General features: G+C 36.1%; 3 protein-coding genes across 3 annotated transcripts; 2 read left to right on the top strand and 1 right to left on the bottom strand.

The window, feature by feature from the left end:
• Positions 1 to 22,973: 22,973 nt before the first annotated feature.
• LOC145665310 (histone-lysine N-methyltransferase SETMAR-like) lies at positions 22,974 to 23,423 on the bottom strand. The gene has a single exon (XM_081732605.1). It carries the CDS (start codon positions 23,421 to 23,423, stop codon positions 22,974 to 22,976), a length of 450 nt encoding a protein of 149 aa, XP_081588731.1.
• Positions 23,424 to 42,736: 19,313 nt separating this feature from the next.
• On the top strand, positions 42,737 to 43,213 carry LOC145665311 (uncharacterized). The gene has a single exon (XM_081732607.1). It carries the CDS (start codon positions 42,737 to 42,739, stop codon positions 43,211 to 43,213), a length of 477 nt encoding a protein of 158 aa, XP_081588733.1.
• A 538-nt stretch (positions 43,214 to 43,751) lies between these two features.
• LOC145665312 (uncharacterized) lies at positions 43,752 to 45,416 on the top strand. Its single transcript, XM_081732608.1, has one exon. The coding sequence runs from the start codon at positions 43,752 to 43,754 to the stop codon at positions 45,414 to 45,416; it is 1,665 nt and encodes a 554-aa protein (XP_081588734.1).
• The last annotated feature ends 26,673 nt before the right edge of the window (positions 45,417 to 72,089 follow it).

Genomic DNA, 72,089 nt, shown 5'->3' on the forward strand with positions numbered 1-72,089 from the left:
TTGATATATTGTTTAATAAATCTATATTTATATTAGTATATGTACAATTACATACTGGCCAGTTTATTGCCTAAAGTCTTTTATCACTTGCTTTTGTTAATTTATACACATTGTTTTTATTATTTTGTAATTGATTAACAGAAGAGTTTTTATTTTCCATTATTACTATTTCTTATGCATATTATAATGTAAATCTTTTTGTAAGAATAACTCTGTAATTAACTGAATGTTACCTTTGTTTAATAAAATGTTATATAATGTCCAAGTAAATTCCCAATCATCAACTTCAGTATCACAATGCACTGTTGCAAATTCTTCATATAAGTCATCAAAAGTTTGTGCGCTTACCATTGTACGCCATGTGTTATAGCATAACATATTATAGTCCGAAGTAATACAATCGTGTTCTTCTATTTTGCTCCTGTTTTGAAAACACCCGTAACACAAAAGTTCTCGCGGTGGTTTCCAACGGTCAATACACATTAATACACATTGTTCTTTTATAGAAAAAGAACATTGATATTCGCAATTGTCGTATGTATTTAGGAAACGACATTGGTATTCACAGTCTGGATTGTTGATACACATCTTTATCGTGCTCGAGATATGAATCTCTTAAGTCAGAAATATGATAATCATTAAACGTGATTTCTAGATATGAATAATTAAATTTGTTTATAAGATGCGGAATAATGTTTACGTCTATATATTTCACATGAATCTTTAGATATTGTTTTAATATTTGATCACGTTTTGATTTCTTGATTAGGAAATTCCACACAATAGTATTTAATTCTTCATCACTTTCACTCACACATTTACGCTTATTTCTTTCTCACTACGATTCGCACAGCCTTCACAAAGTAGTGGTTCAGAAAGTTTATATTTTTCTAGTAACTGTTTTACACAAACTTCATTTACTTCATTAGGAGTACAACCACACTTCACAGCATTGAATATTAGAATATCATTAGAAATTGTATTTTGATTTACTATTACTACAACTTCCTCTTCAAAGGGTATTTCATTTGGGTATCTGAAATTTCGTCTATACACAGCATCGCCTATGGTAATTTCCTGTGTTGGATAAATAAGCCTATATCTTTCAGCGTCTTGTTCAGGAATGTCAGGATCATTTGGATGTACAAGAATAATTTTCTCTTGTTTTTCAAGTTGAAAACGTTTTTCACGTGGTGAAATGTATTTAGATTTTACACATTCACTTTGCAATAAAGAAAGATTGGTTTAAATTTCACCTTTTCGTTTCTTATTATGAGATGAAGAACCAGAATTTGTTTTTTGCTTTTTAACTGCGGAAACAGATTGCTTTTGACTGTACATTGTAACAGCGTATCACTCCTTTTATATGATTTACTACAGCTATACGCATGCGTGCTTTTATATTATATTGTGACATGCGCGAAAAAAAGTACAAATATACATACGCATCTGACATGCGCGGAAAAAAAATAGTACAAGTATGCGCACGCATAAAATTTATATTGGCATGTTTAAATACATCGTGAAAAGAAACAGGTGTGATTATGTAAAGTTTTTCATAGCATTATTATATCATTAGAACATTTATATGTAATAATAATAATAGACATGTACGTGATTTGTTAGGGATGAAATTAATATTAACAATTTCATACTTTGTAACTCATTTACTAACACTTAGTGTTTACTAAAGCAATGTTGGAACAAACGATATATATTGAAAAATAAAAAAATAAATTATGATATCAGAGAAAACAAGATTGGATTTTAATTCATGTGCTTACAAACTTAGTAATTCAAATAGTCTGTTTAAAGACTATGTGAATTCTTTCCTTCAAATGAAGCACGAATCTTCAGGATTTTTTCTTGGTTGGTGCAAAACTAAAGAAGACAAAAAATAAATACATTAAAGAGTATCATGCCCACGAAGGCATACAGTTAGACGAAAAAAATATTAAATCAAACCCGAGTCTGAGGTATATTGCTAAAATATTCCTCAATTCAGTTTATGGGAAATGGGGAACAAAGAACGGACTTGTTGCAATCCGTGATTGTTGACACTCCGGAAAAACTTTTGACGTACTTGCTGTCAGCGCAGTACAAGGTACAAATTGTAACACCCACTGTTGATAAACACCTAATTGTCACATACATGGACATCAAGAAAAAAAATAAAGTGATAAGTTGGAAAGGAGATGGTAAAGACAACAACAATAATAATAAAGCTTTATATCCTATTGGCAATACTAGGACTTTTGCAATATTAGAAGATGAACAATATATGCATATTTGTGCAAAGATCATACTAATAATCGTGTTTTAGATAGTGGAAATACTAAAGTTCTAATATATTATTATTATTATTTCATTAGAAGAATATATTATTTCGATTACAGATGGCATATATGGAATTAGTTAAGGAAGCAGAAAATCTGTTGGCTCTTCAAGAGCAATTTGGATTTGAGGCGGCTGAAGTTACATTTTATACTTGGACAAGGCTAATAGAAAATTATCATTCCAAGGGGCTGCGTGTGTATAATGAGCAATATGAGAGTTTATTGCAGGCGTTATTGCATCATTCTAAGGGGGTGCGTATACCCAATGAAAAATATTATCAAATGTTAACAGAGTTATTAAAACAATTTAAAGGATGACAGGATGTTATTTTGACAACCTGTGAAACCGCAACCGATATCAGTGATCTTTATCGGATAGGGTTCTTTCGAGTAGGTGAAATAAAAAATCAGGATTGTGAAAAGTTCAAGCAGCTGATATTAGCAGGTAAAACAGCTGACTTATTTGTTAAGGACAATGCTAAACTACTACTAGGTAAGCTTATCACGACCAAGTTCTGCTAGTTCTGGGGAACCTAAGAACTTAACTGAGTTTTCAAGAAGTACCTAAAACAATGTTTGGTATGGGTGTGCCAAATTTTTAAGATTGTAAGGAGTACATCACGAACATATGCTTACTTTTGGTTTAAAGGGGACAGAGCTAACCATTAAGTGTATGGAATCAATGATCCGGAAAAATATATTTATTCATTCATTGTTTCAATTTGTAATGGACAACACAATCAAAGATGATAACAAGAACACCTTTGTAGGAATAACTGTCGAGAGCACTATCTTAAAGTTAAAACAATGTACATAACATGGCGCAGAAAATCGGAATTAAGCCCATAGGCTGTCTTTTTTCCATAGTGGAAAATACCCTCAATAGTAATGAGAAGTTCTTAATTGAAGCTGCATAGTATGCATCTCCGAAAGGGACGAGGTAACTCTTAAAGATTGGATAACTTCTTAAAAATAAATTACTTCCTATGGAGAAGAACGTGTACTGCCTCCCAAAGAGTGTGATTCTGGGGATGGCAAGTGTATAAATTGAAAAAAAGAACCCAAAAACGCTTGTTAAAACAAGCCAAGGATTTGTGTGATGATGCCAATGTTACTATTGAGCATCAAAATAGATGTACTATTAATGATGTGAAAAAATTTCAACAATACCTGGCACCCAAGTACCAGATCATTGTCTTTGATAAGAAATCAAATGACATGTAATGTATCCGGGAATAAATTGTGGTAAGCAAATATATATTTATTGTATGAAGATAATCACTACCAACTGGTAACTAGTGTCCGTAAACTTTTGGGAGCCGAAGGCTTTTGCGATTATTGTTTGCAAAAGTATAAAGTCTTCATTTATTCAGCAATATGAAACATCTTTCATTAGTTTATATTGGTTTTTACACGATTTTTTTAAAAAAATTGTATTGTGTTAATTAGTTTTTTTGTTTTGCTACATTTTCAACTCATTCACATAAATATTTGAAGAAATATTTAGTATGATAGCACTGCACTGCACTGCACAGTAACAATTTTTTTTTAGATATTTACTTGAGTAAGATTTAGTTGTAATGTTCACAGAAAAAAATCATGGCAAATTGTACCTTTTTACAGTTTGTACATGTAATATACCTACAAAAGAGTAACATTTTCATCCATACGTCTATTATTTCTTCATATTTTCAATCACAAACAGTATCACTATCACTTTGGTTTTTATTCCAAATTAAAAATTTCTTAAAATCTTTCTGCAAGAATATTTCTATCAGTTGATTAACAAATGTATCATTATGAATGGCATTATCATATATATGAAAAAACTGTTCTAATTTATTAAAAGTATTGTCGTGCATTATTTGAAACGTATACCAAATTTCATCCTGTATATCCATATCCGTAATAACACTTAGTACTTTTGTTTTCAATATATTTTTATGTAACAGAATACAGTCATGGTTTATTGCGTCTTTTAATCCACGTGCACATCCACTGCAAAGAAGCATACTTCTTCTTTTAGATTCCCACATTTGAAAAGTATTTCTTAAGCACTGAATGGTTATGTGAATATTATCGCAGAAACAGACCCATACGTTTTCAGCATTCGACATTTTTTCAGTTCGACAAAGTAAACGAATTATTTAATAGTTCACTGCGTAGCTGGTCTGAGCTTGTGTGCCAAGCGAAATAAAAAAAAGATACAAACCAATAAATAATTAACACCGAACTTCTAATGAAGTGATCAAACTAAAATAAAAAAAACACTAGGAGCAAATATCTTCATTGACCATCATACGAAGAAGAAGAAGAAATCTTTTCATCGACTACAACCAGCACAAGAATATTCTTATGTAGCTTTCTTAACTGCAGTATTTATACTTTTACCGTGGGATGTAATGGCATGTTTGAATTAACCAATGGAAACAGGTTTGAACAAGTTTAAGGTAGACCTGAAACTCATAGTTTCCACCCCCTATTAGTTTTAGATACTATTCTTTTATGATTATGAAGTGATTCTTATATCCAAATTAACTTGAATATTTCATCTTTGCATCAGTTTTTTACAACAGACAAAGTCCCCCAGGGCCGTTTACTGCGCTTGCTTGAATTTCTATATACTGACTTTGAAAGCAATAATTAGAAATCACGATACCTGAACCTCAATAGCTCCTTTGTATTTGCTTGTTTTTTAATTAAACTGTTGGATTCCAACGTATCGTGGCAATTTGACATGATCGATAAATAATGCTTTTAAATCCTTTTAAAATATACTTTTGGTTATTTTACATTTAAGACATGATGGATTACTTCCTTTTGTGACAACTTTTAGCAACGAGTGGTACTATCTTATCTACAGAATACTCCACACTTGAAAAATTTATTACAGTTGTTATCATGACAGAATAGCTATTGAACTTTCGCTAAATATGTTTACAGATAAATTATCACGTACAATAGGTAGGAACAAATGCTATCGAAAACTCGCCAAGTGTTAAGGATTCTTGTAGACAATCCATGTAGTAAGTTGTGAATATATGTTAAAACTGAAGCCTACATCATGTATTTGATCAGTGCTAGAAATTCCTGTGAATTTTCATTAGGTAGGCTATATGTTAAAAGCTTAGGAAAGAAAAAAATTAACACCAACTTTGCAATGGCAAAGGAGAATAAACTGTTTCACAAACTTCTTCTTATGTCTGAAGTTTCATGAAACTAAAATTTATTTGTACAAGTAATCACTGATTTATTTCCTATTTATCTGTATTCTTTTTCATGTCCATATAACATATATTCAAAGATCATTTACTTATTCAAACAGGTTTTTTATGTCGATGCGTTAGGTTATACATCTCTATTGTATTGAATTAGCTTCAATCTCCCACATGACCCTTTTCCTCCTCCTCTTTGCTAAGCGGATAGCGTACATGCTATCGGGGTGGCAGACCGTAGTCCTGTAGGAGATCATCATCTTATTTACACTTTTCTTCACGAACAATAACTTTGTGAGATTATATATAAAATACCCCATTGCTGTTCAAAGGGGAGGTCAACTAAACTAAACTTAATCTATCACCTTTTCCTATCATTTCATTTACCCACTTGTTTTTAAAAAGAAGGCTAGTAGAAACATTTTTCAGTTCAAGTTCTTGAAAACAACCATCTTTTAGTATGTATTAATCTTACTTATTTGACACACAGTTGTTCGTTAATTTTACTTATGTACTGTTCAAAACAGAAAAGATTTGTTCAAAGTTTTTTCAAAGATTTGATGATAAATTTATAAGTACGTTAACCATAGTTCACTATTGTTTTCTTATCGAGACCAAACTTTTATTCTTTCATAACAGGTCAGTCCCATGATTCACATTCAATTTTAACACTTTTGAAATACAATTTCCTTGAGCATCCAATAAAATAAAATTATAAGGATTACTATGCTGACAAAGTTTCAATGTTTAGTTTTTCGGTGCTAGTTGGTTCCTACAGTTAGACTTTTCTTCATTAGGTATTCATTTGTTATTATAGGATCATAATGGCTCAATGGTAAAGCGCCCATTTTCACTGCTTAGGGTCCTTGGTTCGATTACCGTTTGCATCAATTATTTCATTTGTCATAGCGGGCCCATAAGGGCTCAGTGGTAAAGCGTTCATTTCCACTGCTTAGGGTCCATGATTCGATTACCGTTTGCATCAATTATTTCATTTGTCATAGCGGGACCATAAGGGCTCAGTGGTAAAGCGCTCATTTCCACTGCTCAGGGTCCCTGGTTCGAATACCGTTTGCATCAATTATTTCAACATTTTTATGACAAACATTAAGTTTGGATTTATTTCTTATAAATTGTGCTGGACAAACAACGTGTTCGTGAGTTTTCTCCCGATTCCTCTTATATTCTCATTCCACCAATTTCATAACCTTTCTAAAGTGATCCGTTAGCGTAACCGACCTAATCGTGGGACTCACAGATTTCATTTATTATTCAAAATAATTTCATATTTCTAAAAGACAATTTGCTATTTAATCTTTACATTTATTCAGAGTTCGATTCCATGCTGCACAAAGTAAATATTCTGATGGCAGCATTAAGTATCTAAACTGAACTGAACTGAACTGAACTGAAGTTCTTCTTTGTGGATTACTGTGGCTTAGTGGTAAAGTGCTCACCTTTAGTGCTTGGGGTCGATCCTGGCTTACTCCATTTATTTGAACATTTTCATCACAAGTTTCAAGTTTTGAATTATGTAATGGGTAAACACTCTGTATCTGTGTTTTTCAGGATCGCTTTTTATAAAGTGTCTAAGAGTTTTTATACAACAAATCTTCATGACCTAAGTGTACGGGACTCCATTTCATTTTTCTTTAATCCAAGTGGATGAATGGTATGCCAATTAACATACATGTCATTCTACACTGAAACCCTTTATTTATATTTACCTTAGATAGCTGGATATTATAGTGTTTTTCCACAAAATTTTATATAAAATTCCGTGGCTCGCAAATCCACATCTTCAAACCCAAAAGAAATACCTAGTTAATTATTCAAGGAATGAAAACTGATTTCAATGTATGTTCCCTCCCACCAACTACATTTTAGTGTTCACAGAAGAAAAAGTATTCAAATTCTCTATTTTGTTTGCATAAAATTTCTCAAAATTTGCCCGTTTTCTCCCACTCTCATCATATACTTTTCTCAAGAGCTTTTATAAAACGAAACAATGGAAATTCATTCACACATCTTAAACGGATTTAATCAGAAAGTAAAATTCAGACTTTTCTTTCAGTATACTATCATTTAATAGCAACAACTAATTAGTAAACGAAAATGTTGTTTTAATTCTTATTTATGAACACCAACAAATATCTCATTAAGCTTGTTTCACCCTACAACTATGTATATTGGTTAAAAATAAAAGGAAAACAAACTAATTATCCTGAAAACTCAAGTACAATTTGATACTAGAGGGAAATCAAATTAGTTATGATAGCATAATTAAAATCTTTTCAATTGAAACTGTTAACTAAATAGTGCAGCGTACTGAAAAGCATAAAGATTTTTTCCTGCTTTAAAAAAAACTCTTCAATGGTACCTGTTAACTAAATAGTTCAACGCACTGAAAATCTAAAGATTTTTTCCTGCTTTTTTAAAAATCTAACAACAAATCTTATTCTGAAAATATCTTTTCTATGCTTCGAAACGTTACTGTTAATAAAAGGTATCTATATGTTTCATTATACAATATTCACCAATCCGTTCAATATGACCCGGAAAGAAAAAAAGTTAGACATTTTATGACACTTGTTAGGCAGGTTTAAAAATTCAAAGGAAAGGAAAGTCAAAATTTACTTTCCAACCAGAAAACAAAACAATTTATTTACATTCTTTTTCTATTTACAAGTATTTTTCAATATTTTTTCATGCGCTCTTCAAGCGCTATATATTTTAAAACAGCGCCAAATTGAATTTTGCGGTTTTCTTTATCGCAATATTTATCAAATATAATAAATATATTTTCAATGTCTTTTTTACTTAATTTATATGTTTTCGTTTTGTTTTTCTTCCTCCCTACACAAGATGCTGAATGTGGTTGGGATCCACTTTTTTCACTACTTCCCACAGACAATTCTCTTTTCTGTAGAGACTCCATTTTTTCTTCTGTAAAATAAAGAAAAGTGTTATTAGTACAAATTATTTTCACCAAAATGAAATCAATTATAATCTACACTAATAAAATTCTATTATTCTAATCACAAACTCAATTACAATGTTTAACTTTAACAACTTATATATAATTTTAAAGGGGTTAACTTCACAAAAATTTGACCGCTATGTAAAAATTATATTTGATTTCCGGTGTGCATTTTATGGTTCCAATTAGCGCTAAAATTTTTTTCAGGAGCAAAGTTTAAAATTGTGTTTGTGTTTAATTTTCAGTATTTTTAAAATAACACTCTTAAATCATGTCTAGTGTTCCTGTGTAGCCTAACATAGTCCTTAACGCTAATAATCATGCTATAGGTACAAACTGTTCCGGCTTCAATTTCCGGTTGTGGTAAAATACTAGTTTCATATAGCCATGCTACTGAACAAAACAGCAAACTTAAAATCAATTCACTTTATGTAGGTATACGTCTCATATACCCATACTACTGAAGAAAACAAACTCATCCGTTAGCATACGTCTCAAAGTTTTCAAGTTTATTTTCCAATAATTGTTAGTTAGTTAATAGGTTCATGTCTCATATATCAATGCTGCTGAACGCCTTGGTTAACTGAAATTAAGCTACTATTAATAAATCTTACAGTATGTTCGTATATTTTAATAAACGGTGCTAACAAACACGAATTCGATTTCCGGTTGTATCCTAAAAGTTTCACGTTAAGGCTGACGCATTTTGTTAAAGTGAAACAATTTAATTTCCAATGGTTCGACATGTTCTAACCCCTAATGCTTCTGCATTTGTCGCAAACAAAACCATGTTACCGTATTCACTAAAGCTATCATCTTTACTGCAAACATATTTCCGTTCTCAAGTACAAATGTCGCATGTCATAATTTTTTAATGTTATTGCCTGTCGTGCTAAGGCGTACAATTTTCATTCCCTGGCGGACCTACCCGCATAAACAAACACACCTTAACACCCGGGTGCGGATTTAATTTCCGCTTAGACCTAACACTGGCGTGCAGGTTCAAATCCCGGGCAAGCCTACCCGCATAAACAAACTCATCTTAACACTGAAATGCGGGTTTAATTTCCGCATGAACCTAACACTAGTTTGCAGGTTCAAATCCCGGGCGAGCCTACGCGCATAAACAAACTCATCTTAACACTAAAATGCGGATTTAATTTCCCGTGAACCTAACACTGGCGTGCAGGTTCAAATTCCGGGCGAGCCTATGCGCATAAACAAACTCACCTTAACACTAAATTGCAAATTTAATTTCCGCGTGAACCTAACACTGGCGTACGGGTTTAAATCCCGGGTGCGCTTACGCGTATAAGCAAAGTTACCTTAACAGCGGCGTGCGTGTTCAAATCCCGGTTGCGCTTACGCGTATAAGCAACCAGCCTTAAATGCTCTACACCAACAACGCTGCAAAGGCTCGGAAATTAATTTTCAATTATAAGCATTATATTTATTCTCGTGTTTTATTCAATGTCACTCCAATCCAGTTAGCTATAAAATATTCCCCACATTCAAATGTATTCTGTAATATTTGAATATATCTTTCACGCCATTTCCCTCAAAATCTGACGGACTAAACAAATTAAGTTATTTTTTTTCACTGTATATAAATCAAATTTCCACCCGGACAAACTCAAACAAAGTGATTTATTAAAAATAAAATATATGATTAAGTTCGCTTCATATGAGTAGTGTCTTTAGTTCAAACCTTGAATCGGTCATAAATGAACAAACGAAATGTATATCAGTTTTCTTATACATCTCTATATCAATTTTAAACTTATAAATATTCTTTCAACAAGAAACAAAAATGAGATTGTGTATGTGTTTTCAATAACCATATTAAAACAGTAAAATTACATTTCTTCTATACTTATTTTTTTCTTTCTTTCATCGAATAAGCCCGTATTAATCCTTATATAATTCTCTTCAATCATTTGTTTTCATTACTTTAATACAAAATCAACTATAATAGGAATTGTGGTTCTATGCCATCTAGCGGGAGAATTTTAAATTAACTTTAGTATAGTTTACCCCCGTGCGCCGTGTTGACGTATTTCGTTATTGATCCCGAATATATATCTATATTTTAAAGGTAAAGTATAATATATATTTCTTTTTTTATCCGTAAAATACTACTGATAGCATTAAATAAGTACCAAGAACCCTTCTCGCAATTGTGTTCTGTTAATAAAACATAGTTTGTGAGGGCATAGCTGCTTCTTCTATCAGTAAACCACCAAACGTCCATTATATTACAAATCCCTAAGGGGGATCCACCAACACATAGGGCCCTTCAGTTGAACATAATTATCATCATGTTATTACCTATTCAAAAAAAACCGCAATTGTAGGGACTAACTAATGGGAAACATGCCCTCACTTGGTAAAAACATGGTAGAAATAGCCGCACATAATTTCCTTTTGCTATAATACGATACTGTTAAAATCTATGATGGTCTATCTGGGAGGCAAAAGCCACACAATTGTAAAAACATGTTAGGAATACCCATACATCATTTCAATTCGCTTCATTGTAATACAATACTGTTTAAATCTAAGTGAGCCCGTAACTAAAGGGGAAAGGGCCCCCGTTACTTGTAGAAATATACTACGAATAGTCGTACATAATTCTCTTTTTGCTATAATACTGTTAAAATCTAAGTGAGCACGTTACTAAGGGTGGAAGGGCCCCCGTTACTTGTAGAAATATACTACGAATAGTCGTACGTAATTTCCTTTTGCTATAATATAATACTGTTAAAATCTAAGCAATCTATCTGACAGGCGAAAGCCCCCTCATTGAGGGACATGGTACAAATAGTCGTACATAATTCTCTTTTTGCTATAATACTGTTAAAATCTATGGATGTCTATCTGGCAGGCAAAAGCCCCTCGTTGAGGGACATGCTACAAATAGGAGTACGTCATTTCATTTTGCTTCCTTGTAATACAATACTGTTTAAATCTATGGATGTCTATCTGGCAGGCAAAAGCCCCTCATTGAGGGACATGCTACAAATAGGAGTACATCATTTCATTTTGCTTCGAGAATACACAACAAGTTTTTAAATCAAAAGACAGTGTTCAATAACCAATGTGTTTAGGGGGGGGGGTCTGTAAAATTTTCATCCCTTCTCTTTCTTTCTTAACATTAAAGCTATTGTATGCGCTATGTGGCTACCACCCCAGCAATAACTAACATTCAGTAATATTTACTATTAAAACACGAAAATTTAAATTATAATGTGGGGCAAAGTGCTCCTTCCCCCTCCCCAAACTGAAGCTTTTTTTCTTTCTTTCTTTCTTTCTTTCTGGAAATACTAGTCTTAGTTCAAACATTTGCGTTCCTAAAAGATTATTAGCTATGTTACCAAAGCGTACTTCTATGACATCTATCGGCAGAATTCTAAATTACATCCTAGTGCAGTTCAAGTCACATCTGTACAGCGTACATATATATATTAGGTATAACTGATTTTAAAGTGATCATGTTTCAGTACACAATCGGTGTAACAGTTAAAAAATCGTAACAAATGAATCAAACATATTGTAATTAAGCACAGTATAATTAAACAAATAAAACTCTACAAGTAAATGGTTCGTCTTTAGCCCTTGGTAAATCATATTGGCGGTTCTTAAGGGAAACATAGCCGTATATTCTTTTTTTAATATGTTCGCAATTTTTAAAATATTTTCGAAACATTTTTTACAACTAGTATGCTCTGGCATACGAACCAATAAAAATAGAAATCGATCCGTAAAATAAGTTGCTCCGAGTAATTTATTAGGAGAGTATAAATAATTAGTACACTCACATATTATTCGAACATGTTATTTTTTACAATGAGCTTCTAATGAAGCGAAAGAATGAAAAAATACGAACCATTAAAAATATGTAGTTCTACAATAATAATAATAATAATAATAATAATAATAATAATAATAATAATAACTCTTGTCATGATTACAAAATGGTCGTAGGTTTATTTCCCGACAATATTATTAGTCCCACGTTCAATTTCTCAAAAGCAACTCGTGTAGTTTACCAATAATTATTCAAAAAACTTCCATTATAATTAAGTGAATAATACAAGTCCTTTTAGCATTTAAAAAAGTTCTCACCTTAAAAAATCAGAGTTCGTTCTGTTAGAATCAACGACGAAAAAACTTCAATAAAAACACAAGAATAAAGTTTTTCAATACGCACTATGACAATATGTAAAGAAAAATAATAATAAACTTTATTTCAATAGTATTTATAAGAATTTCAATGTGTCCCTCCCCCAAGCATCATCTTTTCGTCAGGTTTTCAAACCGTTTTCATTAATTATAAATAAAGTCATCATGTCCGCTAACATCGTTTATTCAGTATTCCACCAGGAAATCTAAAAAATTCTTATTTACAAGTTCATCAACTGCTGGAAAATCTCAACAGGAAATGACCTTCCAAGAAAAAGCTACCATTTTTTTCCTCATTTAGGACAGGGTATCGACATTGGCCCCTGTACGGATGAACGCTTCTTAAGTAATTAAGGAAATGCTTACATGTAAAACTTTCACATTGCCGAAATCAGATATTGCCACAAAAATACATTTACGTGTTTGTCCAAAACATCTTGTAAAAGGGAAGAAACATTAAATTTCTATCTTTCTTCTTCATCACTGCAGATAAGTATCGCAGTGACAATCATAGTTAATGGAAAAGTATTTCAGTATGTCGCCAGTCAGACTTCTCACGGGCAAGGGGAAAGCGTGTAAGGATATTTCAGTACATATTGACAAGCGGAAATAAAATTAAAAAGTGCATTGACACTCTACGTATGTCACCAGTCAAAGTTCTAACGTAAGCAAAGGGAAAACGCGTATACCCGGAAGTAATGCCATTTACAAAAATAAAACTCTGTTCATTCTAAGATCGCCTTCTGTGAGAGATGGAAGAACAATTCAGTCACTCCGTATTTCAAAGTTAAAAACATGGCTGTAAACACGGAGTTAGCTATAAGGAATAAACAAATCAATAAAACGATGAATATTAACAAAATAAATAAATAAATAAACTATTCAAATCATACACACACACTTCCTATCTCCCATATTTTTTTCTCACCAATTTACATGTGAGGATTGCAATAATTCTCTCATACAGCGTTCACCTCCGGAGCTTGGGGTCCTGGTGCTAAGAGTCCCAGGTTTATTCTCAGTACAATACAGCGTTCACCCCTGGTGCTAAGGGTCCCGGGTTTATTCTCAGTACAATACAGCGTTCACCTCTGGTGCTAAGGGTCCCGGGTTTATTCTCAGTACAATACAGCGTTCACCTCTGGTGCTAAGGGTCCCGGGTTTATTCTCAGTACAATACAGCGTTCATCTCCGGAGCTTGGGGTCCCGGGTTCGATCCCAGTACGTATCACATAAACTTTTACACACTGTAAGTGTTCTCAGCTTCTTATTTTAAAATATTTTCAAAATTATTTGTAGGTTCACACTGCAAGTGTTCTCAGCTTGCTTAGCAAGCGATCAAATTAAAGTTAACAACGAGTTTGCACAGCAAACGATTTATTTTGCAAGTTCCCACTTTTTAAAATATTTTCGAAACAAGTTTCTCTTTATGAGATTTCATAGAAATCAATCCGTAAAATAAAAAGCGAAGCAATATAAAAAAACAATTTATTAGGAGAATATCTTTTATTCTCTCACATATTGTTCGAGTAATTTATTACGAAAAGTTAAATAAATAATGAGTTTGCACAGCAAACAAAATTTATTAGGAGAATATCTTTTATTCTCTCACATATTGTTCGAGTAATATATTCAATATTATTATTATTAATTTAATCACTACTACAAATTATTAATTTAATCATATCAACAGATTTAATTCAAATCGAACGAATTTAAATTTCCATTATTATTTTTAAAATATCCAGTATAGAATCTGTACACACACGTATACAACCTCGAAAAAGAGGACACTACATTTCCAACAATACATACATGTCATCGCAACTAAAAAAAGAAACATAGGAACTTTCCAAACACACGTAAACATGTCATCAAACCCTAATGACATACACGCCCCCTCTGCCAACGCAAACATTAAAGGAGGACATGAGTTTCTAAATTATTTATAAAACATAACGGTACCTATAGAATTGTTTGTCATTTTACTACTTAAACATAGTTCCATAAATCTCCCAACGTTCCTTGATTATTTGCCACAAACCGCATGAAAATCGGACTTCAGTTAGAAATTCTAGACCCAAATGAAATCCGTGAGTTTTAAAAGAGTCACCTTGTATATGTTCTATGTTTTTAGTTGTTCCTATAACTATTCTCTGAACTTATAATTGTTTTATTTTTGACAAAAAGTGTTAGCTTCATTGTGTGATGAAAAGTGGTTTATAGTAATACCCCGCGAAAGACATGCAAGAGGTATTGGACTGAAGGCAAAAAAATAAATTTGCTTTTCTTAAAATAGGAAATAACATTTTATTCGTTACATTTTATGGTTTTCGTTTTCACAATATGAAGTGTCGTAAATTATCGTGAGTGGTAATATTCAATATATATTACACCGAATCTACCTTACACCTAAATTTCCCCACACCGAGTTTTCCGTACACCGAATCTACCTTACACCTAAATTTCCCCACATCGAGTTTTCCGTACACCGAATTTTCTGTACACCGAATTTTCCTACACCGAATTTTCCTACACCGAGTTTTCTTACACCGAATTTTCCTACACCGAATTTTCCTAGACCCGATATCATGTTACCCACTAACAATGCGTTATAATATACCCACAACCTTAAAAGAAAAAAAAAACATAATTAAAAACTCTCAGCTTCCCCACTCCACAAATGACAAGCTTGACAAGTAGTGACACCTATGCAAAAAAACAGGCAGGTCGCCCAGCAGAAAACAATCACAAAGGGATGTAAGTACAATACAAATTTCAACTTATGTACACTCATCCCTGCTTAGACATGTATTATAGTTACTATTTAAACATTATAACATTTACATAATATATTTAACAAGTGAATTATAATATAAAAATCTATTCACATTGTCATGTGGAGGGTACTATACTTTTCAAAAATATTGGTGCATAGACGAAAGAGGGATGTCATCCATTTTGCAGACGAACATCGCCCGAGTGGGCTCAAGAACTGTCTGTAAATAGTACTTTTAAATAGTACAATTACGGGACATAAGACGTTCGGACATGGGACATACTTCTGAGTAAACATAATTGATATTTCGATGCATCCAAGAACCTTTGTAGTTTGATTAAATTTAATAATCAATTCAGCCAATTCACATTTTCAAATTTTGTATCAGTACGCCTATGGCTAGTCTAGGTCCGTCCAGAGAGGTAGCGCAGCAAGACGAAGAAGGTGAGATAAAACGTCATCAACAAAGAAAATCACAAGTTACTGTTCCCAGAAAAATAACACTTGTTACTAAACAATGTTACTAAAATAACAATGTTACTAACAATGTTAACTAACATGTTACTAAAATGTTAACTAACAATGTTACTAAAATAGAAAAGAAATGTTCTCGTCTTCTTGGCGCTGTATACAAGTGTATCTAACTTGTAGTCAACCATATAGGAGTTGAAGTAGTAGCATAGTCCTATCATAGGTAGCTTTAAAATAATACCATCTCTGGTTCTGAGTACTGTTTAGATGGAAACAGTTGTACTCTCCTCTCTGCTGTCCTGGAGTATTTTGCTGGAGGCTAAGAGTTTGGATAGGAGCTGGAAGATGATTTTGAAACTTTCAAAGAAAAAACCGTTGCGTTTTCAAATCCTTCCAATATCTCCCAACGAAACTGATATGTTCGGCGCTTATAATATGAATAATGTTGGCTTTAATACTGTAATGTACATGAATGACATTCTTAACTGACGTAATATTAATAATATTAGGTTATAAATAATATATAATTTCCATTTTGATATGCAAATTTTTTTCATAGCTAATTTCCCTATCAAAATTCAAATTAAGTACGCACAGAGTATATACAGCAGGTAGCTGAGGCGCTGGAAACTGGATGCACTATCGTTGAATTGTGGATTGGCTGTATTTGTGTAGTCTGCCATTGTCCCAATGTTCAGTAGTACTTCTTTCGGCACTTCATGGTCCTTACAAGCACTTCTTATTTCTCCATACACCCACATGAATCATCATGATTACATTGAGAGTTCTAAGCTAATTAGATATCCTATTATTTCCTTTAATAAACAAAAACAATCTCTGACTTGAAGAACCGAACAACTTACTAAATTCGTATTAGAAGATTGACATTCTTGCAATGAAATGCGAAAACTGAAATAATTATAAAGTAGCAAACAGGGCCATTACAGGAGCGACATTAAAATTCTTTGAGTTGATATAAGTACTGTTAAGTAGCTGCAGTAGTTGAATGAAGGGTGAGGAGAGAGAAGAAGAATGAAATGCAAGTGCTTCTTGAGTAATAAAACACCCCCTATCTAGAGAAGTCAATGAATACGATAATATATAATGACAAATAGGCTAATTTTTAAAAATTACACTTTATTTTCAAAGAAAAAAGTATTTTTAGAATTAATTTAACGGCTAATAAAAAGCAAAAAATGGCAAAACATTTTCGTAAAATAAGCTATATATAAGGCTTTTGGCTAATAAGGGAAGTATCAATGAGCTGATATCAAAACCTACCGTAAAATTTCACTCAGAGGAAGGAAGTCTCACAGAAAGACCACACACAAAAAAGCAGCTGCGTTTCTGAAGTAGAATTAACCAAAATGACAGATTGAAATGTCGCGTATCCATGTCGACAATTACACAATACGTTCAGTACCACTCCTTGTAAACTGTATGTTAATAATAAAAAGTCAATAACAACAATGTGGGTACGTACTATACTCAAAGGGGAAGTCGTACGGTAAGGTGAACCTTGACGGCAGCCATCTTGAAATCCGCCATCTTGAATTCAGGTCAAGGTTTGTAAATAGGAATAGGGCAATATGATACATGATTTTGGGCAAGAATTTAAGGAGAAAAACAATGGTAGCAATAATTTTAAGATAAGTTCAATTGGTAAAAAGTTACAGGCAATTTATTGTGTATGTTTCCATGTACAAAACTCCCGATGAAGCAGTTGTCCAAAAATAAGTTGTCGCTATTGAAATATAACTAAAATTTGTAACTAAATGTTACTAAACTTTGAGACAGATCAGAGAAAAATTGCACATACAGCATTTAATATAAGGATTTTGTTATCAGCGATTTTGGCTAAATTTTCGTGTTATCTGGTCTATCTCCGCTCCTATTCAATCGATTTGAACCAAATCTTCAGAGTAGTCTTTCAAAAGTATTTAGTTATGACCACCATAATTTCAAACAAATCGTCAGAAAACATCTACATGGTGTTTAAACTATTTTGTACTTTTCGAATTGAATTTTCATTTTGTTTGGCTTGTATCTCCGCCAATGTTCAACCAATTTGGACCAAATTTGCCAACTAATCTCCTATACGCGTGTAGCTTTGCTCAACAACATTTGCGACAAATTGGGAAAATATAGAGGGTGTTTTCTATATTTTTGTACTTTACAAATTGTTGGACAGCTGCTTCATTCGGGATTTGTGCACATGGAAACATACACAACAAATATGCCTATAACTTTTTACCAAATGAACGTATCTTAAAACTATTGCTACCATTCTTTTTCTGCTTAAATTCTTGCCCAAAACCATGTTGCCCTATTTCTATTTACAAAACTTGACCTGAATTCAAGATGGCTGCCCACAAGGTACACCTTACCGTACGACTTCCCCTTGGGTATAGTATGTACCCACATTGTTGTTAATGACTTTTTATTATTAACAGGCAGTTTACAAGGGGTGATACTGAACGTATTATACAATTGTCGACATTTATACGCGATATTTCAATCTGCCATTTTGGTTAACTCCACTTCAAAAACGCAGCTGCTTTTTTGTATGTGGTCTTTCTGTGGGACTTCCTTCCTCTGAGGGAAATTTTACAGTAGGTTTCAATATGAGCTCATTGATACTTCCCTTGTAAGTGCCTCTCCAAATAGGCTAGATTTAGCCAAAAATAGGCTAAATTGGCATCACTGGTTTCTAATTCCTCATGATTTTTAAAAAGCCGGAACCTGTCCCGTTTTCAGGTGAAAGTTTTATGGTCACTCTACATATAATTGAAGGTTTTTGTGCGTCCACTGAAACAACACTCATGAAGCAACCACTTCATCGTTGTATTATAACTATTCATAATACTCGATCTTATTAACTCTAATTTCAGGTGATATTGATAATTTTAGTTAGCACTTTATCAAACCCCATTTAAAATAGTGTATTTACAATAAATATAATAAAAAATTTAAGATGAAACAGTATACTTTGTGAGGCTTCTACATGTCACACGGGAAGGGAAGATGGGGCCCTCCGAGTGAGGCTCCTGCGGGGCTCTGTACTACCCAGTCCGAGACTGGCTATTTCTGAATTTGTTGTTCAGTAATCGCTTTTTAGAAATTAAACATTCACAACAGGTATTAGTAACAATCATTGAGAGCCTACAACACAGAAGTAAACAGGATTAGTAATAATAATTAACCTAAACTTTTGAAATGAGAGTGTAAAGACAACAATCAAGAAATCTAAATTAAGTTTTCTTTTAAACAAAATTAGAAATTCTTTCTCTGTTGTATTTTCATCTACTTTGCATCAAGTAATATTGGAGCCAGTGATGTAATGCAAGAACTTTCGGTAGGTATACACTCGCCCAATTTAAAAATTATAGCGTATACACGTACCTAACCCTGTACACGTTTGTTCTTTTGTAGGATTGAAGGCGACTGTACGTTTGAATAATAATAATAAACTAGATAGGTATATGTCCCATTGCATCCTTAATAGGGTTATTTAATACTGTACTTTAATTCGTTTATATCGAATACTGAAATTTTGTTTCTTTATTAACCCTTTCCGACCCAGGTGACCAAAGTGGCACACACAGGTGTGTTATTATTTAAACCTGCTCCTGTATGGACGCCAGTGCCGATCTGGAGCAATCACGGGCCCTCGGCTAAAGTTGGTTGTGGACCCCCTGATCGAGAAACTTTTCACAGCGTATCTTCGGTACTTACAACAATGATTAAAGGTTTGTTTATGAAGAAAAAAGTTTCTGAAGTATTTAAAATCTATCTATGTTACGATAAATGACAAGGTAAAACATACTTAAGCAATATAACGAAGATATAAATCACGATATAGGTTTCGGCGTCAGTTCAGCATTTTATTATATGATGTAATGAGGCTATGAGTGAAATAAAGAGAATTGTGTTGATATGACAAAATTATGCGAAACCCGTATAGTTATAAACATTTTTTTTTTAATTTTATGAGAACTAATGACAAATATTTAACGTGTATTACAACATTTATATGACCACATAACTAAAAAGACGAAAATATTGGTATGCACTAACAAAGTGAATCTTATTCCAGATTTATATTAATACAAACAGGCAAATTATTGATTACTACTAATAAATGATTACAGTATTATAAAGCACATAACTGTAAAATTGAAAATGACTCAGACACACACAGGAATTACAAAGTATCAGAAACATATCAATACATTAATTTTCTTTTCAAAACTTCGCTTGTCACCGCAATTTCATGAATGACTTTATTTTTGTCCAAATTTATAAACAAGTCTCTCTCAACATTCATCAACATTAAAAGAGATAGTAAGCTCTCGCTTAAAGAATATCTGAGTCTGTTTTTTACAATTTTCAATTTCGAAAAAGCTCGTTCACAAGTCACCTGAGTGGATTGAATGGTCATTATATATTTAAACACAGTATATAAATTACTAAATAATAATCCAGACTGTGACGATAGTTCATAGAGAATGGGAAATGCACATGAGAGACACCTGAAACATTTCCTTTTAGTACCACATTGAGTTTCAGACTTTTTTCCTTTTATCTTCAGATTCTTCTTTAGATGTCACACTTTCATCTGAATCACCATCACCATCATTACTTGTAATTCTCACAAATTTACACACTTCTTTCTCTTCTGGTTCTTCAGACTTGTCACTAAAATCTGCACTCAAATTACGATTCTGGCTTGCAAACTGTTTCAATTCTAACAGCAACTCACTTCTATTCACGTTTCCTAATTGAGAAACAGTTTGCAAGCAATCATCTGGAAAATCTTCTACCTCCATTGCAATATCCTCGTACCTTTTTGGGTCTAACCAGGAACAATCAAGCAGTAGAGTCTTATTGGGTACAAACCGTTCTTCTATACTTTTACTCGCATAATCGAGAATGTTAAAGTATAGTGCTTTGGATTTCTAGTCATGTGACAAATTTCTAACCTCGTCAGAAGCTTGTTCACAAGGCATTTTCTTCAGCTTGGGAATTCTTTTTTCTGGAAAATCACCTTCTATATCAATTTCCCCATTCCTAAAATAAGCTTTGATGTCGTTAACCAGGGATTTACATTTGTCATGCAATCTTTTAAAATTTTTGTCACTTCTTTTTCTTCTAATTTCGTCTAATAATGCATCTACCGACTGCCAGGCTTTTGCATAGTCTAAAGACTTGTTTTGGAGAAAGATGAATACAGGAGAAGTAACCGAAGACATGTCTAGCATGACTACAGCTAGATACAAATTTTCGAATTTCCACCACTGTCCTAGAAGAGAACGCACTGTAAATTTTGTTTTGCAATCGAAATTGCATGTTGAAATTATCTAACAATACTGATAAAAATGTAACGAATTTAGAAGATTCAACATTATCATAATGTAAATCTATTATGGATGATAGAGCTTTGTGTGTGTGTTTCCACCACATAGTAGCACCTATTCTTTTTAATCGATGTAGCTTTGTCCACTCAGAATGATGTTTCTTTGTAAATTTCTCCCACACGATCATTCTCTTGTATGAATTGCTTAAAAAGCAAGCGGATTCTTCCACAAGCCCGAATAAATGTTCTGCTTCGAGGCACTTTACAGTAGAATCTGCTATAACTAAATTAAGAACGTGACCCATGCAATGAGTGTATATGATTTCTGAGTTTACCCTCTACAAATGTGCTTGAAGACCATTGTAGCACCCTTTCATATTATTGGCTCCATCAAAAGAGCATGTAACCATATTTGAAAGAGGTATATTTAACTTTTCAAGTGATGATTGTAATTGTTCAAATAGTGCTTCGCCAAATAGTGCTGCTATAGTTAAATCAAGAAGTTTTTCATAGATTTTACCCTGTACAACATAACGAACACAAACGGCTACTTGGTCCATCACTGCTATATCTTGAGTAGTATCTATCATGACACTATATATTATGCTGTCTTTTAAATACTTAATAATCATATTTTGCCCCAAGGATCCTGTTACTCTTATCTTATTTATGAAAGCTTTAGACAGGAAAGTAATTAGAGATCCTCTTTCAACTTGTGTCAATCTTTTTCCATTCTTTTTTTCTTTTCAAATCAGCAGCTATTTTTCTCTTACTATTCTCAATACACTGATTTACATGGGTTCGCAATATGACATCATATTCCGCAATAAGTAAGACTAATTCGAGAAAATTGCCATGATTTCCCTCGTTTCCAAGAGAGAATGACGATTCTTCATTGCCCCTTTAAGCAAGCCCTTGTCTACCAATAATAATGTCAAAAAGTGTAATACCTATAAGACGTTGTACAACTTGTCTTCTTGTCGGAATATCCTTTACTACAAGGTTGTCCCAAAAGTTCGTAAACACTTGCTAACAATTGATATTTTATTCGCCAAGTATTTACATACCAAACGTTATTCTTCAAAATAAACACCATCATGTTCTAAGACTTTCTGCCATCGAACTAAAAGCATTCGGATCTGGTCCAAGTACCATTCAGCCGGCTTCGAGTTAAAGAATTCTTGACACGCTTCCGCGACTTCATCAAACGATTCGAATCGGCGGCCCTTCAGAAAGTGTTGCATTGAGCAGAAAAGGCCGTAATCTGATGGAGCGCAGTCCGGACTGTATGCAGGATGTGGCAAAACTTCAACGCCGTCCAGCTCTGCAAACTTGTCTTTGGTCTTCCTGGCGGTGTGTGGCTTTGCATTGTCCTTCTGCATCAATGCGCGCTTTCGGTTGATCTGAGTCGGGTACTTTTGCTTCAACTTGTCGTAGATCCGCTCCAGTTGCTGACAGTAAAGTTCGGTATTGACGGCACGACCATTCGGAACCAACTCAAAATGCACGATTCCTTCAAAGTTCCACCACACGCACAACATGATTTTCTTGCCGAAGCGATCTTGTTTTGGAACTGACGGCGTTTCTTGCCCTTTCTTAACCCATCACTTGTCTCGATTGAGCTGGACCAGATATACCCATTTCTCTTCCGACGTCACAATACGCTTCCAAAAACGGTCGTCCAATGGATTACTGAGCAATTGACGGCAAATTTCAACTCCTTTGTTGGCTTGTTCTTCGGTGAGTTCGTGCGGATCTTAGCGTGGCTTTTTTGAACAGAATCAAGTTGCTTTAAGTGTCGGTGAATTGTCGATTTGCCAACTCGAAGCTCAGCAACCAATTCCCGAGTTGTCGCTGAAGGCGCAATGTCTAACCCGGTTTGTAAGTCTCCATCATCCAACTTTAATGGCCGTCCGGAACGAAACTTATCTTCAAGACTCATGTTGCCTGACTCGAAACGCTTGTACCACTTTGAGATCGGAGCATATGCAATTGTTCCTTCACCTTCGGCAGCACAAATCTCTTCTGCAGCTTTTCTGGTTAAGAGTCCACGCTTCCAGCAGTAGCAAATCAAAACTCGCAGCTCCATTTTATCAATTGCCATCTGGAATACACAAATGAAGAGCATCACTATCACGATGTAAACATACAAAACACTTAACAATTGCATAAAATTTCAAGTTTTTCCATGTGTTTACGAACTTTTGGGACAACCTTGTATTTGCATTGCTTGTTTACTACTCAGAAGTGTCTCTATATCACCTCCTTTACAACTTTGAAGAGCCACTGACACAGAGTTCTGATGGTTCTTAGAATTTTCATGTTCCGCCACTGCTTTATAAATATGTTTAACTAAAACATCATGCCCAGTAATAAATGAAGAGTCCCTATTCTCATTACTACCAAATGCCATACAACTTGCACAAAAAGCTTTATTCAGTTCTACTGAATACAATAACCACTTTCTTTGAATTTTTTCACCACTAGGTAAGTCACGGTAGTAAAGTTTACTTGGATTAAAAGGCAAGCTTTTACCTGGTGTATCCAACTGACCAACTTGAATGGGATGTTGCTTCCAGAAGGCTTTCTTAACTGTAATAGGATCAGAAACGTTCGGACTGATGCAATTTCCCAGCTCATGCGCGAAGTTACCTTTGGAAGTATCTCCATTGTCATCGACACTATCAGAATCAGAAGTCAACTCTATATTCACCAACGAAGACATATGTGAAAAGTCTCTTTTGTTTTCAGGCAAATTAGCATCTTGAGAAATACTGGCTGAGGAGGACTGGCTTTCGTCTGCGCTGCTAAGTGAAGACTCCTTGGACTCGCAGTCATGTGAAGTAGAGGTGGATGCCTTTGTGACATCTGTGTTGAATTCTCGTACAGAGCTGTGGAAGAAAAATATAAATAAATATTGTAGACTAGACTAGTTAAGTACTGTACAAAATAGGGTAGACTAACATACAATCTACAGTCTGCCGTTGCATATTATAATAGGTCGGTACCTTAGGTAGGAACAGGTTTCAACGCTCATTGCATTCAGTTTATATACAGGGGCTTGTTATCACCTTAGCAACCGGTTGTTTTCCTTAGCAACTGGAGGTCTATCGGACTAACTGGAGTCTTCCGAAGCTACTATTATGTTTGATTCTTATTACCATAGCAAACGGTTGTTTTGCGAGCAAGCGAGCGACAAGTATGCCACACTGGCAGCGAGCGAGCAAGCGTGCGAGGGGCAAATAGTGATAGTGCAAACGTTATGCTAGGGTTACCACCCGTCCGGGTTTGATCCGGACATTCCGGGAATTAAACAATTCGTCCGGAGTCCGATCATAATACCTTAAATCGTAATGGTTCAAACAAGCACTACCGAATATTTTCATAATTCTTGCTAATTAACTTCCTGCTTCAAAAATGTTAAATACCGCCAGTCTTTTTTTTTTTTTTTTTTAATGAACTGTTTTGTACTTTATTCCGGGGTTTATTATGTGGTTGGCACCACTAACGCAAATAGGTTCTTTCCGTTTTGTGCCATAACAAAACCTACTTTCCATTTATTGGTTGTAATTTACAGAAACAATGAAACAACTCTTGTCATTATTTTCCTAAACACGGAATCAGTGGCGTAGCCAGGGGGTGGATGCGGGGGATCTGTAACCCTACCCCGAAATTTGTAAAAGTTGTTAAAATGAAGCCTAAAATCGCGTTTTGATTCAAAAATTTTTCGAGGGAGGACCCCGGTTCCCCTCAAAGTTGGCTTCTAGCTGAATGGCCCCTCCCGAAATTAAATCTTGGCTGCGCCACTGCACGGAATTCCGTTTTGCATGGGTCATGTCTATTTTTTAACACGACTTCAATTCTCAATATGTCCGGGATTTCTCCAGTTGAAAGGTGGTAGCTAGTGCTCTCAACGGGTCGGGTCGGGTTGAAGACCGACCCGACCCAACCCGTGACCCGAATTGACTGACCTCACCTTAAACCCGACCCGAGCTGGCCCGATTGACCCGACCCTAGTCGGGTCGGGTCGGGTCAACCCGAACCGTGAACGCCAAAATGCACTCCCGTTGGGAATTAAACCCGGACCACGTGTACCGAAGTCTTACACGTTAACCACTAGCTAGATCAAGCAGGGGATTTGTATATGCATCTTAATGAATATTTGCCACTTTTGAGGTTTGGTTATTTCTTTTTATTACTGATACCAATGTCCGACGTGGGAGAAATTTATTTTTTTCTTGCTTTAGTTCTATGTGACGAAATTTTTATTCAAGTTCAGTGTTCTCACCTTATCGGACGGCAGGGGGTCTTCTCGGAAGGCAGTAGCAAGAGTCTCTTGGCGGAGACAAAAATAAATCGTTTAACTACAATGATAAGGGTTGAGGAAACGAGAGAACACCTGTGATTTTTTCATTCTTCAACTTTCATTCCAAAATAGGTTCTTATGATTCCGGGACCCGCGCCACTTTGATTTTTCTTTCTCGGTAATTAAAACGTATTTTACAGTATATATAGTTGCAAGTAAGAAGATACATAATATGAATTTTGTAATTTAAAATTTAAAAATATAGTATGATAATTAATTATGAAGTACTAATTTTATTTCATCACTTTCAGCCCAGCAAATGAAATTCACATAATTCGCACCCTGGGTCTTGGTCATCAATACTGCGTCTTATTTTTTGTCTTGCACAGTCAAGTCTTGGTCCTGTATTTCGTAGTCTTGGTGGTCTTTCATGCTATACAAGAGCCAAGAATGCTCGTTTCATCGGTACAAATGAAGACCAAGTGTGATTTTGATTATGGTCTTTCATACTATACGGAAAGCAAGAAAATATGCTCATCGCTACTTGGTGATCACCAAAACAAGGCCAAGAGCAGGGTTACTATGCACTTCGTCTTGCATATCCAATCTTTATCTTATTCTTGTATCGATGTTCTTGGGCTTGGTGAAATAAAATGAAATATTCAGTTTAAGGTCCCTCGATTCCGCACTGAGGCTAAGGGATATGGTGACCATGAGAAATGAATGCAATGGTGGAATGGAGAAAGTGAGAGGAAACAGGAGAACCTCGAGAAAACCCACTACATGGCGTTTCTCCAACACATAGCCCTCTTAGCACAAGCTGGGATCGAACCATGGACACAATGCACCAGAGATGAATTCTCTACCACTGAGCCACCGTGGCCCTGCTTGGGCTTGGTCGTCCATATCCAATCTTTTTTTTTTTTTTTTGCCTTGCTTAAACAACTTCTAGTTTTGTTCTAAATCCAGACTCCATATTAACGTAGATATTAATATTACAGTCGATTGGTAAAATCAATCTTTCACATTTAAAAATTAAAGTACACACAAATACAAAAATAAACATTTACCATAAAAACACTAGCTGCAAGTGTTCAAAATAGATTTATGGCTTCTATAAAATCAATTGAAGATTAGGCAGCTAGTGAAAAACAGTAGCTTTCGACTCCAGCCAAGTTTAAGCTCAACCTAAACTCAGTGGACCAAAGTGAACTGACCCGACTGACCCGACCCGATAACCCGACAAGAGCTGACCCGATTGACCCGAGTTGACCCGTTTGAGAACACTAGTGGTAGCCCTATACGATATATTGCATATACTGCATAGAGGAATTTCTGACATGAGGATCTCTGTTTTAAGTAGATTTCTGTAGAAAGCTATCTATTGCAAACTCATAAGCAACATTCATTCTCTTCATTAACCAAATTTGTCTCTCGAGAAATGAAACCTATTCTGCTACCACTGGCGCAAACCCCGGAGGGTGAGGGGAACATGTCCCCCAATCTTGGAACTGGGCAGGACTGTCCCCTCCAATAATCCGATTTGAAATATGTTTTCTGGGGAATCATTATTAGAACGTCCTAAAATTTAACCTGGATCTTTGTGAATGCCTAAGTGAAAACATACCAATTATAAATATGCATACATTCAGATTTCAGAATGTGTTCAAGACACTAATTTGTAATACTAATAGTACCACTACTTCCTGTACATCGCAGTAGCGTAGCCAGGATGTGGGTCCAGGAGGTCTGAACCCCCTCCGAAATTTGGAAACGATGTAAAAAATTAAGCATAAAATCGCGTTTTCAGCCAAAAATTTTCCAGGCGGGAAGACTCCCGGGCGCCCCCGAAATTAACTTCTACCTGACCCCTCAAATTAAATCCTGGCTACGCCACTGGTACATTGCCTGATATATAATATACAACAGGTTCACCTCAGAAATCAGATTAATCTCCTGTATATATGAGTTTATCTCCTTTCCCCCCTCTGAGTAATCCTCAAATCTGCTCACCTTCCAATGTTGAAGACAACTCTGCTCTCCTCATCCTCCACAGCATTGTTTCTGAACTGCGTCCGGGCCCTTCCAAAGGGTCTCGGGCCCTCGGAGATTGCCGAGCAGCCGACCTAGCCAGACCGGCACTGATGAACACTAATTAAGATATCGGGATAATTTATTTTGGCCAAATATGGTTGGACCGTAGTTTATCATATTAGTTTCTTTTTCTTCTGGGTGTCGAATTTCCATCTCAAATTTCAGTCCAAAGACAAAAATATTTTGAACATCGAAGAAAAAAGGCCCCCCCAATGTTGAAGATAGATTTGCGCCGATGTCTGTCGCTCACTCTCTTGCAATGTGGCATAACTCATTTGAATGACATTAAATCTAATTATTTTTTGTCGCTCGCTCTTAATGTGGCCTTACCCTTATGCAGTGTTCGAATTGACTGGCAGATGACGGGAAAATCCGCCTTATAAAAATATCCTCGTCGTGTATCACAGAAACTATGTAATATATTTGCTCCCTCTTTCACACATACACACATAGACGCACACACACGCACACACACAAACACACACTTATCTCTAACTCTCACACAATAATGTAAGCAATTTTCCCTCGTCCGGAAGTTTAATTCGAACACTGTCTGCTATTACAATTATTGTTACTTTTGCTTGCTATTACAATTATTGTTACTTTTGCTCACCTGTACTTGAAAAACAGTCAGAACTTTTCTGTTGGTCTCTCTCAGCAGAACGACGAAAATATGAATTCATTAAAGTGTTTTTTTTTTTCAAATGTTCTTCTCTTTCTTTTCTCCTCTTCCGTTTTGCAGCACCACTTGTTGAACTCATTTTCTACAGCTTGTTACATGTACTCCCATGCGCAAAAAAAAAAAAAAAAAAAAAAAAAAAAAAAAAATTGCGCGTATACTGTAACTCAAGATTTTTCGCATTTATTCCATTTTCCTTACGTTTATGGGTAAAATTCAGTTATTAGTATGTGGAGATAATAGAAAGCAATCCATCTAAGGAGATATTTCCAAAAAATATAATAAAATAATAAAAATATAAGCAAAAACCAAAATTATGCTCGGTTTTGTGTATACTGGCAACGATGATTTCTAGGGATTTTTTCAGTAGCAGATCACAATTGCGGAGGGAATTCAGTAGGGGAATCGAGGTGTTGGATCAAGGAACTGGATAGTGGACTAAAATGTTGCATTTATTGGTTAAAACCTAGTGTGTAGATTGCCTGCCAAATATAAATTAGCTTCTGTAACTAAGATGTCGTACGAAAATATAGAATTAAACAGAAAAACTCTTATCTTAAGGTTCGAAGCGATACGGACCATGATTATGAAGATTATTTCTTTAAAAAAAGGAACTAACACCATATAGCCTCCGTGGTTCGGTGGGTAGAGTGGCGGAGTCGTAGTTATTTTATTATTTTGACACCACATCGAATCCCATCCCATCCCATCCCATTTCTTTTTCTTTTCTTTTCTTTTTTTTCTTTCTTTTTTTTACAAAACATTATAATTTTCATGTTAATAAGAACCGAAGCAATATAATAAGGACAACTTACTAATATTTTGCTGTAATGACGTATTTATCCAGGATTAGAGAACTATTGTTAATAGCTATTGTTTTCTATTCATGCTGTTGTATAGATTCTCTCATCCTGTTTTCTTGGGGAAAAAACAGTTTTGTCTCCAACGAAGTGTGAAGGATATATACGGACAGAAAAAGACATCTTAGTACCAAACGTGATTTATCGTGATGAAATGGACTAGTTTGCCATTATTTAAAGAAAAAAAATGAAGTTGGCTTTTCTTTAGCTTTTAGCTAAAAAAATATTTTTTTCTTTATAAGACTATACTTTATGAGGCAAGGTGTGTGATCATACCCACAAATTTAGCTAGGGAGTGAAAGATAATTGTTTATACAAACATTTTACAGGTTTAGGTGCGTGAAACACCAATACACCATGGTCTCGCTTATCCGACCATCCTTTGTTCCACATACCATATGATCCGATATATCATTGCAAATAGCACCAATCGGTAAGAAGATCTGCAAGTTGTGGTCTTAATCTATTTTTCATGCTATGGAGTCTATCGCCTAGCGCGCCCGTCTACACCTTGACTCATATGTCTATCATTCAGTGCAGACACGTATCCAGGTTTTCTATTCGGAGGGGGCCCAATACGAATCCTCGTAAGCACGTAATTCTCATGTTTTTAAATATCAATAATAATAATATTATTATTATTAATAATAATAATAATAATAATAATAATAATAATAATAATAATAATAATAATAATAATAATAATGCAACAGTTCTGTACCTCTCTTAAACTTTTTCCTACTTTTCATTTATAAACCGGTTTATTTTGGAAACTGCATTATAGCACAAACAAAATGAAACATATTTTCGAGAGAAATGTAACTAAAGAAAACTGTCTGCTACGTATATCTCATAACAAAAATAGCAAGAAGACATGGAGTGTATCGTTCTAATATATTAAAGTTAAAAACAGAACGGAAACGAAATGTTAATCCTATTTAAAACTGTTCTTTAATTCCACCTGGTCATTGGCGTATTTACGATTTTGTTTCGGGAGGGGCTTTGCTAACTTTCGGGGGGGGGCTTTGCCTGGAAATGTGAAAATTCTGCAAGATATTTCATTTACTTTACTATACTAAGTAAGATTTCGTGGGGGGCTTAAGACCGGAAGCCACCCCCCTAAATACGCCACTGCACCTGGTATAATGGCATTATGGTATGTTCTTAGAATTATAACAAGACAACAGCACATTGTCCAAAGTTTGGACACTGACTACTAGTAAACTGATATAAAAGAACCTCAAAAGGGTAAAGGCAAGTTTATTAAAAAATGCTTGTGTTTCGGAGAGAGACAGCTCTCAGGCCCTCGCGCTGGATACGTCACTGATTCAGTGCAGTGCAGTTATTTGTTATAAAACATTATTATTAGATGCGTAATATGTAAAATTATATCATAAGTTTTACTTTTAATAGGTCTTTTCTTAACACATCCATATTATCCAGCGTTCTGCCTGCCTGTTTATGTCGGATAAGCGAAATTCTACTGTATTTCCAAAGCTAGCATATACATGAACTAGAATTGTATCGTCCTAGAACAGACAATAGTCTGAAATGCTTATATTAAAAGGCTGGAATAAAAAAAAAACATAAGTACTGTTTTGGAAGGGTGAGAACAAATTAAAAACAATTCAATATATTTCCTAGGTATCAGATTATCATCTTATTATGTCGATGTATATTCTTTTTTAAACATAGTTTTAAAAGTTATACCATTCGCAATATTCCTAAGGAAATCGAAAGAAAAACTAAACTCCTTGTGCCTCTTATGGCAAAGCGGCTTAAGTGCATGGTCCGAAACCGATTCCCACGTTAAGGTATAGATAAAATTCCCGTACTTCAAAAATGCAAATCCGGGACGCTACTAAATTACGAGAATCTTTGAAATGGTTAAAACTGAAAGAAGTGTTGAATACTAATTTACTTTCCTCCATTAGATAGAGTTGTTCAAGTATTACGTTATCACATTTTCATTCATTTCACTAGATTTTCCAAATTTGGGGGGGGGGGTGCATTCAAGTGCAGAAGATATATATATGAGGAATTTAAGACAAATTACACTCAAATAATGCCAAATATTGTATATTCATAAATACAAAGGAGGCCTACATGAGCTTTGAGCGGGCCCGGCCCCCCAGGATCGGCGCCCTTGCCTTCTTCCTAGTTAAGCAAACGTAAGCAGATGATTTACTCCCTCCCCATGGTAAGCAAAATTGTTTTTTTTTTCCTCAAGATCTGTTGTGTTTCGTGAAATAACAGCAGGAATTTCCTGATTACTTAACCATCTAAATGAATGTTTTCACTTAGAGCCATCCCGTCGATTGGCGTTGCCTAGGACTAAAATAAATTAAGGGTCAATAATGAAGATGAGACTTCCATATCAAACATGAAGAGACATGTGGATCGGAGATCTTTCTTTGTTCCAACTTTGATTTTTTCAAATCCATGATGGGAAATTATATTATGAGTACAATTTTCGAAATTAATAGTATACAATCGTAAAAATATCTTACAAAACGATGGTTTATTGCAAAATACTTTGACTCAAAGAATAAATTACAAGTAATAAACTTGTTAATTTTCCTGAAGAGTCTAAGTCGTGAATGAGACGGAAGCTGTCGAGCGTAGTGCTTGGAACGATTGCCTCACTGGTTCTACCTACCCGTGGCGTAGCCTTGATTCGACTTGATCCTAAACGGATTATTCAGAAGTCGAAGTCGGAAGATGTTTCCCATTTTTCCAAAACACTCTTGGTCGATTACAATCTGCCTCACTTGTGAGGGGACAATCCCATGCCGTAAGCGTCGGTGGACCACCGATAGGCAACTAGTGACATGTCCCCAAAAATTGGCGGTCCCGCAGCCAAAAATTGGTTCCACTTCCGTTTTGAAAATTATATCACCACCGGCAGAGAAGCGACGGAACGCCAACGAACCACAAAATTATTCCCCTAAAATACGTTAAATCGCCTATATGCGTAATTTCTTTGCATCAAGATGAGTCTAAAAACATTTTTAAAAAAATAAAACGAAAGTGCCCTGAGCTGGGCGTGAACCATCAACCTTAGGGTTACTAATTGCGTGTTCTTCCGAATTCGTCACGGAGGCGATTATGAAGACACAGCTTGTAGAGTGATAAATCGTTGAAGTCTTTTTAATATTTCTAATCAGAGTGTTTCTTTAACCGTGTATATTTGAAGACAACTGTTCGGAATCAAATCAAATGCACTCGTCATGTAATTTTATAACAAAATGGCAAGCGTCTATTTACTTTTTTCATAGTTCTCCCATATTCACTTGCTAGTGATCGGCGACAGTTGCCAACTAAATTCATACAATTATACGCACCCACCTCAAGATTTTTCACTTCATGATGTAAAGGCAGGAGTTACTCTTGAACCCCGGAGCTCAAATATTGTCCTTATAATAACAATTCGTCAGGGAAAAATAATATATAATAATAACCGCATGCACATGACTGGCGATAGTTCATGTTGGTCCCTTTACGATTCTCCGTGACAAATCAAACGAGCGCGGACCAAAATGAAGTTCTCGTTCTTACGTTGTTGTAACTTCAATACCACCGATTCTAGATATATGCTTCGACTCGACGAATCCCTGCCACTAGTGGCACGCTAGCGGCAATCCTTCGACGCGTCGCTATATCGACGATCGCCATTTACCGGCAAGTGAGCCACTAGGAGTTGGCGACGTTTACGGCATGGGGAAGCTAATAAACAAACAAACAAACAAATAATAATAATAATAATAATAAATCTAAAGCCTTATAAAAAAGTTTTCTGAAAAGTTACATCTACCAAATCATTTGTTGGTATTCCAGAACTGTGAATTCACCTTTATTCATAATTTACTTCTATTGTAGTTTTGATATGAGAATGATATGTCTGAAACTAACACAGGTCATTAATACTTTTTTTTTTTTTTTTGCTTTACTCAGATTTAGCAGTTTTACTTAACAGTCAGTCAATTTGGATCTGTGATATCAGAGTTTTAGAGATTTCCTTAATTTTTTCATTTCTAAAAAGGTTTGCAACTAACGCCATTAACGTATCTCTTTCGATATTTCCATATGTAATGGCTTGGTCACTCCCAGTATATTTCAAACAATAAAATATTTACGGTGTCTTACTCCATTAATCCGAACTACATTTTATATCCAACAACTCTGTGCATTTTCCCTTAAATCTGCAAACTTTCTACTAGGTTAAAACTCAGTATTTTCTATTTTCTTCCTTTCTTGCTAAAGCGAAAGTGTTCTTTAGACAACCTGGAATGATGACTCTATACTACATTATGTTGCATAGGGCATTTTATGTAGCATATCATTTGACAGTTGGACACTTTCTTTTTATATTGAAAGCAACAGGGATTAAGTCCTTCTACACTTATGTGATAAGTAAACACATTCTTTTTAATTAGTGGAATTGTGCCAATGCACTAGGTCCAAAGAGTTTTTAATTTAAGATAATAATAATAATAATAGTTATTATTATTATTATTATTATTATTATTATTATTATTATTATTATTATTATTATTATTATTATTATTATTATTTTATTAACTTAGGTTTTCCTGAATATTAAGCAATATTTCACAAAAAGCTGGTATTTTTAAAAAAATGTGTTCGATATCAAGTTTTCATAAAAGTAGTCACTCTCTCCTATAAATAATTTCAGAGGGGCCGCGGTGGCTCAGTGATAAAGCGTTCACCTTTGGTGCATGGGATCCTTGGTTCGACCCCAGCACGCGCCAAGTGAATTTTGTGGTGGAGAAACACCATGTGCATGGGTTTTCTCGGGGTTCTCCCGTTTTCTCCCACTTTTTTCATTCCACCATTGCATTCATTTCTCATCATCACCGTGTCCTTTAGCTTAGCCGGTATAACCGTGGGTCGTAAAACTTAAAGATTTAATTTCAAATAATTCCAACCCAAACAGTTGCAGGAAGTATGTCATTTCGAATAAAACAAACTACTCTATAAAATTCTGAGTATTATTATTTTTTATATATACAATTCTAGCGGACCTTATTTCTAAATCGAAGGGTAAGAAGACTAAATTCACTTTCTTATTATTATAAATTCATTTCAATTGAAGCAGTTAAAATAGTTGGGAAAAATTAGAAAGCCATACCCTATATTCCAGTGTGCTACAACCGGATAACGTGGCCCAGCAAAATGAACAGTGTGACGCAAACTTTTACCTATTATTTACAAGAATATTTGTCGAGTTTATTTTATTTATTATTATGAACGATTCTTCCACGGATCAGCTCTCTGTATACAATTAAACAAACAAGTATCACATTTAGGGAATGAGTGTAATTATTTACTTTAATAATAATAGAAATGTATTTTTTTTGTATTTTCTACCGGGAATAACTCCATCCGGTCTAGAAAGCTGGGACTAACAACAAAGGAACCCGATGTGCTAAACACACACCACCTACGCACTTCAATACACCAACGAAGGTGCAGACTATTCATGAATTAAAGTCTCTCACCCAATGTATTCTCCTAACATGTCTCCCAGCGATTACAACATTTTTTGGTATCTCAATCACTTCCTAGTAGGATAGCTTTACCTAGAGACCACTGATTAACCTGGTATTAGATGTTTCACTTTCTTACCTTTGGAGTTGACAGTCATCGGTTGGACAATCTCACACGCAAATATCTAATATTAACATCGTTTCTTCTATAATTTCGTAATATTGTATTACTTCTTTGTATTATTTATTAGGTTGGTTAGGCTTGTTTCAACACTTTTCTCTTTGCACCTACTTATTACCTATACCTTAACGTTGGATAAAAATACACTAGCTTTCACCGGGAATCAAATCTAGAACCAATGGACTTGAACCATTTGGCAACAACAATGCACATTTAAATAGAAGTTTCAATTTTGTTAGGAAAATTGTGGTTAGGTGTAACATTTAAAAATATATTTAAGAATGGGTACGGATGAAACGCACTGAATTTTCTCGCTCGAATTTCTTAAACTGACTCGTGTTAGGCTGCAGCTATTACTGAAACATTTATTTGGGAAATGCGAATAAAATAATGTGTTTTTGGAAAACTTTGTTCGAAGCAACTTATGTCCAAAAGTAAAGTACCCATTGGTCATATTTCTGTTAGAAATAACTTATGCCATATATTAGAATTATTAAGGAAATAATTGTATGTGAACTATGAGCAAAAGCGTCTGAGTACTTTCTGAGAAATCGTCAAAAAAGTCATCCCCAAGAATAAAATATCCCTTGTGTATCTTTTCAGGACAAACGAGTTAGGCTACTTATGAAATACGAACAAAATTGCCAGAGTCATTCTCGACAAAATCGTAGGGTAAAATTTGCCCCGAAAAGTAATATACCACTTCTAGCTTTTTAGGATGATGGAATTATACCATATCGTTAGGTTATTTATGTGACATTCATTTATGAAATATGAACAAAATTGCGTCAGGCGTTAATGGGAAAATCGTCGGAGAAGAGTAAACTACATCTTCTGAATGTTTACAGGACGAACGAGTTGTGTCATATTGTTAGGTTATTAATGATACAATTATTTATGAAATGTGATTGAGCAAATTGCTCGAAAAAACGCATCCCATACAGTAAATTACACCTTATGTATTTTTTTTCAGAGCAATGATTCAAACTATATTTGTAAAAAAAAATAAGCAAAATCTTTACAGCTATTTTTGAAACAATTTAATTATTTTAAATTTTCATCCTTCAGTAAACTACCCTTATTTTTAGGTGTCGGAGAATATAGAATTCGAAACGATAAAGTGTTATAAAAACTTCATGTCTAGACTTAGGTCCAGATACGTCGAACAGTATGGCCTCTATTTGAATGCATGTAAAAGCGTGACGAACCAACAAACGAACAGATGGACAGACATCAAAATCACTTTTTCGATATGTGGGGGCGTGAAACTTGAATTCATTGAAATCTCGAATTCGATTTTTATCACTATTACTACAATTTCTTCTTTCGTCGCTTGAACGTGAAAAAGAATAGGAATACAACGACACGTAAGGTGATAATTTGTGATTCCCAAAATTTAATGAGTTACGTTTAATGTGTTGCCATGCTAGAAAAAAAGCTTATGCCTGTTTGTTATATCATTTTAATATCAGTTTTTCACGCTACTATATAATGTAGAAATATGGTATGATTATCGTTCATATTCATTCTATATTTGGAAATATTCGTGCTCCGTATACATAGATCTGTATGGTTTAGTTACGTTCAACGAAAGCATTCTTGCACTTGTAGATATGAAAAAAAAGAGAGAGAAAGTCAATACTCTAAAAAGCAAAAAACAAGCACACACACACACATATAAACGATCATTTAACATCAGGTCGATGTAAGAAGGGGGAGGCTGGACAGACTGTCAAGGTCGCGTATGTTCTTCCTGACACACAAACCCGAAGTGAGTTGTCTGCTGTTCAAGAACGGGAAGTAACATACAAGACTATAAACTGAAAACAATAAATGTTTCCAATAGTACACGTATTCTAATACTGAATAAATATGTCGATTAAAGGATACTACCAATAAATTATTTCCTTATTATATTGTTCGGTTCTTATTAACGTCAAAATTATACACTTCCTATAATATTTTGTAAAAAAAAAAGAAAAAGATGGGATGGGATGGGATTCGATGTGGTGTCAAAATAATAAAATAACTACGAATCCGCCACTCTATCCATCTAACCACGGAGGCTACGTTGTGTTGGCTCTTTTTTTTAAAGAAATAATCTTCATAACCATGGTGCGTATCGCTTCGAACCTTAAGATAAGAGTTTTTCTGTTTAATTCTATATTTTCGTACGACATCGTAGTTACAGAAGCTAATTTATATTTGGCAGGCAATCTACACACTAGGTTTTAACCAATAAATGCAACATTTTAGTCCACTATCCAGTTCCTTGATCCAACTCCTCGATTCCCCTACTGAATTCCCTCCGCAATTGTGATCTGCTACTGAAAAAATCCCTAGAAATCATCGTTGCCAGTATACACAAAACCGAGCATAATTTTGTTTTTTGCTTATATTCTTATTATTTTATTATATTTTTTTTGGAAATATCTCCTTAGATGGATCGCTTTCTATTATCTCCACATACTAATAACTGAATTTTACCCATAAACGTAAGGAAAATGGAATAAATGCGAAAAATCTTGAGTTACAGTATACGCGCAATTTTTTTTGCGCATGGGAGTACATTCTCAAAATCAACTTATAGTCATTACAAAGGACTTTTCAACGTGCCGGACGTAGAGATTACGAAATACGAAGTACTAAAAGTTTCGTTTACAAAACAAGCCTGAACGTACACGAATATATTTTGCTATACACCACTTCTGATTTGTGCTTCCGAAATACTGTCGCGTGACCTCTGACTTCGCTTCATCTACAAACAATCACTGTTCGCTGGTTTGCATCCACATGCACCTGACTTGAGATAATTCATTGTCCACTGTTGCCAAAATAAGAAGCAAAAAAGGGTGGGGCTTAACACTGAAACGAGGGTGACAAGTAGGGGTGTTCCGGATTCCGGAATTCCGGAATACTTCGGAATGAAAATCTGAATTCCGGAATCGGAATTAAAAATTTAGTTATTCCGGAATTCCGAAATCTCGGAATTCCGTAATCTCGGAATTTCGGAATCCAGAAAGTTCATTCCGAAATTTCGAAATCTCTAAATTCCGGAATTTCGGAATTCCGAAAGTTCACCTCGAAATATCGGAATTCAGGAATCTCGGAATTCTGGAACTTCAGTCAGAAATTTCGGAATTTTCAAAACTCGGAATTCCGGAATCTCGAAACTTCAGCTAGAAATTTATGAATTCCAGAATATGAGAACTTCGGTCCAGCACTTCTGAATCTTTGAAATTCGAGATTCCCAATAACGGTACGTCGATCCAGCATATCGGAATCTCTGAATGCTGAAATGTCAGCATCTGAAATCTTCAAGTAACATGATTATGAGATAGACATCAACACTCAGACAATGTAATGATGAAACTTACTCTTTTTTACTCATTGTCAGTGGCGGCAATACTCCGTCTTTCTGCAGAACGAAAAGAGCTGAGCAGAAGGACTCATTGAACAAAGTGTAAAGACTTCATTTACTGGTTCTTGTCTTGTTCTAATGTTCTATCCAAGGTCAGGCTCTAACATGTTTATACATCGTTGCTAGCTGGGTCACTAGTGCAATACGGATAGAGTATCGACCAGTTTCTTCCCTGCGTGGCTTCAAAATGACATATAGAAAATGAAAAACTTAGAAACAGGGTGAAGCCATAGATTGCGAGTTTCGTATTGAGCCGATATTCACCCTCGTACTCCTTAATGTTTAGAAGCCAGGTTCTGGATACGTAGCTGAAATGCTCGTTCTGCGCACGAAGAGATTTTAGATTTTAGAAAGGCATACGACTCGGTTAGGAGAGAAATATTATACAACGTTCTTAGAGAACTTGGAATACCGAGAAAGCTAATTAGATTAATTAAGATATGTTTAAATGAATCCCAAAGTAAAGTCCGGGTAGGAAAATTTTTGTTCACGAGCTTTCACGTCGAAAATGGCCTGAAACAAGGAGATGTGTTGTCGCCATTATTATTTAACTTTGTTCTGGAATACGCTATAAGGAAAATCAAAGATACCAACCAGGGCATAGAGTTGAACGGTATTCACCAGGTTATGGCATATGCTGATGATGTAAATTTAATAGAGGATGATAAGAGAACAATAGAAAGAAATGCAGAGATCTTATTAAACGCTTACAGGGACATGGATTTAGAAGTAAATGCAGAGAAAACTAAATACATGGAAGTGTGTCGGGACCGTAATACGGAAAATTGTGGATGCGTTAAAATATTAAATAATACTTTTGATAAAGTGGATAGTTTCAAATATCTAGGATCAATATTGACCGAGGAAAATCATATTCACGAAGACATTAAATGTCGACTAAAAGCAGGGAATTCGTGTTACTATTCGGCGCAAAATCTGGTGTCCTCGCGAATTCTGTGAAGGAATTTGAAGCTTAAAATATGTAAATCGATAATCATCCCTGTTGTTCTGTATGGTTGCGAAACATGGTCGCTTACACTGAGGGAAGAACATAGACTGAAAGTATTTGAGAACAAGATCCTGAGACGAATATTCGGACCCGAGAGGAATTGGAATGGGGAATGGCGGAAACTTCATAACGAGGAACTACATAATTTATACGGTCTACCCAACATTGTTAGGGTCGTCAAGTCTAGGAGGCTTAGGTGGGCAGGTCGTGTAGCTAGAATGGTAGAAAGTAGAAACGCTTCAAAATCTTGAATGGAAGACCAATCGGAAAACGACCATTAGGAAGACCTAGGCGCAGATGGGAGGGCAATATTAAGGTGGATCTCACAGAGATTGGAATACAAAGTAGAAACTGGATCCAGTTAGCTAAGGATAGAATTCAGTGGAGAGCTTTTGTGAACGCGGCATTGAACCTCCGGGTTCCATAGGCCATAGAATTAGTTAGTTAGTTTAGTCATATGTGTACCAAGTTTGGTTGAAATTGCTTCAGGTGTTCCAGAATTATGCTGGAACAAACATACATCCATTTTTATAAGACAAAGCATCTAGCTCTTCTCCCTCATAGTTTTCTTAGTTTTTATTTTCTTGTATTAGGAAAACAACTTTTCAACGAAAACATGTGGTTCGGAGCTCACATACGTAGTCGGTCCCGTAACTAGCTGATAGCAAATAGTTTTTCATAACGTAGGTTTTGCATAATGCTATACCATAATTATGTAATTTTTGTAGATAGCATGGCACAAAAATTAATTCAATTATACCATGATACCTTTTTTAATACACAAAATGAAGACTTTCCTTAATGTCAAATGTATTTTGCGTTAATATAAAGAAGAAATAAAAATATGATTGATCTGAACTGCGGAAGATTGGAAATACAATGTAATATATTTGTAATAACTGTATTTAATATTTGTAAAAGCAGTGGAAAAATATACAATCAATCTAGGTTTCAACATAAAGTAATAATGAAATGCCATATCAATAGAATGTTAATCCTCTCAAATTTCTTTAATTTAAAGGAAACCTATAATTTTAGTTTCTACCGTAATTTTTTCTATCAGAGCTTTACATAATAGCGGATTCTTACCCTTATAAGTTAGGCTACCTGTTCATAAGATCAATAAAATAAACAAACAAAAATACCTTATTATGTTTAAAGATGTTGGTTAATGCAATATAAATTTCGTATAAATTTTCATAGATTAGAATATACATTATTACAATTAATTTACAAAAACTAAAAAAATACACATTACCTCAAATCCAATACTATCATTGTACAACATTTTAATACTTTTCTGAACACGGTACTCGCGGTTATAGAACAACCTTTATTTCGTCGGACTCTGATGTATAAAATCAGTTCTTCGATCCCGACTCGTGAGAGGATAGTTATGTTCGCGACAATTTCCAAAAGAATAAATGTTTTAAAAATTAGAAATAATATCCTATATATTTGATGGATGCCATTAAACCTTGTTTGGTCCATTCTGCCCTCTGTTTGTTTCATAAAATTAAGAAGAAAAAGGAGGCTTATGTTTTTTTCAGTGTTTGAGCCTATTGTCGGCATTTCCAAAACTTGGAACAAAATATATGTTTTATGTAGTGTCAGTATTGCTGTAGAGATGTCTCTGCAGGTCAATATGGTTTCTATTTGTAGTATTTTACTCTGGCGGTCTCTTGTCTTTCTTTTCAAAAATACCGTTAGGCCGCCTCCCGCATCTTTTGTCAGTGTTGTGTTGTGCCTTCCTGCAAAGGCCTCGTGTGCGGGATCTTCAGTGTTTGTGTATTGGATTTTCTTATTCTAATACTTATTAATTCCAGCAACTATACAAATTTATACAGTCCAAAATTCCAGATGCAAAATAAATTGTTATTGTTTTCAGTAACTCATTATCTGTTTAATTAAATGCGCAAAACAATAAACTATTGTTTGGTCGGCGTATACATGGTCCATCCGCGCCAAATTACTAGTGCCTATGTGAACTGTTGCTGTGAACAATAATAGACTAGTGATTGAGTGTTTGTTTTTTCTCTCGAACATAGTGTAATGTTTTAGAGATGGAGCCGCTAAAAATTAAGAAAAGAACATTAAAGTCAAAAATTACGCGCGAAGAAAAAGCCATCACAGAGTTGGACGCTACCGCAGCGGCAGCCATCTTGGTGCATCAGGCGAATGTCAGTGAACTCCAGCAGGAGTGTTCAAAGCTGCTGGATGATATTTCGGCGGTGGCAGGAGACGAGGAGTTCGAAAAAGAAGAGGAAGAGTTAGCGGAAATGGACAAGAGAATAGTCCAGATGTGTGTTCAGTTGATGGATTTTCAATTGGAGGGAAGTAAAGGAGCTCAGTCTTCGTCTTCGTCTGAAAGGCAACCTGCTAGTGACGTAAGACTACCGCAGTTTCAGTTGCCAGTGTTTTCGGGAAACCTCCATGAGTGGTTATCGTTTCACGATTTATTTGTGGCCTCAGTACACAATAACAAAAACTTGTCAGGTGCTCAAAAGTTGCAGTGCCTCAAAACATCCTTGAAAGGGGAACCAGCATAACTCCTTCAAGCGATGCAAACCACGGACAGCAACTACAAAGAGGCGTGGGATATTTTAAATGCACGGTATCACAATAAGAGGGAAATAGTGAATGCGACAATTAAGCGCTTAGTTACGCAGCCCGTAATACAACAAGAATCGCCAGCCGCCCTACGTAAGTTAATTGATACCACAATGGAGTGCACGCGGTCCCTCAAGGTGCTCGAGCAAAAAGTCGAACACTGGGATGTTATCTTGGTTTATCATATCATGGATAAACTGGACAGTGAAAGTCGTAGACAGTGGGAACTTTCATTGAAAACAAATGAACAGCCATCATTTGAGCAGCTCGCACAGTTCCTCGATAACAGAGCCCGCGCGCTCACAGTGTCTGCTGGCGGGAAATCGCGCGTCGCCGGAAGTAGTGAGCAAGTGAAGAATCACGACAAAAAACAAACTTCCTCCCATGTTACCACCAGTGAACGTGGTCAAACATTATGTGACGTATGCAGTGCAATCCACCCCCTCTACAAATGTGCGTAGTTCACAAAACTCAAAGTGTCGGATCGTGTCACCCTAGTGAAAGAGAAAAAACTGTGTTTTAATTGTCTTCGGAAATCGTGTAGAAAGGATACGTGCGCATCTAGTACGTGTCGCAAGTGCGCTAAAAAACATCACACTCTTGCACTACGAGAGAGCTGAGTCACCAGTGCGTGAATCAAATATCACGGCCCATGTTGCAGCGGACGCAAGTGTACCACAGGTGTTATTATGTACTGCCATCGTGAAAGTAAGAGGAAATAATGGTGTGTATTACCCCTTCAGAGCGATGCTAGATTGCGCGAGTGAATCTAGTTTCGTCACCGAGAACTGTGTACAAAAACTGGGTCTCAACAAAAAGAAATCCAGTATTGTGATTTCCGGGATTACAGGAGCAGGAGTGGCGACAGCGAATGCAATGGTGGACTTAGAGTTTCAGTCATTCGGGGGAACAAGTGAAACTTTTGAAACTCGTGCTGTGGTATTTAAGAAGGTTACATCTGATCTACCCAAACAAAAGTGTCCTAGTGCTACAAACTGGTCTCATTTAGAGGGCCTAAGATTAGCATATCCCACTTTCAACGTAATGGGCCCCATTGACGTTCTGTTGGGAGCGGACGTGTTTCCATCACTTATGTTGAGCGGGAAGTGTGTGGGGCCACCCGGGACGCCTGTCGCATTAGAAACTAGTCTCGGCTGGGTGCTATCTGGCAATATAGGTCCGACAAGTGGGAAGCTAACGGTGACGTCACATCGAGTTTCCTGAGAGATCGATGAAGCTCTTCGCCAGTTTTGGGAGTTAGAAGAGCTCCCACTTACAAAACACCTGTCAAAGGAAGAAAGGAGTTGGGAAGAACACTTCGTAGCTACACACCACCGTGACGAGCACGGAAGTTATGTGGTGAGACTACCTTTCAGGGGTAGCACAGCCCCATTAGGCAGATCACGTGAAATCGCAGTGAAGAGGCTATTAAATACCGAACGGAAGTTAGCTAAACAACCCTCCCTTCAGCAACAATATCGCGACTTCATGAGGGAATATATTCAGTTAGGGCATATGGAACTCATTTCCCCAAGCGAGAGAAACGTTCCAGTTGAAACTAGTTGTTACCTACCACATCATGCTGTTTTGAAGCCCAGCAGCTCCACTACGAAGGTGCGAGTGGTCTTGGAGTGCAAGAACAACTTCGGGTGTATCTCTGATTCAGAAGCTCATGGTGGGGCCAAAATTGCAGGACGATATTTTCCCGATTCTTGTTCGTTTTCGTAAGCATCATGTTCCCTTATGTGCGGATATTGCAAAGATGTACCGGACAGTGTTAGTGCACAAGGACGACGTCGACTTCCAAAGAATTGTGTGGAGAGATTCTCCAAGTGCACCAATCGAAGACTACCATTTGTTAACAGTGACGTACAGTACTGCATCTGCTAGCTTCCTGGCAACCAGATGCTTGCTCCAGGTAGTTGAAGAAGAAGGGGAGAAGTATCCTTTAGCAGCGAAGGCGGTGAGAAGAGATTTTTTCATGGATGACTTCCTCGGAGGTACAGCTAGTGTGAGCGAAGCAATTGAGCTACAACAACAGCTGATTCAACTTTTGCGAGAAGGAGGCTTCGAACTTCGAAAGTGGCTATCTAGCGAACCGGAAGTGCTCCAGGCTTTTCCTCCCCATATGCGTAAAATTGACCTACAATTCAACTTTGACACCGATAACAACATCAAGACCCTCGAAGTACAGTGGTCACCTGTTAGCGACGAGTTTGGGTTCAACGTAGTGCCTCCCTCTCCCCCTGTAGTGTGGACAAAACGGAAAGTGTTGTCAAAGATCGCCAAAATTTTTTATCCCCTTGGCCTACCCTCCCCAGTAACCATCAGGGCCAAGATGATGTTACAATCATTGTGGAAGAAAAGTTTCGGTTGGGACGACCCCCTCCCCTTTGAAATAAGTACAGCCTGGCGAGAGTACTGCAATGAGTTGTTTTTGCTCCGTGAAGTGAAGGTCGAACGATGCATTGTGCCCTCTGACGCCGTCAGCTGTCAATTAATAGGCTTCTCTGATGCTAGTGAGCGGGCCTATTCTGCAGTCGCCTATTTACGAGCAGAGCGTCTTAACGGTCATGTCGACGTAAGACTCATCGCTGCAAAAACCAAAGTTGCTCCCATCAAAACAGTTTCCCTACCCCGATTGGAACTGTGCGCCGCATTGTTGCTGGCCAAATTGTTAAAAACTGTTGCAAGTGCCATCAGTGTAAACGTCCAGGATACAAAAGCTTTCACTGACTCCACTGTTGTGTTGACCTGGTTAGCCCAATCGCCTGACAAATGGAAAACTTTCGTTTCAAATCGGGTAGCGAAAATACAAGGAATTTTGCCTTCGTCACAATGGGCGCATACTAAAAGTGGAGACAACGCAGCTGATTGTGCACCAAGGAGGGTAAAGCTCAGCGAGCTCTTAGAGCATCCCCTTTGGAGGTGCGGTCCAGAGTGGTTGCGCGAAGCAGTGTTGCCAGAGCTTCCATGTCTTCCCACTGATTTAGCTACAGATGTGAAAGAAAAGAAAAAATGTGTCACAGTTATGTGTGTGCAGTATGAAAATAACATTTTGAACCGTTACTCGTCTCTAGTGAGTTTGAAGCATGTAGTGGGTTGTTGTCGCAGGTTTGCTTACAACTGCAAGAATCTGGTGCAAAAACGCCAGGGGGCTTGTACTTTTCAAGCAGTGGAAAAGAGCATTTTGTACTTGGTAAATGAGGTACAGAAAAAAGAATTCCACACCGAAATCAAGATTGGTGACATGGTTATTTTGAAGGAATCCCATCTGCCTCCCCAGCAATGGAGATTAGGGCGTGTTCAGTGCATATTTCCAGGAAACGAGGGCTTAGTGCGAGCAGTTACTGTAAAGACTGCCTTCGGGGAGTTGAAGCGCCCCATTGCGAAGCTGGTTGTATTGCCTTTCAACCCTTCAAAGTAAAGTGAAGTCATGCGAAACGCTACAACCTCGCTCATCAAGCAGGTCTTATCATTGCATATGAATATTTGTCTTGTGTGTTTTTTAAAAGAATTATTACGTATTATTATTATTTCGTTTGTAGTGTATTTCTTGTGTGGGGTGTAAAGGTAAGGAGACAACAGTGGAAGAGAGAAATGTTTTAATTAATCTGTACAAGCAACACAAACCCCTCTCCGAAATTGATAGTACAGTCAACAGAAGCAAAAGCATGGTGTTCTCCATCATTCAGCGCTTCAAACAGACTAATAGTGTTGTGAATAAGCCGAGATACGCCGCTCCTTCTAAACTTACTACTAGAGACAGGAGCCAAACAAGCAGAATCCGGCATCTGAGATTAGAAGAAGCCTTGAACAATATTCTGGCACTGTGATGCACACAGGAGCAGTTGGACGGGTTTTACATAGTGCCGGTTACAATGCCAGTTTTCCTACGAGGAAACCATATGTCAATTGTGTGAATCAGAAAAAGAGTCTAAAATTTGTTAACCTGTATAGGAGAAGCCAACAGAATTCTGGGATCACGTTCTCTGGTCGGATAAAAACAAATTCTGCTTATACAAGGGTGATGGACGTGTTACAGTGTGAAGGCTATCAAATGCAGCTAAGAACATGGTAGCTACAGTGAAACATGGAGGCAACACTGTGATGGTATGGGGATGTATGGCTTCATCAGGCGTTGGGGAACTGGTGCTCATAGATGGGATCATGGAAAAGTTTGAATACAAGAGAATTCTTGAAAACAATCTTAAGAGGAGTGCACAGAAGCTAGAATTGGGAAATGGTTATTACTTCCATCAGGACAATGATCCAAAGTATACTGCGGAAATTATGAGGCTTTGGATGGTGTATAACACTCCTCACACTTTGAAGATACCGACCAAATCACCAGATTTAAATCCCACAGAGAACATCTGGATCGAGCTCGAAGATCTTGTTAGGAAACATCACATTAGAAGTAAGGACTATCTGAAAGAACTTCAGAGTGGAGAAATATGAACTCTGCAGTAAGCACAAAAAAGTACAGTCATGTTAAAAAAATTATCGTAGTAATCCACAGAAAGGGGAACATAACTAATTACTAGCTGTTCTCTGTTGAATGCTGATATCCAGATGTAAACAAACTATTTTCATCCTTTCTGGTAGTGGAAATAAGTATCCGATGCTTTTCATGAGTTTATATATTTAGTAGAAGACTCAAATTTATTTTGTAGCAGTTGTAATTTTGTCTACTTTCTTTGCATACCTATAGAAATGATAAATCTAGTAAATATGTTTATGTTAGAATAATTATGTCGGACTCTGTACTTCGTGTTTATTTATGAATCCCCTGTTATACTAAGCCAGAGATGTGAAACAATGAGAAAATTTAGCTTATATTCAATAGTATTCTAAAATGTTTTTGGGACAATAGCTTTGTTCATGGACAGCAATATTAACTGCCCACCATGCTCAGCGGTAAGATTATTTGTGTACACAAATATTTTCTCGCTAATTTTGTTAATCTTGAAAGATGGTGGGAATGATTATTCCACCAAAGTAGTGGCTCTTCCTCCAAATCTGCATCCCTAAGGCTTAGGTACAGGTTCAATTATTCTATGTGACTGTCTTCTTTATCCTGTCACCAAATGTCCTTCGTTTTAGGCAACTGTCTAATCTTTTAGTACCAACATTCCCTCGATTATCTTTTTTAGGATTTTTTTTTGCTGGAATAAGTCTCAACTTATACAGTACTCTACCTTTTGTTATCTCAATATTTTTACCCAAATTATTTTCTTTAAACCTGAGGTCTAAGAAAGCACAAATTTTCTACAGAATTCTGCTTCTTTCATCCTTCTCGAATCGCGATTTCAGAAGAGACAAAATTTCCATTTTCATGCTTCTTTCATCTTCTTTGAGGCTGCTTCTAAGATCTGTTCACTATCTTCCTCTTCAGTCAAAAAGTCATAGAATAAAAGATGTGTTTCCTGCGTACTTGCTTCATCTTGTTATGATATATCGTCTATCAGTTGAGATTCTTCGACTTGAAAATCTTTTGAAATTTGTTCATATGATGGCCATATGTCCGACGTTCTAACAGATGTTTCTGCTGACATACTGTCACAAAGCATTTGTAAGGACGATAATAGTTAATAATTCTAATTAATAATCATAGTTAATAATTCTGTTTCTTCGTTCTGAAGGATAAGATTTTTATATATTGTTTGAGACAGAACTTTTATTATTTCTTCTTGGCGTGTTAAAACTACCAGCATCAAAAGGAAAGTAAACAATCATCTTGTTGGCGTGCATGACGGAAGTATTTTACGCAGAAGGCCTACCTAATGCATCTTACTCTTCTTGCAGCGCATGTCTCATTTTCCTGCTTTGACTCATAATTTGTCTGTTTCCGAAGGTCCCTGTAGCTCAACGGCTTTGTTTACTCTAATATTCAAAGTATGGCCGAAACAACTCAAATGTTGGAAATCGCTCAAGTCAACAATGGCCTTTACAATATTGGCACTACTGTTGTTACACAACGAACATTTTCAGTTGGTATTTCCCACATATCTATACTAAAATATAAAGCCTCTAACAGATTTGATTTCGGAAAATCGGAATTCCGGAACTTCATCGCAAATATCGGAAGTTCGGAATTCCGGAATTCAGAACACGATACTAAATCAGTTGTGTTTCAGTTGTGTTAAGTACTTTTTATTAAAAAGAGAGTGACAGGTACGCTGACGTTATGGCATCGACAAGTTTGTTACGGTCTGACGTTAGGAATAGAATTGTTGGGACACCCAAGGAATTGGGTAGAACACAGCTACCAACCGTTGAAATGTATTGAAATGTATCTCAATCAGCGGCGAAGCAATTTTCAGTGTCAGAAGGATTGTTGCAATGATATTGAAGTACCATAATATTGTCCGTGACTTGCAAAACTCAGCAAAGTCCGGTTTCCAAACTTCTGCGAAACGAATTGCTGATTTTCAATAGTCTGCTAAAATATTTCATTTGATATAGCCTTTTGTAAGTGTTCCGATCCTCTTGCCTGCAACTGCGAAAAAGGAAGAAAAGTGCCAGTGCTAGAGGCGCCTTTTCTTCTAGATCAAAGAACCACAAGATTGAGGCGTAATCTCAATTTTCTACAATCTTCCTGGCGACGATAGAAGATAAATCCTTTGTTGAAGGCTCTTTCCGGGATCCCAAAATTCTCATTTTCTTTTTCTCGCTCCCATAGGCATTATCTCAATACATTTCAACGGTTGGTAGCTGTGTTCTACCCAATTCCTTGGGTGTCCCAATAATGCTATTCCTAATGTCAAACCTTAACATACTTGTCGATGCCATAACGTCAGCGTATCTTTCACTCTCTTCCTAATAAAAAGTACTTAACACAACTTAAACACTGTTCTCACTTCTACATACTGCACTTCACACGAAAAAGAATTATTTAGTTAAAATTTCCTACAGCACTAATAAATAACTCAAGCAGCGACAATCACGTTCGACATAGCTGGTTGACTACTGGCGACTGATAAGACCGATCCTTTCAGCTGGGCAAGTACAAGAGAAGAGGCGTTCGGGGAGAGGTGGGCGGCAGGTGATCTAGTGTGATAAGCAGATGCATACGGCATTGGGAGCAAATTATTTATACTATTACTGCTCTTAGAATTTAGCACTAAAGTGTTTTCTTCGTTGTTCAAGAGACTTCAATAATTTTGTATTAAAATTTAATTGTACGATACGCCAGAAAATCAGTGCATTTTTACAAATAATTAACTAGGTTTTTATGCTTATGGTGTACAGAAATAACCGTAATAAATTTGTTTTTTGTATTTATTTCTCCTTTCCAATGCTATTTCAATAATTTAAAAGACCGAAAAATATAGGAAGTATTTAAAAAATATTTTTTGGAAAATCAGTTGAAAAGTGAATCTTTTGTTGATTTTTCTAATATTTGGGCTCTACTCGGCAGCAGAAGGACTTGTCTGATCGAGTTGATATTTTTTATACGTTTTATTGATGCCATTTGGCCAAAAATCCGCACTAGCCGTAACCGGATTTCGAAAAAAAAGTTTTTTTCCATACACCCTATTATACATGCAGTGAACACACATAGGAAAATATCTTGGAATTAAAAAAAAATGTTTAGTAAACTATTTCACTCGCTTTTGTCGGGAATTAATACAATGTTATGAAATGAAAGGAACAATAAATCTATGAAAACTATCACAAAGGAAAGTACGGCAACTATAAAGTCCGAAGGGAAATAGTATAACAGATAAATTGTTTTCGGTGCTGTATCTAGGTAATGTTATTAGAGAAGATACCGTATGAACTGTGAACTGAAAATTAAAGTTAGGAAAAAATGCCATTATATCCAACTTACTTTTTTAATATTTTGGGGACCCCTACAAGAGTGGCGCCATTTGTTATGTGTAAATCTGGTACTGGTTGTTTTTTAACTGGTTTCCAAGTATTACATTAAACTATGTTGTTGTGTTTTAAATTTATCAGTAGTTAATTCTGTTTTTGTGTTCTAAACATCTGATAATTAAGTTATTTTTTAAGTTTTAAATAATTATTTTCCTATGCGTCCGGGCCCTTCCAAAGGCTCTCGGGCCCTCGGCGATTGCCGAGCAGCCGACCTAGCCAGACCGGCACTGATGGACACTAATTAAGATATCGGGATAATTTTTTTTTGGCCAAATATGGTTGGACCGTAATTTATCATATTAGTTTCTTTTTCTTCTGGGTGTCGAATTTCCATCTCAAATTTCAGCCCAAGAAAAAAAAATTCGAGAATTTTTGAATTTCGATTTCCTGTAGCTTTCTTCGTTGTAGAGAGTTCTCCTTAAGACTTGTTAGATAGATACCTGGGATGGATACCTAATTGTGACATCAATTGGATCGGCCAGCACATAGTGTTGCCAACTAGAGAAATTAAAATTTCCCTAAATTTGGTCAAAAAATTCGAAATTTTCGAAATTTTTATTTATAAATCCATACTAGTGTTGTAAAATTTCCGGAAATTTTGAACCCGTTGGTAAAAAAAAAAAAACGTTTTTTCCTGTTACTTTCCGGAAAATTTGGAAAATAACAAAAATCTTTGTATTAGGTTAAATTTACTAGTAATGGAACCGTTTTCTTCTTTTTTCTCAAATGTGTGAAAGTATAAGTTTTTATTAAGGGAATATTTTAAAAAGAAGCAATAAAACTGTTGTAATTATTCTTGAAAATTAATAGTCTGCGCTCATTTCCTTTATATGCTTTTTAGTCGTTTACTCGTTGTTGTGCATTAATTACAAGACTTTAACAGTTGCATACACATCTACCATCATGAAGCATTTCTGTTGCAACAAACACGCCTCTTGAATGAAACTGAGTTCTTAATATGCTCCTTGATCTGGTGAAATTTTGTTAATTTTAACCAAATTACTTCTTAAGAGAGACAGCAGTAGGCAAATTTCTCTAATACTCATACAATAAAACATATTATTATTTAATATTGTAATATAGACTTTCATGTAAACTTTATGCACAAAATTTTCTATGTAAACAAATACCTGTTTTCTAGTATGACAAATTATATAAAAATGAAAGTGACTATATATGTAACTTAACAACATCTGAACCACCAGAGAGATCTTGATAAAAAAAAAAAAAAAAAAAAAAAAAAAAAAAAACCGGATGGGTTCGGGCCTAGCATGGTTTTTATCATTTCACTCTGAAGGTGTAACTTGGAGGAAGGAGCGGGGGATATATATTGAAAATGACCAATATAAGTGTCGAATCCATAGTTTTTGAGGTTGCTGAGATGAACAGTGACACTTCCGATGCCGCTTAAATCCAAATTCAGGCTCGCAACTTTAGGAAGGAAAAGATACATAAAAATGATTGAAAATGTCCCATATTAGTGTCAAATACATAATTTTTGGGGTCGCTGAGATGAACAGTGACACTTTCGATGCTGTTTAAATCCAAATTCATCTCCGCACATCGGAGGAAGAGAATATATATATGATCGAAAATGACTGACATTAGTGTCGAATTCATAGTTTTTGGGGTTGCTGAAATGAACATTGACACTCCGGATACCGTTTAATTACAAATTCAATGCCGTAACTTCATTGAGGGGGAAGGATTGACATATATATATATATATATATATATATATATATATAAATGATCAAAAATGACCGATATTAGTGTCGAATCCATAGTTTTGGAATCGCTGTAATAAACAGTAACACTTCCGATGTCGTATAAAACCAAATTCAGAGCCGCAACTTGGGAGGGAAAAGGGATAAATACGTAAAAATGATCGAAAATAGCCGATATTAGTGTGGAATCCATAATTTTCGGTGACACTGAAATGAACAGTCATACTTCCAATGTCGTTTAAATCCAAATTCAACCCCTATCAGTACTCCTAAAGAACGAGGGTGACATGTAAAAGTAATTGAAAATGAATGATGCTAGTGCCGAATTCATAGTTTTGGGGGCCCCAGTTCATTTGTGACAGTTTTGGTGCCCTTTATGTCCAAAATGAAATTTATTCTCCATGTGCTAAGAACGGGTATTCTGCTAGTATTTAATAATAACGATCGGACGTTTCACGTGTTAAATTCTTTAATATATTTCTCGCTACTCAAATTTAAACTTGGGGGCGCGGTGACTCAGTGGTAGAGCATTCATCTCCGGTGCTTGGGGTCCCTGGTTCGATCCCAGCTCGCGCCGTGTGGACTTTGTGGTGGACAAACACCGTGCTTGTGGGTTTTCTCGGGGTTCTCCCGTTTCCTCCCACTTTCTTCATTCCACCGTTTCATTCATTTCTCATAATCACCGTCTCCTTTAGCCTAACCGGCATAACCGTGGGGCGTAAAACTAAAGATTTCATTTTCAAATTTAAACTTGTGCCGTGTTTAGGGGAAGATCACCTGGTATCGGACACCTTAGCTCTTTTTAGTTTGTCAGGCTGAAAAATAGCTATATCAAATTACTTAATGCACAAAATGATACCTTGGTATCTTGCACACAACATTTTAAAGGTGATTTGCCAGGTAAAAACTAATAATATATATTTTTTTGTAAAAAATCAAAGGTAACACAAATTAGCGTTCTTAAAAGGTGGAGGGTGGTATCGGACAAACATAAAACTATAGAGAATTAGTCTTTTGAGGTAATTTAATAACAGGACAAATTGCAAATATTAGCTGTTTACTTACAGGAGTTCTTACACACAAAATACAGTTTTATTACGCTTTGAAATACAGCCTAAAATAAAAGTAAAAAAATATTTTAAAATTCTTAGTTTCATCAAGAGTTGTTATTCTTTTTTATTCTGACATAAATCACAATGTTAAAACAGTCTGCCTTCAAAATTTGCACATTGTTCATGGACCAAATCTTTACATCCCGTAGATTATAATGATTAGTTTTTCAGCAAGTTTGTAAACTAGTTTTAAAACTTCTGGTATTCTTAGTGACATTTGACTAGTTAACTATACAAAGCCTTTACATGATTGTATAGTACGTCTTCTTGGTCACGTTCTACTAAATGTGTCTTTGTTGTCCGAGCAGCGAGGCTTAGCTGTTGTCTCCTTCCCTTCCGAGAGTTTTTCGACACAATCTCATGTGCTCTAAGGAACACCATATCTATAGAGCGTCCCACCCTTAGATTGCAGTACAGGAGTAAATGGCAATGCTTTTCCTTATGCCCATTGTTGCCAAACTTAGCCTGAATTTTAGAACTAGTTTATTTTATTAGGTATGAATAAATTATTGTAGAACATTGTATTCCCTATCAAATAATCTGTTTTTCTCACATCGAGAAGAATTTTCAAGTATTGAAATAAATTGAAAGAGTTAAATCTTGCTAATCGCAAATTCTAACGTCGCGTTAAATATATCACGTCTTAAGTCCGGAACTCTAAGAGATACAACGTTGAAACTTATACAGCTATTAACACCATATTTGGTGCCAATGTTGGAAAAGTTTGCATTCAAAAAAACTTTTTGAATTTTAAAATAAAAAATAAAATGTAAGAGAAAGTGCATATACTATTGCAATGCAATATCTAAAAAGTTGACTAGTGAGAAACTTTTTTATTTTTCAGGTTAGATGGGGGTGTAAAGCGAGAAAATATTGAGAAAAGATTGAAATTATTTTTAAAACAATTCGCAGGTCAATATCTTTCTTCATTTAGTTTTTATGACTTTTAGTGTTAAGCATCAACTTTCCAAAGCGCGCGCATCTGACCAGAAGAAAAGCAGTGATAAATCTTGCCGATGCTATTTTCCTTATAATGTTTGTTTTAAAGTTACTGATGTAGAGTATTGTGCTATACCGATGAGTGTTTACTGTTGATGCTATGCGAGCACGAATCTACTGCTTAACGGAAGCATATTCGCAAAATCGAATCCTGGACCTAACCTACGATAAACATTGCGTCAACTCCACTCGATCTTACGTTCCACTACTTACTTCGCTTGTTTTCCTTGAGTTGCACGCACGCAAGCACACACACACACACACACAGAGACACACACACACACACACACACACATACATACACACACACACATATATATATATATATATATATATATATATATATATATATATATATAATATGACAACTACCTATTAATAATAAATCTCCTCATTCCCGGTGATAAAATGTTATTAATTTTGTAATTGATTCATTTATAGTTCGCATGTAGTCCTTAATGCTGTTTCAAATGCTGACAATTTGAGAATAAAAGTTGGTTTCGTTTGCAATTCCACTTCTCTTATTTACTTTGAATACACAGATGAAAATGACAAAAGCGTTCATAACAAATAACTTTATGAGCTTACAAAGCAGAATGAAAGGCCTCTTTATTCTCTCCCCCCCCCTCCCCATGCTTCATTAGGAAGCAGGGTTTGATAATTCTGTTTGGTTTTGTTTCCTCGCCCAATGATTTGTATCTTGTTGGCTGTCACTATACGTGATTTAAAGTCACAACTTACGCGTTTGTTTAGAATGGATATAATGGGGTTTATTTTAATTCTTCTGTTTCCAGACTGATATTGTGTGTCTGAGGTGTCAGAAGTGAGTATAGAAACTAGGGAGGTTCAGTTCCCATTTCACCATTGCATTTGTCATCATCATCATCATCATATTTTATTGGCAGACCACTTGCTGCAACTCAGAAGCTTCCATGATCCACGGTATTCGGTTAACTTCTTCGTCTTCACGCATGATTTTTCTATTTTGATATCGTCCAGTAATTGTAGTCTCTTTTCGTCCCCTCCCTCTTTTTCCTGCCACCATATCCTCTAGCACGTTCTTCATGATACAGTCTTAAACATCGGAAGTGGGGAGAAGCCGCCTTCACAATATACTTTATGATATAACTTGTTTGACAAACGGAATTGGATTAGCGAATATTTTGCGTACACAGACGAATGAGCGTTCTCGTACGTCACATTTTCTCGTCACTTATCACTATCACCCTACTCCAGTTTTCACTCTTATCCAACTTCAGTAGCAGTATCTTACCCATTGCTATTCCTTAGTTTGCCGCACAATCGGTGCAGGAAATTTGTGTTTAGAACTGTTTAGCCTGCCATTTATTTCAATCATATGTTTTCTATTCGTTTCATATGTTCTCTGGATTTCGTATTGCTTCCATCAAAATTTCATTGCAACGATTTATAAACCATCATTAAAAAAAAAAAAAAAAAAAGAACTTCTAATACACAATCGTTAGACTGTTATTTCGTACCCTCCAATTCGCCGTTTTAAATGAATTTGCGCGATTGGAATGACAAGAGAGTTGAAAATATTTGAATTTAAGAAGGATTCATTTACAGACTTATCACTCTTTCTATCTTTCTTCGAAAGAAAACATACGGCGGAAGAAATGTGGCAACAGCGCGCTCCATTTACTCTGTACTGCAATCTAAGAGTGGGACGCTCTGTAGCACAGACCGCACGTGCGTCTTCGGAAATAACTTTGTCCATGACCAACTCCATATTTTCTTCATCCAAATTGCCACGTATTTTCCGCGTGGTTTCTTGAAAAAGTCAGAAACCATTAAAAAACGCCAAGTTTACTTACCAGTGTTTTGTCCGATACCACGCGATTCCATTTTGTCCGATACCAGCCGAAAGACTTGCAACTTATGAATGGCTATCTACCGGCTTATAACAACATGAATACAACTATACGCTTAAATTATAATAAATGCTGTGATAGCAACGATATATCAATACATTTAGTTTGTGACAAGTTGGAGCCACACAAATCTATCTCCATGGACCTGATCACTCGCAAAAATACAAAAACCTTGAAGCACGAGGCACACCGTTCATCGGACAAATCCACTATGGCGTGGGTCTGGCTAATTCATTCCGATCAACTCACTGTATGCTTGACAGGTACCGCCTTAAGCCGGAAATAACGAAAACTGCTTTTGTCCGATACCAGACGACTTTCCCCTATGTATGTGTAAATAAGATCCTTTCTCTTCCTTAGTCGTTCGAAAAATATACAAATAATAAAGAATGATTTTTACCAGAAATCAGAAAACTAAAAAGTAAAATTGAAACCTGTTGCTTTAAGTATTGCTAGCGAAATACATCGCATATACGCTGCAGACACGTTAAAGCGAATAAGATTAACATCAGGCGAAGAAATAGTTTTAAAATTATACATATTTTCCGGTTTTTGCCGATATTTCCGAAAGATTTTTTAATTGGTTCAAAATTTCTATAAATTTTACACAGTACAAGTAAAATATCTCCATAAAATATATATTTGATTTTAACATATCGGTATTTACTAAAATGATTCTGGCCCCGTTATTTTAACACTTCCTTGCCACAAAGCGGGAACTTCATAAGATTGCTTAAGGTAATTTAAATGTGTCTATCTTAATTAATTTTATTTTATATCTTTTGTAGCCATAACTCCATTCTTTCACGGTGCTAACTTTAAAGATTTGGTGCACATATATTTGTTGACACAAATTTTCCCTATTCTAATACAAGAAACATAAGCACTCAATGATCTTAACTGTAAACTAGTAAATATAAAATATTTTTCATTTTAGAAGTATAATGTAGTAAAATATTCGAAAATTTCAATTTTTCTCACATTTTCCGTTTTTTTTCCAAGCTCGGGAAAAGAACGGTAACAAACTGTTTTTTTTTAACCCAAAATTTCCGTTTTTTTCCCACGTTTTCACAACATTAATCTATACCTATAAGTTCAAGCGCAAGGCAACTTACGCCAGTCGAACATTGGTCCTTACCGAACAAAAGCAGGTACAGATCGTTACAATGGGATAATTAAAGCGTGCATGAAAAATTCATATTTAGGTTCTAACCCTCGATTTTTCTAGTTTTCCCTACTTTTCTGTTTACCGTAATCTACTTTTTTGTAATTAGAAGCTTTATTTCTTAAATATCGCCATGATATTGTAGGATATACTAGTGGTGTACCAATGTTTATTTTAAGATACTCTGCATCTGTCTGGTAACATTGTTACCAACTACAGAAAATTCCCGATTTTAGGGTTAAATTTTGGAAAGATCCCCTTTTAGTCTCTATTATTCAGTAGCGTAGCGTGGTATTCCGAAATGGGGATGCCAAAGTTAGTCACTTGTGCGATACAATACTACTAAAATCAGCAATATATAGCTATACCGATGGGAAATATAGGGTTGTAAAAAATTTAGGGGGGAGGCCATCTAATTGATGGTCTAGTGGGGCATACAGAAGCAAATGCGTGGATTACGTCAGAAACCAATAAGCAATTGTCTCAGCTTCTTCTTACCACTACCGTGTAACAAGAAATCTCGGCCCCGCTGTTGTATGAATATTGTTTTCAGTATAGTTCCCTTTATTTCTTTCTCGTGGTCAGCTTCTTTCTCCGCATACCATACTTCAATCTCGTTCTTTACAAAGCCACCCCTAGAAATTTGTCATCTTGAGTCCGGAACTCAGACGCCCATTCGTGAATATGGGCCTGAGTATATACGTATATTATTTAAAGATGCAAATAGAAAACACTTAAACCAACTCTGGGGGCCTGTTTCTGTGTATGTATTTCGTTGTCAGATATCTAGATACTGAAGGCAGGGGCGCAAATCTGCCTTCAACATTCGGGGAACGGGTAAGGCCGTTCCCATTTTTTTTTTTTTTTTTAAAGCGGTGTTCAAAATATTTATGAAGTTGAAAAACAATGCTGTGGAGGATTAGAGTTGTCTTCAACATTTGGAGGAGGACAGATTTGAGGGAGGAGGGCATATTTGAGGCTTACTGTGGGGGGAGGGGTGATGAAACTCATATTACGGTAGATGAATCTGATTTTTGAGGTGAACCTATTGTATATTATATACCAGGCGATGTAGATGAAATTGTGATACGTATCAAGTGCCGTGAATACATTCTGAAATCTGAATAGATGCATATTTATAATTGATATGTTTCTATTTACGCATCCACAATGATCCACATTAAAATTTTAGGACACTTGTTTTGTAATAATATAAATAATGACTTCCCCAAAACTATAAAAGAAAATCAACTATGATGGCGCAACAATACTCTTATTTAAGCAAAATTATGATGACCACAATAGCTTTATAGGAATCGTTACAGGAATTAAACAAATAGTTGAAAATAGACTAACAATAATTAATGACAATGAAATATTAAAAAAAACACGATCCTTTTTTAAAAAAATGAAACAAGTCAAGGGACCTCAATTTCACCCCACTTTCCTTTGTGGCATTCGGATACAAATCATCACAATTTCAAATCGGATGGAGGGGACATGTCCCCCTCATCTCCTCGGGATATGTGCCAATAACTGAAGGGCCCAAGCAATCTCTGCGAGGGGCGGAAATGCTGGCTCTCTGGTCTACCAGATCGGTGACCGTGATTCTACAGAATGCTTTATATTTATGCTTGTATGTGAGAGCTCCCTCAAAGAGTTTCTGGCCACGCCACGCCATACTATGTATTTATGATGAAGATTAATAGTTTGCCTTTAATTACGATTACAATTACGATTAAAGCATAACTATTTTATACTATTATTTACATAACCGACATGCTTCAAAAAGGCATTGAAGTAGTCGTTTCTGTTTTGTTCTATTTCCTTGACGTTAGCGCTCGTACGTTCTGTACAGAAACTATAGCTTAGTTCAAAATAGATAGAGTTGGAAATACTTGAAGATATGCCAGCGTATAACTAAAGCAAAAGGTAGAGTTGCAAGGGGTGAAGAGAGTTAAGAAAGCAAGTAGTTGCGCATGCGCACTCGACAGAAAGCAGACGAAAACCCCGTTTCTTGCAGTAGGCCTGGATGCCCAAGGAACATAGCATACGACAAGAGGAAAGATAGAAAATGTGCATCTGAGTGACGCGCATGCGTAGGTTCCGCTTATCAAAGTAAGGCGAGAGAGCACATCCAGAAGATTGCAGTGGAAATAATTGTGATAATTACAAGCAAACAATTTATATACAATGAAATACGTACTTTTTCTTATTAACAGGGGATGCCGGGCATACCGGCGTTCCCTTACGCTACGCCGCTGCTATTATTTCCCTCTTGTTGGCTACATTCGAACAAACGCACTACTGCCTGAAAGCCTCATCCTTAATCTACACAACGCACCATTAAAAGTTTCAGTAGCATAATTAGGGAAAGTGCAATTGAGGTTTATAATAAACCATGTTTTGTAAATGGTTTATTATTGTGAATTTCTGAGGTAGAATGAGATATTTTTTAAATTTCATGCTTACTTTGTTAGATATCGCCATGGTACTTGCAGGATATATTACTGGGGTGCCAAGGTTTATTTTCAGATAGTTTGCGTGACTTGCGTGCTTCCAACCAAAAAATTAATTCCCGATTTTAGGTGAAAAATTCGGAAAATTTCCCTTTTTCCCTCTATTATTTCCCTCTTGCTGGCTACATTGGAACAAACGTACCAGTATCTGAAAGCCTCGTCTTTGGCCTACAAAACGCACTATATAAAGTTTTAATAGAATAATTAGGGAAGCTGTAGCCTCGGCATATCTGTTGATTTTTGCTTCTGAGGCGTAAAATATGTCAAAATTTCATGTGTATGATGACAGAGAACGTTTTCATTCCCCCTTTGTATTGCAGCCAGCGACTTCTGGTTTTCACTGTACCTTCTCAACACACCAAGTATTTTTTTTTTTTTTTTTTTTTTAGGTGTCTTGGACCCATGTGGCAATAGTGGTGCCAGCTAAAAAAAAATCTTGAAGTTCGGTTAGGGAATTCTTTGTAAATTTTCACTGCCACACAGGCACGTAGCCAAGATTTCGTAATAGGGGGGGGGGGGTCCGTGACGAAATACTGTGGTTATCACATCAGGGCCTGGATCATTCTAAACTATTTTACCGGCAACATATATTGGTTCGTTTAGTCAGGATTTCGTAATGAGCGGGGGGGGGGGGGGTCGTGACATGAAATATGTGGTTACATACCAGGGACTCAATGCATACCCATAATTGTTTGTTAGGACAAAATATGAGGATATGTTAGTAAGTATTTTAATAACAAACTATGAAGAAATGTTGAGTAAAAGAATATAAAACAGTATTGAAAAAGATCTTTCGAAGTCATTTGAGCTCGGTTCTTCTTGTCATCTTTCTTCTTTTTATCTTCGTTTAATGTCGCTAAGGATAGCAATGAGATCTTATAACCGCTACCAGGTTATAGAAGAATTTTTGTGGACACTCTGTATATTTTGTAAAGACAGTAATCATTATTTTCGATTTATACTTTATTCTGCAACGCATATAAGTTCTTTCTTTGGTGGGAATTGCTTCTTTCCCACACAATTGGACAAAGAAGTCTTTCATCGTTTTCTCATATATATATTTAAAACATTGCTTTTAGTGAAAACATTTCAGTTAGCGACGAACCATTTCAGTGTTTCTCCCTGACTCATTATATGCACAGTATATATTCTATAGTTATTGGGAACTGCATTAAGTGTTTTCTTTAATCCCTTATGAAACATTGCAATAGATTAGAGAAGACCAGACCAGAACAGGTATTCAAGTGACCAAAGTGGCACCAACTGCGTTGTTTCGTAGTTCCTTATCTGTACTTTCTCACGCCAGCCTTATCGCCGTGTCTAGTGCATTATAGGCAGTTGACAAAAATTAACATAAATTGTTTTCTATATTCTGTTTGTATGTGCATACAGGTGAGTTAACTGAGTGATTTTTGAAATGAACTGCCAACACTTTTAGTTGATCATTGCAACCCGTACCTTGAGTTTTGATGCTCAGGGAGTTTGACTCTAGGTCTGGAAGCCGTAACCACGCATCTCTCGTCGAGCTTCAAATATGACTTTTTGTTAAGGGGCACAAGCTAATTAGCCGGTGAAGGACGTTTTCTTACGGCTAGCCCCAACTAGTGAAGTCCAAGGTCCGCAGACCTTGTGCGTTTAAAATGTTATACACGCGCCCTCCAACATCAGCATTCTACTTTGGAGAATTTCTTGTTTAATTTGCTGAAGAATCACCTCGACGTTTTAGGATGGTTCAGCGTAACAACTGGATTCATCGTGGGACGATCCAAACAACTTTTCCCCAGTGCTAAACCCCCCAAGTGTGGCAATGGTGTGAGAGAAGTATTTACTGGGAAATCCGAATTATAATCTTATATATTTAAAGGGCTATCACGCACTGAAAAAGCAAAGTATGATTTCAGTGACGAAAATTATTTTACATATTCAGTGTTCAGTGTTGTGTTCATTCCTCTTCGCTATTTTATTTTTTTTAATATAGCCTATATGATGGTGTTCTAATAAATAAGTATAGTGTCATTTAATCCAGTGTGTTCTCGTTGCTTGTATGGGTGATGTTTGTGTGCGTTATGGTCTGGATGACCGTCTGATCGTCCGTGAGGTTTTCGAGACGAGACACCCGAACCCCTCGGCGCCTAATGCTCATCTCATTATTGAGACCGACGAGCGATTTGGGAACAGTTTGTAACTCTTCTTGGAGAGATCCTTCATCATCCTGTCCAGATAAGTTCCAATCTCAGGAGAATACTTATTGGTAGGACCACGAACCACGAACAGCGACCAGATTACTAGGAGTGGTTACAAATAAATGTCTGCCCGAACAGTGACTCGAACACTGGGCGGTTACAATCTCTTTCGATAGTCCACAGGATTAGCATGGAGCTTGATGGAATTCGGAATGCTTCCTTACAATAACATCCATTTTTAGCTTGACCCCCTCCCTTCGTTTCCTCCACACAAAACTCCCCATAAGAAAGAGTAACCAAACGCTTGCTGTAGCTTTTTATTTTTAACGCTGATTCTTCTTTTTCTCGTTTCTTTTTGTTTCATCCTTCCTTAATTTTTTAAAATTTCTGGTCTCAAAGGGGGGTCCGGACCCCCCCCGGACCCACCCCTTGGCTACGTGCCTGTGCCACATTTCCCTTCCGTTGGAAACACAGCAATGTACTTACACCAAAAAATAGCCTAGCCACATTCTTATTCTTTAAAAAAAAAAAAAAGGCTTTAACCATATCAATCGGGTTAATAGTTTTTGAGCAATAAGTCACTAACTGAAAATGTAGGAAAACGCCAAAAATGACCTAGGTCCCAAAGGGTTAAATAGAAAGTTATAAGAGAATGAGAATGTTACATTAACCAAACAATCCGTGAAAAAAAATATATACTATGGGGATATATTAGATGTTCACAGTGAGTATATTGATGCTTGTTTTGTTCTTTAGTACGTTAAAGTCACTTGTGGCATTCTTGCCTTATGTACCTAATTGCCACCAAAATAAAATATGGGATCGGTTGAATTTTGCACTACGAATTCTACTCTCTTTCAACCTCCGTTCCGTTGTCTGAATTATCTGTTAGTGGTGTAGAAGTAACCCACCAGGTGTCTACACAGACTACAGACATATATTGTCTTGTGGCGCTATCTATGCCCGTTTCCTGGAACTTTGTGTCGAATCAAAAAGCTCTTCTCATAGCACGTCAAAATAGTGATGGGTAAACTGATTCACCTCTGAGATCGCCGCTCAATAGTTCGCTCACTAAAATGAATCGATTCATTTGAACGACTCAGTGACTCACTTACAGCGGGGAAAGGGGGAAGTTAAAAACTAAAATTGTATTATCAGACTAAATGCGTAACACAAAATGAATTTAAAAGGTATAACTCCGATTTTAGATTACAAGCACACTGCTATTATTAACAAATTTTAATTTAAAAGATCACAGGAAGTTACACTTTTAGACTAATGCAAGTTACAATTAACAGATGTAACCACAAAAATGCAATTCAGATACAAAATACACATGCAAATTATACTAAATAAAATTACTATTAATAAGTGTGAAAATACATCATAAATGCAAAGAAGGTATATGCAAATTACAGCCTAAACGGATCAAAATACGCAATGCAAACTATTACAAACTTTAGACAATGCTATAGCAATACAATTCTAGAATTACTGCAGAAGTGTTACAACTTTAAATTCAATGCCAAAAATATTATAATTTTATTACACCATCGTGAGAAACTAAATTTTTTCCCAAAAATGTTGGCCACCACATTCCCCTTAGAATACACATTTTAATCAAAGTAACGAGTTACCCGTGACTAAGCAGTTAGCGCGCGCGCCTTTGGCGTGAGAGACCCGGCGTTCGATTGCCGCGAGCTCATGTGGTTCGGGTTCCACTTTAATAAGTAGGTCCACGTCTCATATAACCTAGATGCTGAAATAAAATAAAACATTTTAGTTTAATGGCAAACGATTAAGCCCTGTAGGCTAAGGAAGATGATGATTAAGGCAACTGAATGATGATGGAAAAGTTGGTGGAATGATAAAGTGGGAGGAAACGGAGTGCTTGAGAAAACCCCCGGGCATGATATCCACCACAAACTTACTTGGCCGGGATCGAACCAGGGACCCCACGCACCAGAGGTAAGCGCTTTATCATTGAGCTACAGTGCCTCGCTACTGAAAAGAACGCTAAACTCAAAACCAAAACAAATCAGCCCCGTAGTCAGCCCAAAAATGGAGGGGGACCCGGTGGATGCTAGGGAGAGCGATCCAACCATATTACAGTTCATCACCATATTGTAGGTCATTTGCAAGGCTACCGAGAAAATTTTAGGGGAGACAGTAAAAATGTAGAAGTGGCCCGGTCCTTATGCCCCCGTGGATACGGACCTGAACCAAATCAAAGTAATATGATAAAAACTGAATTCGAAGTAGGTGTTAATAACTATACAAAAAATAAATAAATAAATAATAAAAAATAAACGGTTCAACTGTTTTCCCTTGGCGTGATTACAAGATACTTGTCATTTTATATAATAGACGTATAGTGTCAATAACATTGCGGTTTAAGAACTGTTTTAAGTACAGAAAACCTTAACAGGGTCATCGGTCCCACCCATCTCAACCCTGTGTGCTTCCATAAAATTCAGTTATGTTGTAGGTACAACTTACGGGAAATACGTTTTGAATTTTCTACATCACAGCCTTAAGAATTTCCATATAGACCTATATTGTAAAAGTATATTAAAATATCCTTAAATAAACCTTCGTTATTTAAACGGAAATTACTTTTTGTAAAGAAAATAATGAACTAAGACAGTCACGATCAATTCTCTCCTATTATAAAATATATTTAAAATTTACTGTAATTATTACGAATTTATTTGAATAACATATGCTATTTTAACATACCATGTCCGTAGAGAATTGTATAACACATAGTGGTCTACTTTTATTTAAAACTAACAATTGCACAATATTGATGTACAAACAAACGCAGAGTGACTAATCAGTTCTTATCTCTACTGCTGGTGCGCTCTCGTTTTCGTTAATTTCTCAACTGAATATAAAATTGTCTATGTGCGATTGCAAGAGCGGATCTAGGAAACAGGAAAGAACCGGCTCTTTCGGGCTTTTACGTACTTGACCTACTTCCCCATTCTGCAGATTCGATTTTAATTGATACTTAAAAATTTATGCTTTATATGTAAAATATCAATGTAAGTCCAACTGTCACATCAAAGTGCTAAACGTTTACATTGTTGGTACTCTTTTTAATTTATTCATGACAGAGGTACAAATACACTAAGGCAACGCACATTTACCGAACTCGACTGAAAAGGTGCTCGCCATAATGAGAACCAGCGAAACTACTCCTCCAAAACAGCAACTGACTGAACTAACCAACAAGATTAAACAGCAAGAGGGCGGTTCGCGAGTGAGCGAAGTACAAGATTCACGTTCTGCAAACATTGCCACTCCTAATGAATCGTCCCTTCTAGAGAACAGTGGTTCAAAAAGAACCATGACTCCTGAAGAACCACGACTCCTGAAGAACAATGACGGACCACGAGTCTCGAAGAATCATGATTCCGGAAGAACCACGACTCCCAAAGAACAACGACTCTCGAAGAATCCGTTCTCATTTCTAGTGAACAACGACTCACTCACTCATCCAAAAGAGTTAGTCAGAAGAGTCGACTCACTCGCGAGCGATACATCACTACCAGAGTTGGCGTGGGTCAGTGGGTCGGTGGGTCAAGTTTTCTGAGTGGGTCAGTGGGTCGTGGGTCAACAGCATGTGACCCACTGTGACCCACCACCCACCGTGATCCACTGTGACCCACCATCCACCATGACCCACTGCGACCCACCACCCACCATGACCCACTGTGACCCACCACCCATCGTGACCCACTGTGACCCACCACCCACCATGACCCACTGCGACCCACCGACTCAATATGATCTACCGACTCTCTCTGCTCACTGCATTGTACACAGTATCTTCTGAAGACGGGTAAATTTGTCTTCGTTTTACTTTCAAAACCTTCATTTCCCTTCCTTTTCCATTGGTTTCTGTCTACTTACCTGAGATGAGTAAATCTAACCAAGTGAAAAAAGAACTTCAGGCACTTTTGGATATTGATATTTTTAATTGTAATAATAGCAATAGGACTTATACCACTACTTGGCTTTCGAGACCTGTGAGTTTTTAGAGGAGCTAACTACTGGAAAAAATACATTTTTGAATCACTGTAATATATAAATTATTATATAAAAAATTGAATGTAACTATGTGTACCTGATCATTACGGTCAAATTGCAAAGTCAAATGAAATTACTTTTGGTATATAGTTATGCCTTTTTTTCCAAGCTGGGATGTTATATTGCTTTCATTATAATGCGTAATATCCTAAGGAGGTAATGAGAATCCGAATTTTTGCGAAAAAAAAAAATGAGTATCTCGCTGAAATTCAGTGTATTAACTCTTTATTGAAAATAAACATCCTAACATTTTTTTTAAAATCTTCTTTATGGAAGGGGGGAGGGGCACTTTCTACATATGGAAAATTGGTAGTGAATTGGTTTGTAAAAAGGATCGAAAACGATCGATGTTATATAAGAAAAAATCAGAAACAAAAAAACCATGCTTGGCTTCATATATCCATGCTTTCTACTATAATAATTGCTGAAGCTTATGCTTATTATATGGAGCGCTTACAGCCCAGGGCAATCAACCCATAAAGTTGTGAGAAAAATAGGCATAAAATTTATACTGTAAGCTTAATTACACGGAAATTTTAAGTTTGGATTGTACGCATAATTATATGGAAAATTTTACACTTTTTTCCTTTTATGTTGCTCTATTAACCTTGATTTGGAAGTTTCAAATCTCATCCTTTCTTCCACTGAAAAGTATCGATAATTCAAGGAAATAATTATACTATGATAATTTAATTGAAATTCATCGTAATTTGGCAGATGGCAAACAGCAATATGGTAATTGAAGGGGAAGAAGAAGGGAAAATCCCATTCACTTCTGAACACTTTCCAGGAACCTCGTTCCCTTTCGCTTTCTAGACGGGGGAGGAAACTTGGTAATGGCATCAAAACTTCATGTATAATATCACAAATAAATAAGAAATCAGTTTATCAGGCTTTAATTGATAATTTATTCACAATATTCCCTATCGAAGGCGTGGTAGATGAAGTTTCTGTTTTCCACGAGTCGACATTGCCAACTGACATGGTCGATATGGAAAAGATGTTGTATGGTGATAGGGAGATGATATTTCTTGCTGAGTATTTCAAAACTGACCAAGAAAAATCGTTATCAGACTTAAGTCTAACAAGCAGATTGTCGATGAGGAGTTGCAGAAATCGGGTAGAAGTATTATCAATTTCCACGCCAGAGTGCGAACGGGGATTTCAGATAACTGATATTAGAAATAGACTAAGTGCTCAAACATTGTCTAACTTGTTGTTCATCAATGTTAATGGCCCACCGCTAGATAAGCTCAAAGTAGACGAGCTAGTTATTCTTGGCTGAAGGATGGACTTCATTCCGCTGCGGATGATTTACCACGGAAAAGTTACCAACGGGAAATAAACCCGATTTCAGATGTGTTTTAAAGTGGAAAATTACGAGTTATGGAAAATGTATACTTGTATTACTAATGGCTTATTTGTGTTATTTAACTTTGTACCTAATTTTTAGTAAGTCTCTTTGCTTTAGGTAAACTGCTTTGAATAATAATTGCAAATATGCATATTTGTAACTTAAATTTAACATAGTGTTTTAGTGATTACACAAATTACAATTATGAGCATACTTTATAGAGATGCTCTCACATAGGGTACCCGAGCACCTTTATACACTATGAAAAACTGATTTTTCAAGTCTTTGTAAGAAAAATACTGTGAACTGGGAAACCATAACCTTTTCCATATTGTACTGGGGTATTTTCCTGCGAATAGAAGTTTCTTTTGGAATGCGTTCAGAAATTAACAGTTGCAAGAATACTCTCTTAGTACAAGTATATTTTAGGCACACACTAATTTCCCTCCACTTCGAACTGTTTTAATTTCCTCACTGACAAACACTTTACCATTTTATATCGTAAAGGTCAGATCCACCGTTATTGTAACAGGGTGGCGCTTGATCGATTGACTAGAAATTCAAACTCCGATTAGTGACAATTTCAGTCTTGTTTTATTACAAGTGTAAACTGTTTAGTCAGTACAGAAGAGGCCGTGGATCAGAGTAGATCACAGTGGATGAGAGTGGTGGGTCACGCTGGGTGGTGGGTCAGAGTGGGTCATGGTGGGTGGTGGGTCAGAGTGGGTCATGGTGGGTGGTGGGTCATAGTGGGTCACGGTGGGTGGTGGGTCAGTGGGTCGTGGGTCAAGTTTTCATTGACCTACGCCAACTCTGATCACTACTTCAAAAGTCCAGCGGCTGGTGTCGTCAAATCGGCCGATCTGGGGTTTATTTCTAACAATGAAAAAATCAAAAAGTTAAAAAGAGACAAGAAGTTAATCTATTTATTTATTTTATTTTTAGTTTGTCCAACTAACTTGCGGTTACACAAATATTGTTAGGTTCGGGCTATTGGTGATGTATTAAAACCTCCCAGCCATATTCTCTTAATTTCTAACGGATTGTTAAAAATGCACACAGTCTGGCATTGCCACCTCAGTATACGACACTTTTTATGCCGGTCATTACTTTTACTTGCCAGGTACACCCTTGTTAATTGTCAGCAGGGTAGATCAGAATCTATCGTTCTGTCCCGTGATAGTAGCCCTTCCAATCCCATCAAACGCACCACATAACCGTCCTGGGCATCAGTTTGTGCTTCGACACAGATTGCGGAGCATCTTGCTTCGACTACGATGTTTTTCTTATATTGTCATCACAGGTTATTCACTTTTCATCACTCATGACTATCCACTTCAGAAATGGCTCCAGTTCGTTATGTTCCAGTGAAGATTCACAGATAGAAATTCGATTGAGTAAATGTTTTTCTGTTAAAATATGTGGCACTTAAACGTCGAGCTTCTCTTTGTACGCAGCTTTCTAGAAATGGTTTAACACTATTGATCGATGTTTAGGTCATTGACGATGTAAGGGCTCTTTACATGCCAGTCTTGCTCGATTTCTGTCAGAATATTATTAGTTTTTTCTCTCATTGCTTACCCTGATGAGAAGCATCTTGGACACCGAAATTTCCAGAACAAAACTGACTGAACCATGTTTTGACTTTTGCTTTTGATAACGTATCTTTCTCATAAACAGTACAAATTCCTTTACGGACCAGCGCAACATTTGTGCCTTTACCGAAATAAAATTGTAAAATGTAACGCATAGTTTTGTGAAAAGTTCTCTCATCTTCTCGGTGCAATACCTTACGTCTAAATATAAGGATTTAAACATTTTCGCCCATCTACTAGCTTCAACTGTCAGCTTCAAATGACGTTAGGCCTGACCCGCTGCGACTCATACCTTCTGAGATTTAGATACTAACGTCTTTTCTACGGAAAAAGGCTGTACCGTATTCACGTTACCTGATAATATCAAGGAATACTTAGACATTAGTAAATATTTAATCACGTAGTTTTTAATAAATAAGTTACTAATTGGCCCCTCGTTAACACAAGTTCCATCACCGTAGTGATCAAAGATAACTATCTAATTTTATCGTGTGCTAAGCTACCGTAACAGAACAATTACATAGCAGGCATATGCCTATTATGTTCCTCAGGTACATGGGAATGTGCCCAGTATGTGCCTTATGTATTATCTGTCAGGAAAGTAAATGTACACCTATTTTTCGAATCTGGCATTCCTGCGCTCCATCCGTGGAGAGTATGAGAATTAAATCAATCAAATGTTTACTGAGGGGCAAAAAGAAAAGTTTAATCTGAATAAGACATTGTAGAGGAGCACAAGCTGTGAATACGAATAGTGCATAGTGTAAATAAAGGATGACACCGAAAGAGAAAGCCAGAAACAGCTGTTAAACTTAGAAAAAAGAGTAAAAATTGTCGAAGTGGGAACATAAAACTCAAATACAACAAATACGCCGACAACTAAACGTTCACAACGCCGTGATCTTGGTGTAGTGGTTAAGGTGCTGGCTTACAAATGAAAAGAACGCGAGTTCTAATCCCCATCAAGGACGTTTATTAAAAATTTTGTTAATAATACATACAGCTCATGAGACATGATAAAAGAGGTCGTATTTAGTCTTTCGTAGCAATTATTATTGGTAATGTTTAATACTGATAATACTTTTTGTCTTTGCGTATTGCTTTTATTCTCTTCCTAATTTTGAAAGAGAAGAATATCCGAACAAATGCCACCAAAATTCCTCATATTTTGAATGTAAACGCCATTTGCAATTAGTAAAGAATAAAAATTGAACGTTCCGATGTAGCTGCAAAAAGTAAAAAGAAAAACATGGAAGTGGAGTGTTCGAATCCATACTCATGGTTATTAAAAATACAATTTCTACATGCTTTACACCTCCCGACTACGTTTCTACGTTAGCAATTAAGAGGTTTGTGTTTAAATTAAGCTGGTCAATACGTTTTGCAAAGGGGCCCGGTTTAGCTCTGACGCACCACAGGTGCGAGCAGGGAGCAAAACACCTTTTCTCTCTCCCTCTGTGTGTCTATTTATCTATCTATCTGTATATATATATAACGCTATTTGTAAATGCCATAACCACCCTAATTTTCAGCGGATTGAGACGAAACTTGGCACAAACATTAATTGTTGAAATATCTTGATGAGTTCGTTAACCAGAATAATCAGATGAAAATGTTCAAAATGGCGGCCCTTCAAACTCTTAAAAACTTCCAAGGGAACCAAATTTCGCCCATAAATAGGTATTCAGAAAGTTTGAATAACTTTTCCTCTTTTACTGAGATATTTGTGTGCAGGGACTTATTGAAATATTGGACCCGATGAATCGCATAAAGAAGGTTCACGCTCTTTAGCAACGGTCAGGCTTTTTTTTTTTTTTTTTTTTTTTTGCAGGAGGGAGTTATTTTCGTATCGGAACAAGATGATTGTTAGTGATGATATGAAATTACACATTGAAAGTGAAGTAACTTGTGAAACGTGTTATTTGAAAGAATAATATAATAAATGTGCTTTCTCCTAACACAGAGGACTGTAAATCATGCATTTCGAGTTCGCGAGGAGTGTTATTTGATTTGCTTTTTAGTAACACATTGCATTGCAAATAAAGGTAGGCAACATTAGTGGTAAGTAAAATATTATTATTATTATTATTATTATTATTAATAATAATAATAATAATAATAATAATAATAATAATAATAATAATAATAATAATAATAATAATAGGTGTTGTTTGTGGCAAGGCAATATCTTCCTCAATTCTTCTTCAAACGTAATAATTGTAACGCCATATCTCCCTTACAAACAAAATATTAGCAATTTATATCGAGAGAACGGGAAATTGTAGAGTGATGGGAGCAACGTTGGACAGTATGCACTCATAGTAATCAGAAAAATAAGCGATTTCAATGCAAAATGAACGAAGAGTCATTGTCATGGGTAGTCATGGAGCCACGGCAGAGCCCTCTTTAGGCAAAATGTCGATAACTTATATCGAGAGAACAGAAGGTGATATTGAGATGGGACGAACGTTGGACACTGTGGACCCATAAGGCGCATCGAAAAAAATTAGTGACGGGGGGGGGGGACGCCAGCCAGCCTTACTAATTTCCACATTTCCTTACTTATTTCCACTTCCACATAAGGAGCCACTTCCGAAACACACACATGAGTTAGCTAGTAATATTTGACATTATTATTATTATTATTATTATTATTATTATTATTATTATTATTATTATTATTATTATTATTATTACCGACAGCGTCTTTTCATTACGTGTGCATGTTTGACATGAAGCCAAAGAGAAAATCCATCATTCGTAGAAAGAATAAGAATAGTCAGTTACTTTAACTGTGAACGACAGCGAAAAATACGAAAAGAATGATTAGCTGTAGCGAGAAGAAACAATACTTTCTCTCAAATGGATAAAAAACCAAGCCGATATAGATTCGAACTCGCATGGACGGCGTGAAAAGTCAGTGCTTTGTCCACTTTTTTTAACTGACTCACCGAACGTGTTTCAGTAACTTACTTATTGCTAATTTTACTTGCTTCACTCGTTTAACTTGCTTTTTCTAATAACTTATAACGACAGAGACACGAACACAGAAACATAAGGAACAGTAAAAAATCATAGATGCTCTCCCGCCGGGAATCGAACCCGGGACACCAGACACCAAAATTGCACGCGCTAACCATTAGACCAGAGGGGAGGGCACTGCTCACTCTCTGTGTCGTTAGGGATTCCGACCACTGTATTACCAGCTATCACTTCTGTGGGTTGTATACTATGATCACATGTTTCTTCTTTGCTGGAAGAGTTAAACCTACATTCTATGTAATACATGAGGTATTTAGACCTACATGCTGTTCATATAATGTAATAAAAGGGTCATGCTAGGAATAAGAAAAAAAAACATTCCTTGGACAAAACGGAAACTATTGGCATCAGAAATATTTATCTACGAGGCATGCGCAGAAACATAATTCAGAATAGTTACTGTTTAGTTCAGTAAGCGAAGAAAGGGGTATAAAAAGCAAATATATCGCGTCAACGAGATCGACCGGAGTTGACAGAGGCGGAAGCAGATGTGCAGTAATACAACAACTTGGTTAAGTTGATAATTGGTTCTT

This window comes from Thermobia domestica, chromosome 11 (assembly GCF_964235325.1).
Source record: "Thermobia domestica chromosome 11, izTheDome1.hap1.1, whole genome shotgun sequence".
Lineage (NCBI taxonomy): Eukaryota > Metazoa > Arthropoda > Insecta > Zygentoma > Lepismatidae > Thermobia > Thermobia domestica.

Coding starts and splice junctions, on each gene's coding strand:
- LOC145665311 (XM_081732607.1), top strand. CDS start 42,737: ATGCTAGATTGCGCGAGTGAATCTAGTTTCGTCACCGAGAACTGTGTA.
- LOC145665312 (XM_081732608.1), top strand. CDS start 43,752: ATGTACCGGACAGTGTTAGTGCACAAGGACGACGTCGACTTCCAAAGA.
- LOC145665310 (XM_081732605.1), bottom strand. CDS start 23,423: ATGGCAATTGATAAAATGGAGCTGCGAGTTTTGATTTGCTACTGCTGG.